The sequence below is a fragment of the Danio rerio genome, chromosome 21, assembly GCF_052040795.2.
Source record: "Danio rerio strain M-AB ecotype USA chromosome 21, GRCz13ab, whole genome shotgun sequence".
Classification (NCBI taxonomy): Eukaryota; Metazoa; Chordata; class Actinopteri; order Cypriniformes; family Danionidae; genus Danio; species Danio rerio.
The window spans coordinates 20,934,121-20,996,723 of NC_141041.1; the positions used below are offsets into that span (position 1 = coordinate 20,934,121).

A 62,603-nucleotide genomic window follows, 5' to 3' on the forward strand; every position below is an offset into this window, starting at 1 on the left:
TAATTCTAATTTTTTTTTTTTTCAGCAGTTCAGATGTTTTGGCAGCTTTCTTATTTAACAATAGGCAGACAGATTACTAATACATTTTCAAATCAATACAAAATGTTCTAAAATTAGGCAACCACTGAATAACTCTACATTTGTGAAGATGGAAAAGGCCACAAAGAGGTGAAAAATTTTAATAATTTTGTAAGCTAAGAAAACAAGAAAAAATATATCATTCCACAATTTTCCTACAAAATTGCATTCTGAAAAAAAAAGTGCTATTGTTTTCAGATTAGAATTACAGAATGTGCATTGCTAAGAGTTGTTTATATTAAATTTAGACAGTAAAGAATTACAGGAATAGTAAGTATGAAGGATTTAAAAATAAAGTTCTTTCATCTTATTAGTTACCAAAAACTTATTGATACCAGGCCAAATTTTAATGGCGGACAGAACCGGGTAATTTAATTTCCACTTATAAAATGCTTTACGGTACAAGCTATACTTATTGACAAAATTTCTTCTAATGTACCAACTATTACATTTTAATATCAGCAATTTCCACAGCTCCAATAGCCAATCTAGGCATTTCACATATTAAGTCTGCATAAGCATTGTCAATCATAGTCAAAACAAAAAACAACAAAAAATTTAAAGTAATAATAATTTTAAAGCGATGAAATACTTTCGAAAATTACGACAGCAATAAATATAGTTGAAGTCAAAATTATTAGCCCCCTTTGATTTTTTTTTTTTTCAAAACTTTCCCAAATTATGTTTAACAGAGCAAGGAAATTTTCACAGTATGTCTGATAATATTTTTTTCTTGGAGTAAGTCTTATTTACTCTCTTTTGGAAAGAATAAAAGTAGTTATTGATTTTTAAACACCAATTTAAGGACAAAACTATTAGCCCCTTTAAGCTTTTTTTTTTTTTTTGACTGTCTACAGAACAAACCATCATTACACAAAAACTTGCCTAATTACCCTAACCTGCCTTAACCTATTTAATGTCTAAAATGTCACTTTAAGCTGTATAGAAGTGTCTTGAAAAATATCTAGTCAAATATTATTTACTGTCATCATGGCAAAGTTAAAATAAATCAGTTATTAGAAATGAGTTATTAAAACTGTTTAGAAATGTGCTGAAAAAAAATTCTCTCCATTAAACAGAAATTGAGGGGGAAAAAATCAGGGGGTGTAATAGTTCTGACGTCAACTATATATATATATATATATATATATATATATATATATATATATATATATATATATATATATATATATATATATATATATATATATATATATATATATATGCATAATATACAATGCCCATAAAGTGATTATCTTTTTATAAATTGTTAAAATATTGGTGTCTGTGGTGCAGTCCAGAGATTTTTGTGTACACTATAATTTTATATAAAATTCACTTTAATGTGCGATATAACCAAAAAAAATAAAATCATAAACAAGTATTTTTTCAATTCAAATGAGTAGCGGCTTGAACCCAGAAACATATGTCACAACTTAAAAAGCAGATTATGGCAGAATGAAAGAATATTTCCTGACCATATTTAATTAAAAATAGCAAATTTTCTTTTTCTGTCAGTCTTAGTAATTCATTAAAATGTAATCACAGAAGTATCAAGCTTTAAATAGACAACTTATCGAAACTTGTAACATTTTTGAGTGAGATTCTGATGGTCTAATCTGATTCAATGATTTATGCTAAGCTAAGCTAAAAGTGCTCCCGCCAGACCATTGAGAAATTAGCTGAATGTATTCAGAAATGTTACAACTCAACTGTTTCACTCTAGAAGACTTTTAAAATGAGCCTATATACAAAAAAGGTGGAGTGCTCTTTTAATAGCAGAATTTTAAATAATAATAATAAGTAAAAGATTGTGGTATGCAAATTGCCTTTGCATTTTAAAGAATATCTGGAGTTTCTGAATACCACAATTGATTAAAATAAGAATATGCTTTTGTTGGATCAGTCCTTGGCCTTTGCTATTTGAGGGCAAGCATATTGTCTTAAGACCACAAAACGTGAGACATCGTAGATTCTTTTATTTTCTAATTTCGAAGATACAGTGTGTTTAAGCTCTTGTTTCATTGGACAAACAAAACCCCGGTCGTCCAGTTGCAATAAAACTTCAGTCACCGTGCCTTTTATTCAAAAATTCTGATGTTCTATTAGTCTGCCTACTGAGGCGGATATTGAACAGAGCTTCATGGAATTCGAAGTTAACCCTGGAGTTTTTCCAGAGCTGTATGAATAAGGGCCGACCTCCCTCAGACTACACACCAAATGCTAATAATCAGGGTTTTGAAATGTCACAGTCAATTTAGTCGGTTGGCGTATGATAGTTCAACAATATCAGTCAGACTTGCACAGTTCTGTATAATATGACAGCGCAATATCCCAATGCTACAAAATGAAATATCATATTAATGATTACGTCTGGCAAACGCTTCGATGCATATGAAAACTAAAGCAAGCCAACCGGCCGCTCCGCTTGATTTCCTTGGAATTGCAACTCTGTTAAAGCATGGCAAGCACGGGGTTAATATTTCATTTTCATTTTTAAGTGGCGTGACTGCCAAATGTCTACAAAATATGCACCATATGTTGAACATCCAACAGTTAACAGTAAATCTATTGAAATTATGAAAACTAAAGAAAAATGTATTTACAAAAAAAAAAAAAAGAAAGAAAAAAAGTGGTTTTCGCTAGAATTTGGCAACATCTTTTAAGGGCTGAGAAATGATGAGGTCCATTAATGCTGCTGGAACACAATGTGAATTTTTCATCTATGCCTTATGTGTGGGAAGATCAAACAACAGAATCCATATTCCATTCAAAATAAGACGTAAATAGCACAGTTTAGTCTCTTATATTCAAAGAATACATTTCCCAAATTTAAAACAGAACAGCAGGTGCTTACAAATTTCTGTAACATACACAAAGTCTGCACTCTGAGGAATTGCTGCCCATTTCATACTCCAAATAACGTGCAGTGATGCCTTCCATATAATATTATGGTATGCTTCTCTGATGAACTCGGCATGACATTCTATAACTAATATTGCAGTCACTCTTACATCTGCACATCCTAAAAGTACAAAATGTGTTGGATTTCTTCAACTCCTTGTCCTGAGACACTTCAGTGGTAAAATTACCCAGAAAGTACACATTTTAAAAGCCTTTTCGCAAAATGTAAAACACATGCTTCCCACACATGCAAGCAATAAACATCCTCTGGCCCTATGTCCCCAATTTCAGCCATCACACAAGTGTAGATAATAGCTATAAGGAGTGCCCAAAACATTTTTATTGCATTTCGTCTTATTCTTTCTCTTTCGCCTAGTTTTCAGGGTCAATATGGAAAAACATCAGTAGTGTAGGTTATATACAGTATCATAAAGTAACAACTGAACTGTATCGATTTTCTCTATTATATACACATAAAGGTATCGGTTTAAGTTGAATGTTCTTCAGATACTCTGTAAAGAATGTGTTAATTCTGGGGTTCTCAAACTTTTTTCACCAAGTACCACCTCAGAAAAAAAAGGCTCTCCAACTACCACCGTATTAACTTAAATTGAAGTACAGTAGAGTAGTAGGCCTAATTAAGCAGCTACAGCGCTGCGCAGTTCAACAAAATGTCAGATTAATTCTTCCTATTAAGAATATTTATTATTGTCAGCCACTTTAAACATTATAAATAGTTTGCTTATAGGTGAAGAAAAATGAGGTAACACTTTATTTTGATGGTCCATTTGAGTACTAGTAGACTGTCTGCTTAATGTCTGTTGATACTGCTCACATGTTCATGAGCTCATAATTATAGGCTATTTGTCATCATATTCATGTATAAACTCTTTTTGACACATTTTTAAATATACAAATAAGTCATAAATACATGCAACATATATCTTTGAAATCTAAACATTTACTTGTATTTTAAATAAATGAATAGGATTTACAAACTTAAAATTAAAAGTTAGATCTTCTTACTGCACGTTAGAGTAGGTTTTGTGTGCCAGAAAAGCCAGTGATTAAACCATACTGTACCTGTCAGCATTGTGATATAAGAATACGGGATACGCCCTCAACAACCCTTACAAATATGGAGGGGAAATTTGCTTTAAATGATAGAATACATAGCAAACATTAGAAAATAGAAAATAAAATAAACAGTTTAGCCTATTAAAATCAATTTACTTATCACATTGGTGTTACCGTACGTGTCAAAGGGTTAAAAGTGCATTTTTTACTTTAATTATTGAGCGAATTCTCCGCGTAGCACTCTAAGGAAGCCTGTGTACCACTTATGGTACACGTACCACAGTTTGACAACCACTGTGTTAATTAGTTTTATGATTTTAAGTGTTTTCGTTTATTTATGGTTGTAAATTTCATTTAGGGACCTTCATTTCTGCTCTCTCAACTTTTGATATTGAAAATTCAACTGAACAGTTTAACAAAGTTACTTTTATTGGCAATGTGGTTGTTTGAAATAATATAATGTATAAAAAATAATATACAGAGAAATAAGTCTGTAAAATAACAGAAAATGTACTGGCAGTTTATCACAAGGTTTTTATGTCATAACATCCCAGCAGAAATAGGATGTCAACATGATGCCAGATTGACGTTACACCCCAACATTGTGAGAGTTTTGCATTTTGTTTAGAAATGAAAATCGGGTTGACGTCAGAACCCAACGTCAGGTCGACGTCAATGTCCAACGTCCAGCCTAAAATCAACCAAATATCAGCATGTTACAGCTTGACGTTGCGTGGACGTTATGACTATAAGATCAATCAAACATTGAATTTTGGTTGGCATACCTAACGAATAAATGTCTGTATTTGACATCAATATGATGTTGGTTTAAGATGTTGGCTCGACTTTGAATTTTGGTCACTTTCCAACACAACCTAAAATCAATCAAATATCAACGTCTAATGATGTTACAGCTTGACATTGTGTGGATGTTGCCACTATGACATCTATCAGACGTTAGATTTTGGTTGCCATACCTGACGAATAAATGTCAGTATTTGACATGAATTTAACATTGGTTTAGGATGTTGGCTCACTGTTGCATTTTGGTCACACAATCAACACAAGCTAAAAACAAACAAATTTCAATGTCATTTGTCATTATTGGGCGCCAAAATAACATTGTCCTTAAATGCAGGCTAGACATTGAATTTTGATCCCCTGACGTCACAACCTAAATCTAACTTAATATTAACGTCTTACGATGTTGTGTCCCTGCTGAGATAGCCCTAAATTACCAACCCAGACAATATATATCTTTAAACTTTGAAACAAATATTAATGAAAGTCACTATTTTGATCTTTTTTTAAGGTTAAAAGTTGTTGAAGGAAAGATCTAAGTCCCTTAGTCCAATTCAAATACATAAATAAACGAGTAAAATTGAAAACATGAATCACAAAAAACGAAAACTGCTAATTTACCAATATATTTATAGTGTACATGTGTCATTTTTTATTTTCTTGTTCTTGTTTTTTAATCCTATTTCGTATATCCATAAACTCTTCAAAATTAAAAACACAGTATTGTGTCGTCTACAGTGAATTTGAACAAATTCTGAATACATTTTTTCTTAGCAAAATGAAATTAAACATATGTTTCTCAGACTTATCACACGACACCAAAATCTACAAGTCTGCCACATTAAACCGAAAAGATCCCATAACTTAACCATGTTTGTCATAGCTTTTGGAGTGCTATGGCTGCAAAATCAACTAAAAAATGAGATCTAGCTCCACAAAGGCCTTGTTTCCTTTATATAAAAAGCTCCTAACCGCAGTGTGACTTCCTCAGTCTTGTACGAGCAGTAGCGTTCGTTTTGTGTGGTCAATCTGTGGGAACCATATTTCAAATGGCACTTATTGATCTCTAACAAGCAACTGCAAGTTATTACTCTTGTCTAGAGGCTTAAAGAGGAGGGCCGAACAGCACAGCTTTACTCTTATTGTTTCAACATTTTGTGACACACAGCAATGACGCTTTAAAGACGACCCACGGAGACACACTATGTTTTTTCTGTCTGTCAATAGCACTGGGGGAATGGACAGTTGGATGGGTGAAAGGTTAAGAGTGGGATGTTTCATAAAGACTGGCCTGCAACATGGGTTTGTTTTGAAAGAAAACAGTGACATGAGACAGAGGAAAAGACCACTAAGCCCGTTCAGGTCTCTCTCGTTGGCTTCAATTTCCTTATCTCTTCTCCTCTGGTTTCTTTCCAATATCCTTCTTCCATTTTTTTATGGTGCCTCTCATGCAGGACTCAAAGTCATTGCAACAAGCACTTTAAAAACTAACATACTGTCTGGCCAAGGTAACAAATCCCATATGTCTCAGAATTGTCGTTTTTTTTTTTTCTTCTCCTTTTCTAGACTGATCAGTGCAATGTGTCGTCCTGTACTTTTAAGCCTAAATATTTGACCCCCCTCCAGCCATCCATAATGTACAGTTTAGGCCAATCACGTCCCTCATGTGTCTTTCATTAAACATATACCGTAACAAATGTTCTGCCATATTTTGACACAGGTGACATCAAAGATTCAGCGTACAGACTTAATCACGCACATGCACTTGCATCTCAATCACTAATGTAGTGTTTTGCATTATTACCTGTAGGCCTTGATTGTAATTCAGTAAGTCTCTTTCCTGTCCTGATATGTGATATATTAATCAGGACTTGAAATCAGATTGCCCACTTTTATGTCCGATCATAAAACATGCCCTGAACTCACTCGGCTGCCAAGATGGTCATGTTTGTTTAATATGTACCAAGAAGTGGATTTTATCAGTTTTTGTCAACCTGTCTTGGGGGTAAAAACATTACAAATGGCACATTAAATTAAATGAATACAGATTTTGTCAATATAATATAGAAAAATATAAACTATAATATCAGAAAATGTCAATTAATTAGGTTTTGCATCAAAATAGACATTTTAGTTTTTGAGGTGTTGTTTTTTTTTTTTTTGTTTTTTTTTTTGTTTGTTTGTTTTTTAGAGTTTTACAGTTTTTATTACCCATCATTATCATTGAAATAAATTATCATTATTGGTTGAAATAAATTGCCATAAAATAGACATTTCATATAATCAAATGCAAATGTTTGAGGTGTCAGTTTTTTTTTGTATTGTTTTTTTTTACAGTTTTACAGTTTTTGTTACCCATTGTTCGTTGTTGAAATTATTATCATTAAAATAAACACTATAATATCAGAAAATGTCAATTTATTAGGTTTTGCTTTAAAATATACAGTATACTTTTTGAGGTGTTTTTTTTTTTTTTTTTTTTTACAGTTTAGAGTTTTTGTTACCCATCGTTCCTCATTGAAATTGAAACTATTGTTTATTGTTGAAATAACTTGCATTAAAATAGACATTTCAGATTTTGAGGTGTCTGTTGTTTACAGTTGTTGTTACCCATCATCCATCGTTGAAATAAATTATCCTTCATTGTCAGAAAATGTCAATTAATTAAATTCTGCATTAAAATAGACATTTTCGTTTTTGAGGGGTCATTTGTTTACAGTTTTTTTTTACGCATCATTCATCGTTAAAATAATTTATATTAAAATAAACACTATAATATGAAAAAATGACAATTAGTTAAAATTTGACAATTTTAATTTTGGAGGTGTCGGTTGATTACAGTTTTAGTTTTTATTACCCATCCTTCAGCAGTAAAATAATTATCATTAAAATAGACACTATAATGTCAGAAAATGTCAATTAATTCGGTTTTGCATCAAAATAGACATTTTAGTTTTTGAGGTGTCGTTTTTTTTAAGTTTTTCAGTTTTGTTATGCATCGTTCTTCATTTAAATAAATTATCTTACATTTTTGAATTTTTTTAGCTGTCAGTTTTTTACTGTTTTTGTTACCCCTTGTTCATTGCTGAAATAAATTATCGTTCATTGTTGAAATAATTTTCATTTAACTATACACTCTTATATCAGAAAATGTCAATTAATTAGGTTTTGCATCAAAATAGACATTTTAGTTTTTGAGGTGTTGGTTGTTTACAGTTGTACAGTTTTTTTAACTAATTCTAGAGCATAAAATACTATTTTGAGCTGTCAGTTTTAACAGTTTTTGTAACCCATCGTTCATCGTTGAAATAAATTATTGTTTATTGTTGAAATCCTTTACACAGCAGATCTCATTAGCTCTATTATAAAAGATCTGGGTGTCATATTAGACAGCAATTTAACTTTTGAAAATCAAATCTCCCATGTCACAAAAACTGCATTCTTTCATCTGAGAAATATCGCTAAGTTACGAAGTGTGCTATCCATCTCAGATGCAAAAAAGCTAGTCCATGCTTTTTATGACTTCTAGGCTGGTTTACTGTAATTCTCAGTTTGCTGGCTGCCCAGCATACTCTATTAACAAACTTCAGCTAGTACAAAATGCAGCTGCCAGAGTTCTTACCAGGTCTGGAGAATATGATCATATCAACCTAATTTTATCCTCCTTATACTCGCTGCATTTTAAGTTTCTTATTGAATTTAAAATATTGCTTCTTACCTATAAAGCTTTAAATATTCTAGCTCCTGTTTATCTAACCAACCTTCTGTCTCGCTATCCAACTCGCTCTTTAAGATCTCAAATCTCAGGGTGGTGGTCATGGAGGAGTGGAGAGCATGAGACTGATTCCTGTGACGCTCCAGGGACTGACGAGTCTTCGCTGAGGTCCAGTTTTCAACCTCCGGTGCCTTGACTCCAGCTCAGCACAAGACGTCTGACCAGTGGAGAAATGGTCGTGCCAAACTGAGCCTGGTTTCTCTCGAGGTTTTTTAATTCTTCACTTTCGCCAATTGGTGAAGTTTTTTCCTCGCCACTGTTGCCAATATCTTGCATGGTTCAGGATCTGTAGAGCAACGCATCAATGGATTTGCTCTTCAGTGTTTAGACTCTCATGTAGTGATTATTAACCACACTGAACTGAGCTAAACTGAACTGAACTTAAACTCTGAAAACTGAACCACACTGTTTCAATTTACTATAATCTTTTATGTGAAGCTGCTTTGACACAATCTACATTGTGAAAGCGCTACACAAATAAAGGTGAATTGAATTGAATTTAAATAATTTACATTAAAATATACATTTTAGATCATAACAAACTAGTTTTTGAGCTGTCAGATTTTACTTTTACAGTTTTTGTTACTCATTGTTCATCATTAAAAAATTAAATATTACAAATATACAGTTGAAGTCAGAATTATTAGCCCCCCTCAATTATTAGCCCCTCTGTTTATTTTCCCCCAATTTCTGTTAAACAGAGAAAAGATTTTTTTTTCAACTCATTACTAAACATAATAGTTTTGGTAACTCATTTATAATAATGGATTTATTTTATCCTTGCCATGATGACAGTAAACAATATTTTACTAGATATTTTTCAAGACACTTCTATACAGCTTAAAGTGACATTTAAAGGCTTAACTAGGTTAATTAGGTTGACTAGGCAGGTTAGAGTAATTAGGCAAGTTATTGTATAACAGTGGTTTGTTCTTTAGACTATCGAAAAAAAATTTAGCTTAAAGGGGCTAATAATTTTGTCCCTAAAATGGTGTTTAAAAAATTAAAAACTGCTTTTATTCTAGCTGAAATAAGACAAATAAGACTTATTTAAGAGAAATAAGAAGAAAAAATATTATCAGACATACTGTAAAAAAAAATCTTTGCTCTGTTAAACATCATTTGGAAAATATTTAAAAAAGAAGAAAAAAATTAAGGGGGCTAATAATTCTGACTTCAACTGTATAATAATAAACACCCAAAAAGATATTTTTTTAGGTGTAGGGGTAATTTTAGGGTTATTGTATAAAAAGTTGTTGTTTCTTTATTGTTGCCAATCTATATACTCTATATAGTATATATAGTATATATATCTATATACTCTCTCTATATATATATAGTTCTATCCCAAACTTTAAAGCAGTCTCCTATATAGCAGACGGCCTCCCCTCCCTCTCCTTGTGAAATGTGGACCTGCAAGCTCTGTTGGTCTGTCTTTTCTCACCTCCACTCATTTGGGCCTTGATAAGAGCTCTCCAGCTGGGGCTCAGCAGGGCTGCGACGCTTCATCACACAATGTCTTAGTGCACCGCTCTCATTTACACACGCTCCCATTGGCCCACGGCATCACCCTTTGGTTTTTACAAGAAAGGCACTTTTAACCATATGTACACAATACAAATTAAGTTTACCTTGGCCAGCAAGGCTTAAAAGCCAGTGTCCTCAACCCCGCTTTAAAAGAGCTAAATAACTGCGGAGGGTCTGACATCAAACAAGAGAGGAAACCAGTGGGAACGGGAAAGGGGGATGTTCGACCAGACTTTGAGCCTTCGATGCAAAGGGAACAGAAGCTGGGTGCCATGTCATTTAATTAGCGACAGTGCCTGCTCTCTGTAGTTTCCTTCAGAGTTTCAGTCACGGAAGAATTCAATCTCCAGGATGTTTGTCATGGTGTTGTTTGCAACTATAGCCCTACAGGTTGAAATTAAAAGACATCATTTGCTTAGGTTAGTCCATTTAAAGGAGGGAATTACCATGACGCTTCAAAATAAACAAATAGACACAGACTAGTAGGGTCACGCTCGCCAACTAATTGATGCTTTTTATGTCAGTTCTTCTCTTCGCTAACAGTCAAGACTGTACATTTAGACAGACATCAGTGGCCTTTAGAAAGCCAAGAAAGTCTCATCATGAGCTTTAAGATGCTAAAGATCTTGTCTTAGGAAATGTTGCATATTGAATGCGACTTATACCAGTTGCATTTTTTTTTAAAATGCTAAATCTAAAATGCATATTGGTGCGTTTCTGTAACATTACATTAGATTGCTTCCTTCTCTTTTCTAAAGTGAATTTTCTAGTATGCAGTGATGAGTGACTGGTGGCTACATCTTATTATATGTACTGCGAAGTTAAATGTTGGAAGCATATAGCTAATAGGCCAGTGTCCTATCATATTTGGAAACCAACCTAACATAACGTAAAGCTAAACAACACAGAACACCAAAAAAAAAAAAAAAAGCCATATATATTGGACTTCTAATGTTATTCAAATGTCATAAATGCATTGTGCAAGGAGCTAAAAATATTTTGGAAAAAGTAGCATATAGACATTGCTAAAGCGTATTCATTAGGATAACTAAAAATGCTATATTGTACAAAATGTTTTTTAAAAGCATTCCATGTACGATGTGGCCACTGAGAATGTGCGTTTCTTCACACATAGAGCTGCACTTTGTCACGCACAGTCATGCGCTGTGCTGCAGCAGCAAACAAAATTTAAAAATTGTGCTTATTTGCAATATTTGCAAGAAAAATCATAGCTACTGGTCAGTTTAAGATATTTCATAAAACACCTTATAGGCTGGGGTTCTTCACCTTATAGGCTGGGGACATTGCTGACACATTCGTTCATTAAAAGGAATAAAAATTCTATATTAAACAAAACATCATGATACAGTACTTGACAAACTAAATAACAACGGACTATAGGACTGCACCCTTATTTTGTTTTTGTTTTACAGTTTTCTCAAAATTACATTTTTTTTGTAGTAAAAAAAAAAATAATAACAGTACTGATTTTAAAAACATGCACCCATTTTCAATCGTCTGCAAAAGTTAGCTGAATTATAAGAGTTGAGTACATACGACTTACCGCGAGTCATACACATAGTACATACAGTATAGTGAAATTACAACGATGATAATTTCCTCCTCATTTTAAAACAGCTTATACAGTATATTCCCCATATATGTCGAACTCGTATTTTAAAACCTGGACAGGCTTTTGGAGTGGTGTTATTTCATCTCTTTACAGCTCATATATCTTTTAACACCACCTCATAGAGCCATAAGACCTTTTTTACTGTATTTTTAGTTTAACCTGTATATTGTAAAATTGCTGCATACTTTTGTTATGAGGCAACAAACTTGTCAACTGATAAGCACGTAATGCACATTTATGCATTGTGTCATATCACTCAGCTCTTATTGTGATATTTCTAGATTGAAAGGTAAACTTTAGAGAACTCATCTGTTCAGGTTGATATTAATTCCTGTCTGTGTTATATATATATGTTAAACCCATAAAAAACAAACCTAAATACATCTCTGTCAGTTCCGTTTAAGCATAATTAATTTAGCCTATATTTCATCCACAGCACAAAGCTCAAGTGGAGTCATGGAAGAGCAGATCTCAGGAGCTTTTTAATATAAGATTTTCAATGTAAGGCCTAATTCTGGATCTTAAATGGGCTTGTAAAACTAGTTCTTATTATCAGCACTCACCCAATTCACATACCTTTAACACAGAGAATAATTTAAAATATGTATCAATTGATTCTATGCCACCTTTAATTAACTTCAGTATACGATCTAACCCAGCATAATGGGAACTTCCAATGATGTAGGATTCATTCTATCTATCTATCTATCTATCTATCTATCTATCTATCTATCTATCTATCTATCTATCTATCTATCTATCTATCTATCTATCTGTCTGTCTGTCTGTCTGTCTGTCTGTCTGTCTGTCTGTCTGTCTGTCTGTCTGTCTGTCTGTCTGTCTGTCTGTCTGTCTGTCTGTCTGTCTGTCTATCTATCTATCTATACTGCTAAAAAAAAAAAGGTACACTTGGATTTACATTTTGTTTAAGTGTTCCATTTACTTTGCAGTGCAGTAATGGTTCAATTGTCTGAAGGGACATTTAGTTCTCAGGGGCCCGATTAATGGTTATAGTTCCAATAACCATAAACTACGAGTTCCTCAGTGTGAAAGTTGAGTTTTGTAAAAGTGTAGGTAAAGCCATGTTTTTCCAATGAGCCTACGTCGAAAATAAAAATTTGGCATCTCACAGACCAATTGATTTTAAAAATATGCCAATTTGCACACCACCATCCCAAACCTAAATGAGCCCTAACCATTCAGTATAATCAAATACAGTACAATTTCCTCCACAGGAAAACATTAGTAGCTCTAAAGGGAACGATGAAGGCCTCAGCGGAAATGACATCTTGCCCCAGACTTAAAAATCATATGTATCATCTAGCACATACGCTGGATCTATAAAGACTGGCATGTGGCAGGCAGGGTTAGTTTTCATCAGTTTTCCCATCTGCCCTGGCTGTAACCTGTGGGGGAAGGCTGGTTATGGCACACTGAGTCAACTGTCAACCCCATTTACCGCTACTCACAGGTCCTCAGGCGTTCGGTTATCTGAACTGCAGTCACTCCGGATCTCTTGCTCCCTAAAGCCCCTGGCATTCTGTGAAGAGATGAAATAATATATTGAGAAAGACAGAAATAAAAATTAATGTGTAATTAATGCTATTAATGTGCTGAGAGAAGAGTAGCATATGTGTGAGTACAACTAATCTGTAGCATACAGATTAGTTATTGGTTACTTTTACTAATTTTAAGATACAGTAAGTTTTGTTAGCTTTTGAAACATTTTAATCAAAGACTCTTTCATGGAAAGCTCATTCACTCAGCGGCTATATTTGCAAAGGCCTCTGGCCAACAATTTTGGACATCTAAGACCAAGGTGCATCTTAAAAGGGGAAATCCTGAAATCTCTAAAAGAACCTACAGTAAAATAAGCAACAAAATCTGACATAAACTATATCATAATTGTTGTTTTCTGTTCAATAGCAACTATATCCAATATTTAAGGGTGGACCAGCCAAAGTCCCTGTCCAAGCATTTCACCTATGATGAAAATCCTCGTTTCTAAGCTGTTTGGACAAAACTTTGTGTAGGTATAGTGTGTCCACGGCCATATTCGGGGGGATATAGAGACAATAAGTCTATTTCATTTAATTTCCTGACGTTGAAATAGAATCCAAATGCCTTTCATTTTGAGGTCGATGGTAATGTAGAGATCTGCGCGGGACTAAATTTTTAATCCCACTCCCGCCCGCACCCGCCAGGTTTTAGCCCGAACCCAACCGCTCCCGCTTATATTAAGAATTTATTGTCCCGCTGCCCGACCCGCCCCGTTTTCTGCTCGCCGTGCCCGATACCGCTAAAGAGCGGGGGAGAACAAAACCGAAAATCCCCCAGCTATACAGTCCAGACAGCCAAGCTGTCTGTATAAACACACACACACACACACACACACACACACAGCACCAAGCAGACACACAGGGGTTTGCTGTTATATCAACTCAAAGGCTTGTAATAACATGTATCAAGTACCAATGTAATACCAAAAGGTTTTATATAAAGGTATATAAATACTGAGTCGCGCCAGCTCCGGGCCGCAGCGCACATTACTCTCGGGCCGATTCCGGCGCGGATCGCTTACGGCCGCCGCATCTGGCCTGATTGATTCGGGCCGGAATCGGGCAGTGAGTCCACAAGTATCCGGAGTCCGGCAGCCAGAGCCGGGCTGAGCGGTAAGTCTCTGGCAGGCGAGAATCTAGCCGGAACTGGCCCGAGTGTATTTTGGTATCTGGGAAAACTCTCTCTCTCTCTCTCTCTCTCTCTCTCTCTCTTTCTCTCTCTCTTTCTCTCTCTCGCATTCACGCGCGCGCACTAACATACACACACACGCAAGCACCAAGCGCGCACACACACACAGGCAAAGCTCGCTCTCTCTCTCTCTTTCTCTCTTTCTCTCTCTCTCTCTCTTTCTCATTCGCATAGCAATATCCGCGATATTGCGACAGCCCGTTCCCGTCCCAAATTAAACCTGTTACCAACCGCTCCCACGATTTATTCAGAAATTTACCGTACCTCTACCGTAATGTGACGTAGGAGTGCGGTTTCCCCGCCCACCGAATTAACTGACCTCTGTGTATTAACATGTCTCTGTAATAAAGGGTATTTTCATATCCACAAGACAGGACATGTGCAAAGCAACTGGGTTTAAAAGATCTGTTCAGCACTCTGTGATCATCAATCATCATTAAATGTGATCAAGAAAGAGTTTTACAAGTTTAAAACGTTTTCAAAATAGTGCATGTTTGTAATGAATTACAGTGATTTTAATTCAATTCAGCTTTTTTTGCATAGCGCTTTTACAATGTCTATTGTGTCAAAGCAGCTTCACATAAATGGTCATAGTACCTGGATCAGGGTAGTTCAGTTTAGCTCAGTTCAGTGTGCTTTAAAATTATTGAGAGTCCAAACACTAAAGACCAAATTTTTCGATGCGTAGCTCTACCGTCTTTACCTTATCACAGGGCCGGCCATGTGAACCGTGCCTGAGCCCAATTCAGAGCACTTACACTTCTCAAACGATCCGGTAAATAAGCCTAGGCACGGTTTAAATAACATAGTGTGAGTAGGCCCTATAAGTTTCTTTAATCTGTAGAACACAAACAAAGATATTTTGTAGAAATCTAAAAACCTGTAACCTTTGACTTACTTAGTCCATAAATATTTATATAAAAGTCAACTTGGGGTTTCCAGCTTTCCTAAAAATATATTTTTTCTGTGTGTGTGTGTGTGTGTATGTTCAACAAATGAAAAAAAGTCAAATAGTTTTGAATTAAGTGAAGGGTGAGTAATAATAAACGAATTTGAGGTTTTGGGTCTACTATCCGTACAAATACAGAAAATTCATAAAAAAAAAAAAAAAAAATATATATATATATATATATATATATATATATATATATATATATATATATATATATATATATATATATATATATATATATATATATATATATATATATAAATGTCATATTTATATACTATAATACTTGGAGTATTAATAAAACAACAATCATTAAACTAATTTAAAAGCAAAAGAATATTATTACTATATAGAAACTAAAATAAATAATGACTAAATGGTGTTGAGGGGGTGGAACGTTTACTGCAAACTACTACCTACTACATTTTATATATTTTTCTTTTTTTAGCATTTAACCTTTATATGACAGGAAGTGAAGTGAAAGAGAGAGGGGGATATGATCAGGAAAGGTCCACGAGTTTGGATTCAAACTCAGGACGCCCGGAGCGTTGTTGCGCTGTCAGTGCACTAACCACTGGGCTATCGCGCCGAAAGAAAATCCTTTAAAAGTTATTAATTTTACAGAAACTGCCACTTACAGTAAAGAGTACAAACTATCATCAGGAAAAAAATATGGTTTTTAACATAAGACACAATATTCACCGATAAAACAATTCATGAGCCATCAAAATGCTTTAATGCCAGTATGTGAAGAAAAATATTTTTCACCACATGCACACACACACACGAAAAAGTAGTACCGAACTTCATCTGAAACGTTCTGCAGATGTTGTGGGAAAGCCTGGCAGGAGTGACAGCCATCTGACAACGAAACCCTGTGTGTCTGTTTTTTGACAGACCACCAAACCGCTGCCTTCATTAGATGTTTTATCAGCAGCTCAAAGGCTTATTTCTTGATGAGTCTCACAGGCCAGTGCAGATAAAGTCAGGATGTGTCTTTAATGCTGGATCATAAATGCCAGCACAGTGGTGCTTCTGGTCTGCATCCATTCCCTAGGTAAACCCACAATGCCACAAGAATCTGCATGGCTGGAAGAGTTTAACTAGAAACTGACAGAGTGAAAGGGGAAGTCAACACTGAACTGTGAACTGGCTGAAGATGTGTGGAACTCAGCCATAATGTCCTGGGACAGGTTAAGTGTGTTTTCAGAGGAGGGTTTCTTAATAGGACGTGTTTCAACTCCCACTTATAAATGGAAGTGTCATTTATAAGCTGGAGTTAGTCAAGTATACCTATGCCTATATACACTTGTGGCTCTCTCTGAACTCTGAATTTTATTTATATTAAACAGAAACATAATACTGGAAGATCCAACACTATATACATGTATAAGGATCTGGCAACGTATTAATAAAGTCAAAGAATTAGCATTAGTTTATTTGTTAAAGTTTTCTTTACATGTTAAACCATACACTCACTGGCCAATTTTTTAGGTACACCTTACTAGTACCAGGTTGGACTCCCTTTTGCCTTCAGCCTTAACCCTTCGTGGCATAGATTTAACAAGGTATTGGAAAAATACCTCAGAGATTTAAATCCATATTAACATGATAGCATCATGCAGTTGCTGCACATTTGTCGGCTGCACATTCATGATGAGAATCTCCTGTTCAACCACATCCCAAATTAGACATTTGCGTTAACGAGCAGATGGACAGATGTACCTAATAAAGTGGCCGTTTATAGTCAATTGCGAGTTTATTTTTTATCTTAATCTGAAAATGTACAATTATTTGTATAGTTCTCAGAGTAATAGAAGTAAATTATATATGAAATAAATATTATAATAGTAAATTATAATTATATATAGTATTATTAAAATCATATTTGTTTATTTTGTCATTAGTAAATGTGCAAGTTTAATAAATGTAGATAATGTTTCAGAAATCACAAGCTATAAATTCAAAAGATTGTTATTAGGTTACATATTTCCTCTCATCCATCAAAATATATACTTTCATTATTTTAACAATTTCAAACAATTATATATTCCAATAAAGATTATTTTAAATACTGAACAAATCTATTAATTTTCCGTCCTGTTTTGGTATGCTTCATATGCAAATTTATATTTAAAATATTTTCAGATTTTTTTTTATTCATTTAAAACTAAAATGCCACAGTCACACATAATAACATTCAAAACCCTTCTCCTGTTTCTACTTAAATCTTAAGAAAAAATATGGTTTTAGTATGCAAAACTAGTACTCATATTTTGAATGCATATAGCTACTCATAAAGGAGGACATTATGCAGGAAACAATGTGCTGTACATAAAGCAGACAAGCAACAGATCAAATACAATATATTTCAATAAAACATAACCACTTTTGATGTTTCACAAGCATGTAAAAAATCTTGGATCAATTCAGCATTCCCATTATTTCTAACTCTGGCTCCCATCCTAAAAAAAGGTTCCCAAATAAACTCCCATTAAAACCCTTGAGGGATCAAGCATTCTGGATTCAGCCATGTTTTCAGGTGCTGGCTGCTTCTCACATCAGCAGCTTTACACTTCTACAATATTACCAACTAAATGCCTTTCATGCATACCTTTCTGACAGAAAATCAAGTCAGCGAGCAGGGGAAAACGTTCAACTGGCTGCGTTAAAACTATGCGAAAGAAAAACGCCGCCGTCTAACCGCAAAGAAACAAAAACACCTTTTAAAAGGTAAGTGGATTATGTGCACGTAACCGAGGTCGCCGTTTTCCTTTTCCTTTCCTCTCGCTCCTTTCCCTGGAGGAGAGGAGCGTTTCTCAAGGCCAACCTGTTTGTAGTTACAGGGTTTGTTGTGCTCCTCTGTTTTGTAGGTCAACATATCCTCCTCCCCCCATTAATTGGTGGCTCGGTGTATCACGCAAGGAGAGTCGCAGCTGCTTCACATTATACTGGGAGAAAAGCTGGTCATCTTTGCTCCGAGCAGGTTGCCTATAATGCACCTCTAATGTAGACTGACTTACTGCACTCCGCACTGTAAAAATATCCATCAATTAAACGTTTTCTTTATTATGAGATTCATGTTGATTTTTGTTTTTCATTTATTTTTTAGTTTAGTTTAGTTTAGTTTAGTTTAGTTTAGTTTAGTTTAGTTTAGTTTAGTTTAGTTTAGTTTAGTTTAGTTTAGTTTAGTTTAGTTTAGTTTAGGAGCAATGCACATTAACTGTAAAATGTGGCAGACTAAGCCAAGAATTAGCTATTTGTTATCTGAAGACCATTAATAGAATGTAAAAATATAAGTCACACCTATATTGATAGAAACAAAGTATAATAAAATCACAAAATACACTGCCAAAAATACAATGGTTATGGAAAGTATTTAGACCCCCTTAAGTTTGTTATATTGCAGTCATTTGCTAAAATCATTTAAGTTCTTTTTTTTTCTTCATTACACATAGCACCTCATATTGACAGAAAAACACTAAACCGGTGATATTTTTGCAGATTTATTAAAAAAAGAAAAACTGAAATATCTCATGGTCCTACATTTTCAGACCTTTTGCTCTGTATTAGATAAAGCCTTTTTGGGAAAGATTCAACAAGTTTTTCACACCTGTATTTGGGGATCCCCTGCTATTCCTCATTGCAGATCCTCTGTAATTCCGTCAGGTTGGATGGTAAATGTTGATGGATAGCCATTTTTAGGTCTCTCCAAAGATGCTCAATTAAGTTTAGGTCAGGGCTTTGGCTAGACCATTCAAGTAAAAAAAAACACAATTAGATAAATCAAGAAAACGAAAAAAAATAAATAAATCAAAATTGGAAATTATTATGGGACCTTGATCATCCTCCAACAAATGTTGTTAAAATGTTCGAAAACGTAAAAAAGTTTTAAATTGCATATTATCTGGGTTAGTTTTAGTGCAAAAACCGGGTAATAAAATGAAAGTAAGATTTAATTTAATCTAATTGACTTAATTCCCTATATTTAATTTATTATACAGTACAATATATTGTTTCAAACTTCTACAATGTCGATAAAAAATAGGGCTGCACAATATATCGTTTCAGCATTGTAGCGCTGGTGTCCAATTTTAGAGAAAGTGACTGAATTTGCAAAAAAAGAAATTTAATCCCTGAAATATATATTTTTGTCCTGGCGCCAGGTAGATATCAATCTAGCAAATGGAGTACAAAAAAAATTCTATCACCAGCTACACACAAAATAAAAAATACAAATATAACACAAATAAAGGCTCAAAGTAGAATTCTCAATAAAGTCCATACAAACAATGTTAAGGGTGAAAGGTTTACTCTTAGAAAACATGGTCACAGTCTTTGATAGCAGTTCATTTTTTTGTAGAAAAACCAAAAACTTATAGTCTCAGGATGGAAGCCATTTGCTAAAATCATTTGAATTCTTTTGTGTACACACAGCACACCTCATTGACAGAAAAACACAGAATTGTTGACATTTTTGCAGATTTATTAAAAAAAAAAACATTGTATTCAGTATTCAGACTCTTTGATCAGAGTTCTCTTTATACGATTTTATGCAGATGCACTCTTCTACAGAATCATCCCAATCAATCTACTTTTTTTCAAATAGAGATTTTCAAGTCATGAAATTGTATTCATATTGCAATATTTACTGCAGATTAACAATATATCACAATGTTAGATTTTTCCAATACCATAATAAAAATCACCCAGGCAGAGATCAAGGTCCCATAATGTAATTCATAACTGTAAATAAACAATAAATATATCAAATAAACAGTTAAATGTTAACTAATGGATTTTTTTACTGTGTGCCCCCTCATAGACTCCACTAACAGAAAACCACTGTGCTTCACCAACTGTGACTAAAGTACTGGTTATGTACCGCCTATGCAAGCAAACAAACACCCTCTGGTTTGTATACACAGTGAGGTTGGGTCTAGTTTTGTACATGTCCGTCTCGGACAGGTTAATGCTGCAGTATGGCTGGCCTCACATGCTGAGTGATTTACATGCATTTCCCTCCTAATGCCAGGTGCTTTAGGCACAACAAGGACCAGTGCATAAACAACACCATTACTGCACGGACAGATGTGGGCTAGTGCAAAACATCTGCATTCTGATTATTAATAAAATCAACAACTTATAATGAGAAACTGGGTTGCTTAAAGGGTTTAAAGGGATGTTTAACTCAAAAAAATTGTTTACTAAAATTTGATGTTAATTGACTTCATCCTCAGGACATTTGTTCTCTTTTTTCAATAAAGTGCATCGTGGTCCTTGTTGAATCCCAATTCACCTATTACACTTGTAATCATATAAAAAAGCATTATAATATGTAAGTAACTTACAAATTTAGATACTTTTAAAATTTTAAATTAAAAATTACTAAAAATTGTTTAAAAAAAGGTTACTTCCCTAACACTGATGATCTTTTATCCAGTTTTTTGAAAACCTCTTTATTGAGTTGTTTAACAAACAAGACGTTATTTAGTTACTCTGTAGACCTAATTACAGCCATGACTTTGTCTGCTTTGCTCCGCCAACATAATTAGAACCATGTCTCTTCATGCATTTAATTAATTAATCATTTAGTGACTCACTTAAATAGACAGTCACAGATTTAGTCCTTTAATGAATCAGCATATCTGACCCTTTTAAAAATGTATGATTCAGAGACTAACTCACTGATTGTTTTGGTCTTTAATGAATCTGTGTTTTGAATAGTTTGGTTTGGTTAATGATTCAGTCTCTGTTTGACATGGACATATTTCTTATTTCCTCTACAGCTTAGCTGATACATATGGAAATTAGCAGGGAAATTTAAAGTCAATCGATCACTCGTTTCCTTGCTGAATAAATCAATGTTTTGAATGATTGAGTAAATTAAGTATTTAATTGTTAATGAAAACAGCTAATATTTATTATATGTATGCAATTTGCAGAGTCATTATTCTCTCACTGTATAAAGATCGAATATTCTTTCTTGGATTTAGTTAAGAAGTGTTGTTTTATTAAGTCGGCATAAATATACTTATAGAACATTTTTTTAATAAATTATTGAAGGTTATTTTATAATCGAAATCCAGCCAATTAAAGAAATCCAGGCAATATATCACAGGTTTCCCACTTTTTCATGAACACCAGATTCAAGGACTTTTAAAAGCATCATTCATTTTAAATCAAACAACTTTGTAATTCACACTTAACATTGACAGTTTTAGCTTACCCAATTCACCTGTACCACATGTCTTTGGACTTGTGGGGAAAACCGGAGCATACGAAGGAAATCCAGGCAAACACGAGGGGAACATGCAAACTCCACACAAAAACACCAACTGACCCAGCCGAGGCTCGAACCAGCGACCTTCTTGCTTTGAGGCGACAGCACTACCTACTGCACCTCCACGTCGGCCTACTTTATGTCAGAGTAATTATTTGAATGCATAATTTTTAAAATTTAATGTAGAAATTAAACAAAAATTTAGTTTTTAAACAGTCATCTTCAGTTAACTTTACTAAAATATGTTGAGTTCAATACTAGTCATTTTTAAATGTGGTTTCTGAAATGCTGAAAAAAATTGGGAAAAAACAAACAAACATTTTTTTTTGTAATTTTTTTTGGTTTGGTTTCATTCTACAGCAGCACAGTACAGCTTTTAAAATAACACTAAGTTTGTTTTTAAGTACTTTCGAGGCATTTAATTCATACTGTTCGTCTGAAACTCAAATACTTTCAAAGACTATCTAGAAGCGTGGGATCCCTAATTATAATCATAAATTTGAAAGTAAACGAGTGGTCCAGAGAGTATTTCTAAGACTTGTTTGTGTTTATAAGAGGCAAAGCAATTTGTGCTCATACTTCATTTGTAAAAAATCATGTTATTTTTTCATATATCTTACTTTGATTATATACAGCTACTCAGCTAACATGAAAACGACTGTCATATTTCTTAGTTCCTCCGAAAGGCCCGCCCTCAAGAGGCTCTGATTGGTCAGCTAACATAATGTGCTGTGATTCGCAGATTGGCTCTACGTCACCAGGAATGTTTACCATGCACTTTTGCGCTGTGTAAACACTGTCAGTCAGAGTAGCTGTTAGCTGTATCAGCAGAACCTTACGCTTGCTCTCTAAAACAAAATCTAACTAATTTCTTTCACATGTATTCAGGTTATTAACATGTATAAGTAATATGAAACATTCATATACTGTATCTATTATCTGAGATGTAGAATGCAAGAAAAGCGGCCGCATAGAGACACACTGAAGCACTGGTGAAGATTGTGGGTATTTACTGGGGTTTTACGGATAAATATGAATTTGTGCCAAACAGCATTTTCCGTTGTACATCCTTGTTCACATCATTGCTACAACATTTTGCTAACGCTAGAAACTGTCCATGTAATAGATCAATTTGAACAAATAAAAATACTTACAGGTTGTGGCTTAAATCCACAGCCTCTGCTATATAGTTGAACTGCTCCTATTTTGAGGTGTTTTTTTACTGATTCCAGCACTGATCTGGGAGCGATTCTGGAAGCTGTCCTTTGTCAAATGTTAGCTATATACGCCTTCTAATTCTCTGAAACATAAATAGAATTCAACTGTAAACACTTTTCTCTTTGTGTCATGTCCTTTGAAAGTCCAAATACAAAAACAAGACATGCTCTGTGGAAATAGCAACGCTTGGACGGCATGTTAGCTTTCTCTGCTACATTACAGCATTACAGCGCCTCTGGCCACACCCCTTTGCTGCGTGGAGTGTATGCGCATGGTGAATGCACATAACCTGAAGTGTTTGTGATCTCACTAGCCCGGATGTATTTTTTTGTAGTCCCCAAACTTTGTTCGCTGTAGGCTTCGCTAAGCTAACTCTGTAAAAGCCAATGTCTCCCTTTGCATTGAACTTCGAGCGTCTTATATTCAGAGATGTTGTTTATGTTCACACATTTACATTACACACCAATTAAAGTTGAAAATATGATACCGTAGTGGACCACCCCTTTAAACATATACAATTCAAGTAATATTTTGAGGAGAAAAATTGGTTCAACATTTTATAAATCTGAGGAACTAGCTTCTAAAAAAATTATTTGATCATTTTTCATTTTTAACACAACAATACTCTGTCTTGCAGAACGTGAAACCACACAATCAGATTCTAAGAGCATGTTGTACAGTTTACCTCGTATAAGACCCAATTTAATCTTACAATAAGGGCGACATAGGGGTAAAATAATGAGTCTGGTGCAATGTTTTCCTACACATTGGCTTAGTAACAGATCGCTAAAATAACACACACGTTGTAAATGTGGCAGGTGAGAATTTACTACTCGCCTTAAGGGACGTGCCGTCTGCGGCATCCAAATTGTGTGATTCAGGGTAAGATCGCAGGCACGTTAAAGTAATCAAACAATATTATGCAACAACAGCCACACAATACGTCTTCAATAAAGTACATGCCCATCATAGGCCACCTAACACGTACATGTGTGAACCCCTAACAAGCAACAGAACAAGCATTTGTTGTTTGGCTTTCTCGAAATAGCTTGTGATTGACTTCACCCTCGCAACCTCTGATCTTCGCCTTGTCCTGGGTCTCATATTGAGATTTAGAAACTTGCTAAACCCCCTCCGTACTAGTTCTGTGCTTAATCTCGGCCACCTACAACTGCCACAGGGTGATTCTGAAAGGACCTCAAATAGCAATTCAAGACACATGTTGGAGGGCAGTGGAAAATGTAAGGTGAAATGGCCAATGAAAATCTTTTATTAATTATTATTATTGAAAAGCACAATACTTATTAGCCATCCTGATAAATTTTAGTTTTTATTTAATTTAGGTTGACCAGAGAGTTTGTTTTGAACAAACTTCCAAACATAATAGTTTAAATAACTCATTTCTATTAACTGATTTCTTTTAGTTTTGCCATGATGACAGAACTAAAGTGCAATTTAAAGGCTTAATTAGGTTAACTAGGAAATTTAGAGTAATTAGGGTCATTGTATAACAATAGTTTGTTATGTAGACAAAGAAGGCTATATATATATATATATATATATATATATATATATATATATATATATATATATATATATATATATATATATATATATATATATATATATATATATATATATAAATTCTAGCTGAAATAAAACAACTAATGTTTTCTCCAGAACAAAAAATATAATAGGAAATACTGTGAGAAGTTTCTTGCTCTGCTAAACATAATTTCTGAAATGTTTGACAAAGAATGAAAAAAATTCACAAGAGGGTTAATAATTTCGGCTTCAATTGTATATTTAAATGTGTGACTATGGCAATTAGAACTGTTATTGGTTGGCAAAACAAGTCAGAGTATGAATATAGCACACAGTGAAACAAATAAGGGCAAATCCCATTCTATTAAAAGGGTTTGACTAAGGAGATTACATGGGTTTGTTCTCAAATTTTATGCACTTGTTAGTAATGGGTATCGTCCCAAACACTTCACTAGCAGCTACACTGAGGCGTGATATTAAATGCAGCCAACAGGGAAAATAAAAGTCTGTTTTATAGGTCATGGAAATAAAATGGATGAAACCTCTAAAGTAATGTAATTTATTAATTGTGACTAATGATTGAAAAATGTGTTGTGTTAAAACAGAATTGTGTAGTTACATTACCAATCAGGGGATAACAGAACTATGTTAACACATCAAACTTGGACTCCTCAATCAAAATGGTTTGCAACAGTTTGTGTTATCATCCATTATGTCCATTATCTACAGCTGAGATCCCCAAAATAGGGCCCACAGGAACAAAGTTGGCCCATGGTAACCTTTGATTTGGCCAGTCATCCAATCTGAAAAGAGAGGGCGAATGAAAGGGAAATGGTTGGGGTGAACCCCTTTGACAGTGATTGGCATTTCAAAAGATTGGCATTAAGTGATTCAATTAAATACTTTAAATGAATCAGTTTTAAAATGTAAATAGTGTCACACAAGACATCTGTGACCAAATGAAAGTTTGACTCGTGTATTCAGCATTGTACTTGTGTTATAAATGTGATTGTTTATGTTTTTGCTGTAATAAGTTTGTTATAAAATGTTAAAAATGATACAGCATAAGTCAATATAATTTAAAGCAACCTTTTCTATTTATTTTTAAATATTCCAATTGAATTAGTAGCTAATTTAATATATGGTTTCAGCCCATAGCCCTCAATCAAGTTTGCTTTTTGGCCCTTTATAGAAAAATGTTTGGGCAAGGTTGCTTTTTGGCCAATTATACAGTAGGAAAAAGTTTGGGCAAGTTTGCTTTTTGGCCCTCTATAGGAGAAGGTTTGGGCACTCTTGATCTACAGTATCACACTGAAAATTTGTATTGTGTAATTAGTTTGTATTTCTTTTTAAGGAAATTAATTCTATTCAGCAAAGGTGTATTCAATGAAAGCCAATAATTCCACAACATATTCCACTTTCAAATAAATTGTTCTTTTGATTCACCAAAGAATCTCTGAAACCAGCCTGATCTCATGAAGAAACTTAACTATCTTTCAATTTTGTCAGTTTAGTGGCTAATTCAGGCAGGTTCAGATGTACGAAAATGTATGATTTTTAAAAGGAGGCACCCAACCTCACCTCTAAACACAACCGTCATAGGGGGATGAGCAAATTGTACTACAATAATTGAACGAGATTGTATGAATTCAAACAAATTAGACGCTAAATCAAAGTTACAAATTGCTGAGAGATAACAGTGGTAAAACTCATTTCCACCAACATACTAAGCAGAAACGTTTGAGTTTTCAAGTTACATAGGAAACATCAGAAGGTTTTCTGATGAATCTGACTAGACTGAATCCTACAGCATAATGATATATACAGCTTCAATTGCATGTAAAACAAAAGTTGTTTTTTATTGTAAAAATCCAAGCAATATTTTGCTTGAATTTAATTGTATTATCTTTAAATTTCTAAATGTTTGGTGACTAAAATATAATTTTAATCAATATGTCTGTTTAATAAATCTGTTTTGTTTAAATGCACAAAAATACAACTGGGATGCATTTAATTATGCTAAGCACTGTATATACACAGTTAAAGTAAAAGGGATATAGGCCTTAATTTCTCCTCAGTGTTGTGACCATATTAATGAATTTAATCTTACATTTAACATCATTATAAGTACTTTTTTGACACATTTTTTCTGAATTACAGGAACTTTTTAAATTGTAAAAAATGTGAGAGCACTGTATTTGATTATTTCTTGTATGTTTACTTCAATAACAAACTGTAATAAAAAAAACTGAACTTCTGTGCTGGAGCATTTGATAAACTTGAAGAAAAACTTTAGTTTAAAAAAAAATAAATCACAAAAAAAAAAATGCATACAGTGCCAACTTCGTGACAGCTCTGCTTTTTTTGCTGGAGTTGCAGATTTCGAGAAGGAATGAGAAAAATGGCCTCCCACATGGCTGAATTTACCCATTTCACCACAAATTAGTAGCACAACCAACAGAGAAGAAAATTCAGCGCTAAATCAACATCTGCACAGAGACGGCCAAAAACACAAAGGGGAAAAACAATCAGATTCTTATAAAGAACAAGCAGCAAAAACAATCCAAGTGAGTGATACGCTGAGGTACTTTTCTCCCACACAATGGGATCTTATGATGAACAAAACATTTCTCAAAATAGAAAGCAGTCCATCCGGCAAGACAACCGCAAAAAAATTTACAAACAGACCTTTTAATATGCAAACTGATATGCTGTTTTAAAGTATCAAGTGAAAACTATTTTCAGACCATTCCAATAAATACATGGCATCCAGCATTTAGTACAAATATTAAGGTGTTAAACCTCAAAAATACCCCATTTCCATTCCTTTCTCCAACATAATCGTATCATTTAATACAGATATTCAGGTGGAGTAGCCTATCAAAAATGCAAGTTAAGCTAAATAAACCAATGCCAACCACATAAAAAGGAATTCTCACAATTCCAGTAACCTCGAGAGCAAAACTGGCGAGATGGGGACAGAAGATGAGACGTGAGTGCTTCATGAGCACTTATGAACACATCGAGATGTTCAAACAAGCAGATACTGTGGGCAATGACTGGTGGCCCTTTCCCGCCAAGCGAAGGGGGGTATGGCGTGGTGGTCCAGCTTTCCTCTCATTAGGACAGCTAATTATGGTGACTTGTAGGAGTAGGGCACTCTCCAAACGGCCAGTAACTGGTTATTAGAATATTATTACAAACATGAGAGGTTGGCCCTGGGCGGCTGATTGCCTGCTCACGTGGGAGGTGTAATTTGGCTGGAATGTTCAAGGCGGGGGGAGGGGGGTCTTGGAATCGGTGGCCTAGTAATGAAAGCACCATGGCACATTCAGTAATTACCTGGACCAAAGAAAAAAGAAGCAGGGGCTCAGATTATATCCCAAATTTGTTTTGATTTCTGTCTCCAATAAGGCGGGGAAGAAATTAGCCAAATCCTTTTGCCTTCATTTATCCCTCACTTTGCATTGGTCCTGTAAAATTGGCCACTGCCTCCCACCTGGAAGCAAAATGTGACCTCCTCCCTCAGCACAGTTTATTAAAAATAATAAATAACTGTCATCAAATCATTTTGAAATAGGACAAGATGATTGTGGGTTTGAAATATGTATGTATACAGTATATGAATTGCAAGTACATTTCAAGCATGTTCTATTCACTTACTGTAAACTGGTATGATATACGTATATCAAATGAATAATTTACAGTGTACTGAATCTATTGTTAATGTAAAATAAAGCTTAATGTTGCCTCTTTAAATTCAATTAAATTTAAATCATGTTTATTTGTATAGCGCTTTTACAATGTAGATTGTGTCAAAGCAACTTAACATAGAAGTTCTAGTAAATCGAAACTGTCAGTCCAGTTTCCAGAGATTAGGTTCAGTAAATCATAAAATGTTTTCCACCATTTTTTTGTACTTTGGATGTACCAATATGGACCCTTCAAGTACAAATGTATACAAAAAACAGACAGTTATTAAAAAGAGGTGTGCTCCCAAACCCCCACCACTAAATACAGCCATTATTGGAGGATGAATTTATATGATAATGTATGAAGGAGACGATACAAATTCATATGAATAAGCCTCTAAATAAAAAATATGAAATGCTGTGAGACTGTGTTGGTAAAACCCCACTAGAAAATCTAAAGGAATCTCACAAAGAATTATTTTTTAGGATTTTGAAATATGCTTCATCTACATGTACATCTCTCTGCAGATTCTTTCTGTAGTTTCAATCAAAAAAATAACATTGTTGTTTTCAAAAACCTGTTTTTGGCCCTCAAAACACAGACATATGGCTAGTAAGATTTATGTGGTTAAACCTCACTTTCCTCATCTTAAAATGCACACTAGCAACAGAAATTAGAGCAGGTGTGCCCAAACTTTTTCTTATCAAGGGAAAAAAAAAAACTTGATTGAAGTTAGTGGGCCGAAAATAAATTATAAAAAAAAATCCTCATTTATTTTATAATATTTAAAAGTAACTAGAATACATTGCTTTATATTAACTAATACAGCTTTTAAAAAAAAAATTATTACAGTTAAAACAAAAGCAATCTCATTTATGACAGAATGGAGTTACGCTAGTTTTTGCCTTGATTTACTCTTGATGTCTTCAGTGTAGTTCTTTATTCATCAAGTGACAGTATCTACATATTTTTAGGCGTTTTTAACCTTTGTCATGATAGGGATGTAGAGATTTCAGACAGGAAAGCATTGGGAGCAAAGAGAGGGTGCGGATCGGCAAAGGACCTTTAGCTGGGGAACCGGGCCGATGGTATTTACCTTTTTAAACATTAGATTCCTTTTTTCAAACATTTAATTGAAACATTTAATTTCACTTTATTTTTTTGTAGCTCAGCAATAAAACAATCAAACCAGAAAAAAAAAAAACGGTTAACGTCAAATTATTAATGATAATCTCTTTTAAAGGCATTCGCCCCAACCCTCTCCATCCAACTCACTCTCTTCTCAGATGGGATGGTGGGCCAAATCAAAGGTTACAATGGGCCAACTTGGGCCCACTGGCCTTACTTTCAGCATCTCTGAACTAAAGAAACATAGATGTCTCTGAGTTAATCTCCACTTCAAATCCTCCTCAGAGTGGGTCAGTGGGACTAGACAGGTTACATAAAGGGCCTCCTCTGTGAATTGTTCAAAGCTGAGTTCAAAATTCCTTAACTGAACTGCTACTTGTGTACAGTACAGTACACAAAAACACACCAGTAATCAATCTATCTATCTATCTATCTATCTATCTATCTATCTATCTATCTATCTATCTATCTATCTATCTATCTATCTATCTATCTATCTATCTATCTATCTATCTATCTATCTATCTATCTATCTATCTATCTATCTATCTATCTATCTTTCTAATCATTGTCTTAATACCAAAACAACACTTAAAATCAGCAACAGCCATCATTAAAGGGATAGTTCACGCAAAAAGGAAAATTCTGTCATCATTTATGGCCGGTTTCCACTGAGTGGTACAGTTACGCTTTTATGGCCATTTCCACTGTCAAAAGGTACCTAAAAGAGAATATTTAATATTTAATAACAAGCCATGGTCGGCGCGAGCCTTGTCGTTGTCTTGATCTACAGCCACAAAGCCAAAAAAAACAAAATCTGCTGTGTCCTGTTTTTGTTTTATGAGGTCGTCTAAAAGTGCGAGCGGTTTGGCTTTCTCCAGAGAGCTCACGGTCGCATCTATATTTGAAATAAGGAACTTTTTGAGCTGATGATAATATTGTGTGCGTGATTATTGAAGTGCTTCCGACATCTGATCCTTTTAGTGCAAATGCAAGCCTGATAAAGATAACCCGTACTGACCCGTACCGTTCCATGCTGTACCAGTCAGTGGAACCATTAGTCACCCTTTACTTGTAACAACCCTTTATAAGATTCTTCTATTAAACACAAAAGAAGACATTTGGAAAAAAGTTAAACCTGCCACCACTGACATTCATAATATTTGGTTTTCCTGCTATGGAAATCAATGGTTAAAGGTGTTCAGCCTTCGTCAAAATATCTTATTTTGTGTTCAACATAATAAAGAAACTCTTAAAGGTTTGTAACCACATGAGAGCGGGTAAATACATTTTCGTTTTTGGATGAACTACCCCTTTAAGAGATTCTGTAATTTGTAAAACAAAAAAAAAGTAATTTGGCACCTTAATGTTTAATAGCAGACTGGTGCAGATATTTTCCTGGAAGCCTTAATGACATGAGGACATTATCATTATCATTTACAGTACACGGTAATCAGCCAGTCATTGCGAGCTAAAGCCACTTGTTTGTGCTCTCTGAGAAAACACCCTTGATTTTTTCCCCTCAACTGAACGTACTTTGCACTAGCCACATTGTACAACCTTCTTCAAAAACATCATTATTGTGCCACAAGTCCCTCGCTGAGCCACCCAGCGCAAATTATACAACAACACAGTGTGCGGCATCACATAAAACGCAAACGCATTGAATCATAGTGCCAAGATATTAAAAAACAGACAGACAGATTCGAGGCTTCTATAGACTCCCCTAATTTGCTGTTGTTTGTACATTTGTGGAACGTGTAAATGATGAAGAAAGCAGGTGGCCCCAATCATCTGGTCGGCAGCTGTGTCTTTTTGACTCACTTATTATACCTTGACCAGACAACAGAACATGAACACACACTCACACACATACATATGGCTCAGAGTACAAGCTCAAAACTGACAGCTGCTCTCTCAGTGTTAAAGTTCGGCAAAGGAGCACCAACTACGAGATTCCTGTCCTCCCTGGAGATTCAGCTCAAAACAAAAAGGGCCAAAATGGGGTTCTCCCATCTTTTTTCTCCACATTACTGGAATCCTACTCGCTCTCATTTTGACAACGCATTGAGCAATTGTTTGACTCCCTTGCGTACATGCGTTGCAGTTAAATTAATCACAGCTGCTACAAACAATGCTAATTTTACCCAGAACGCGCTAGATCTTAATCGCTGGTGCTGAACAATAAAAATAAACAGCGCCGCAAATCTTTTGAATTCATCCTTTGATAAGTGTAAAATGAGAGCAGTAAAGAAAATGAATGCTCTCATCTTGCAAGGCCATCTCTTGATTTTTTTTATTGATGGACCCACACCCTTATAGTCAGCAGTGTAATGCTTAGTGGACTTAGGCAACGGCAACAGAACACGCACAAGTATTGGAACTGGTAGGGAAAACGGCGAACATCACTTTTGCACTAAATTAAAAATGAAAAAGCAGCACTGACATCACTGAGGCACCTGATCGTTTGCCAGCAACAGTTTTGATGTTGTTTTCTACCCGTCATCCATCATAATTAATAGCGGGAAAGTACAGAACGTTTAACAGAAATTTGTTAAGCACCCAACAACAAAAAAAATGGAAAGAAAAAAATAAGCTAAACAGAATGGAAAGTCCCAGCCATTTATTAAATGACATTGATGTCACTTTTGTCTGCTGTATACAATAGAAAACTATGCTGAAATACACAGTATTAAATCTGGCTTAATACAGACATAAATAAACAAAGACATAATCTTAGGGCTATATAATGCTAGCACAATAAAACAAATAATAATGATTTTTCAAAGAAGACATTCAGTACACTAAAAAAATGACTTGTTACACAGTTTTTAGGTTTTTTTGGGGGGACAACATAAAAAGCCCCCATTATGCGTGTTTGAAAATGACCTTCCATGCAGTGTGTAACACAGCTCTAAGTAAAGTGAAATATCCAGCTAAGGCTTAAATCTGAAAGTGTGTCATGTTTAAAACTATTGGTTCATCTATAAAAGAGTCGACTCATAGTGGTTCAAATGAATGGTGAAGGTAATGAGTCTTTAGCCGGCGGGAAGTCGATATGGAACTGAAGTCCCGCCCATTTGTTGCACGCACAGACCTGAGAAAATTTAACCCCCCCGGCCCTACCTTCAATCTCTGTAGCAGATCCCGACATTGAATCATATCGCAAAGACACTGTGCTCTGAAGTTGGTGTTACTTTTCCAACCCAAAGATGAGGCTGTGAAGAGTCAGTGGTTGAAGTTTATTTTTGTAAAAAATACCTCAGCTTTATAGCCCCAGCCTTGTGCTGTGTTCCCCTCATTTTTCTGATGAGTGCTACAGCAATCTGTCATTTACAACGGAGAATTGGTTGGCAGGACGGATCAGAAAAGACTATTGATGTATGGGGCTTTGTCAGAGCTTGACAGGAACTTTACAGAGCATAATTCATGGGTCAGTTCCTTCCTTCATTTCAGAAGTTTAAATTATTCTATGTATAAATGATTTGGTTAACTTAATCGGTTTGTGTTGGGACAACATGAAGGAATTGTGTGGAACCCAGCATTTTTTTAAGTGTATACAGTAAATGCTTATTTTACGTGGCCTCCATTTTAAAAAATGAAAACGAGGCTGCAGTGAGAAGAAACTCAGAAGTAAAGAATCAGCAACAACATACTGTTTACTACAAACCTCCAGCTGTTGCCACAATTTCAAAGTGCAGATGTGGTGTAAACATCACTTTAATATCATTAAGTTACTTTTAATTTAAACAATTAAAAGCATATTAGGCATCAAACAAAATCATAATCTCTTTAAGATCAATATGCTTAAGTGTCCTCCTAGGCTTCAGTTCATGGCACCAATTAAACACCTTGGGGACGCTTCCCTGCTTTCAGCCTATGTATCCTGGTGAGCGATAAAACAATGCAGTCCTCTGTGGCACATCCTCATGTTGTCTGTAATAGCATTGTCCTGCTAATATTTAAGCGCCGTTGAGCGCGTGTTCTTAAACAGTGCTGATTTGCCATTGTGTTCACCAGTGCTCAAAAGAAATTATTGTGATTGGCCATAAAGCTCATCAGTTCACCGCCAAGTGCAAACACAGACACACGACCACTGGAGCGTTTTTTCTGTATCGAAATTCAGTATTGTGACAAGTTTAATAAAGTGAAAAAATCAATTTGAGTTCATCCGGTTTCTCCCACAGTCCAAAGACATGCGCTATAGGTCAATTGAATAAGCTAAAATTGGCTGTAGTGTATGTGTGTGAATGCAAAAGTGTATGAGTGTTTCCCAGTGTTGGGTTGCGGCTGGAAGGGCATCCGCTGTATGAAACATATGCTGGATAAGTTGGTGGTTCATTCCACTGTTTAATAAAGGAAAATATATTTTATATATATATATATATATATATATATATATATATATATATATATATATATATATATATATATATATATATATATATATATATATATATATATATATATATATATATATTTAAAATTAAAGTGTAATGATTAAAAATCACATTGTAATTTAGAGCTTTAATTGTATTAATTTATTCATTCATTCATTTTATTTTTGGCTCAGTCCCTTTATTAATCAGGGGTCACCACAGTGTAATGAACCGCCAACCTATCGAGCATTTGTTTCACACAGCAGAAGCCTTTCTAGCGGCAACCCAACACCTATACACTCTCATTCAGAACATACACTACTGCCAATTTAGCTTATTCAATTCTCCTATAGCGCATGTCTTTGGACAGTAGGGGGAAAACAGAGCATCCGGAGGAAACCCACGAACATGCAAACTCCACACAGAAATGCCAACTGATCCAGCCAGGGCTTGAACCAATGACCTTCTTACTGTGAGGAGATTGTGCAACCCACTGTGCTACCCTGAAGCCAACTTTTATTGCGTTTTAAATCCAAAATAAAATCAAAATGACTTTTTAACTTAAACACATAATAAGGTATACTGTAAAACTGAATGTTAAACTGAACTCCTACCGTTTTCCTTTCAAATTTTTTTCTCCCATATCTCAGATTTTCTAGTGTGTGGAAAACGTAGTAATGTTTTATTTATGAAATCAAGATTTTCATTAGAAAGTCTCAAACTGTTTTCTGTCTAGCTACAGTTGGAATCAATGGTCGGATCTCAGAAAAGACAAGATTGTCCGAGAAATTATTTGGAATTGTACTGCCCTTTTACTCCTACTAGCATCCTACTAATCATTTTTATTTCTTCCTATGAATTGTATTCGGTTAAGATTCCTATACTTTGAAAGTGCAACCTCTGCTCTGAGCACTAACATTTTCCTAATGTGGAAGAGAGGAAGGAAAAAAAAACATTTGTTTATGAAACAAAGTTAACAGCTGAGATAGCATCTATTTCATAAGAATCTCCTCTCTGTCATCATCTCTGAGTTTCAGATATTGTGACAGTGTTTCTCAGTTGTTAGGTCTTTACGGGAATGAAAAGCCGGTCGATAAAACACGGTATTAATCTTCTTGTCAAATCACTTCTCAGCCTTTTGCTTCTTATGCATATTTTCCTGTATTTTCACTGCTCTGGGGTCTCAGACGGTTCCCTTTTTTGTTTCGGGCCTTTAAATTTAATTGCACATAAATTCATTCACAGCTCAAATTGCCACTTGTTTGGGTGAAGCAGAACTGGCAGTGCCCTCTGACCACAATAACTCACACACCACTGAATAAACCAACATTTAGACTACAAAGTGCCACCAAAACAAACTTTGCATTTGAAAATAGGCTCAAGCACACCGCATGATGAGTTGTTACTGAACATTTTAGGTCTTAGCAATTTGTTGTGTCGTTTCACTTCTGCTACTCTTTTATCCACAGCAGTTGAAATAGATCTGGGATAAGTGTTCAAGAAAATTGGACTGAAATGCATCTTAAATTGCTTTAATTTAACAATAGAATTAATCAAATCAAATTCTATTGTTCGTATCCAGTGATGCCGATGGTTTTATTTTGTTAAAAGTGCAGTATCCATGCTTGGTATGGTATGTATAATAGTGTTTTAAGCCTCATGTTGTTGTTCCTTGTCAATTTTGTGTTTTTTTATAAATAAATTAAGTACTGTTGCTACACCTGTCCAATTGCTTTTTAATGCAAATTTCTAATCATCCAATAACATGGCAGCAACTTAATGCATTTAGGCATGTAGACATGGTCAGGACGATCTGCTGCAGTTCAAACTGAGCATCAGAATGGGGAAGAAAGGTTATTGAAGTTACTTTGAAGGTGGTATGGTTGTTGGTGCCAGACGGGCTGGTGTGAGTATTTCAGAAACTGCTGATTACTAGGATTTTCATGCACAACAATCTCTAGTGTTTACAGAGAATGGTCCCAAAAAGAGAAATTATCTAGTGAGCGGCAGGTCTGTGGGTGCAAATGCCTTGATGCCAGAGGTCAGAGGAGAATGGCCAGACTGGTTCGAGCTGATCAGAAGGCAATAGTAACTCAAATAACCACTTGTTACAACTGAGGAATGAGGAAGAGCATTTCTGAATGCACAACACGTCAAACCTTGAGGCTGATGGGCTACTGCAGCAGAAGACCACAGTGGATACCACAGTGAGGAAACTGAGACTACAATTCGCATAGGCTCAACAAAATTAGACAATAGAAAAACGTTGCCTGGTCTGATGAGTCTCCCTTTCTGCTGCGACATTCGGATGGTAGGGTCAGAATTTTTCATCAACAACATGAAAGCATGGATCAATCCTGCCTTGTATTAACATTTCAGGCTGCTGGTGGTGTAATGGTATAGGATATTTTCTTGGGACACTTTGGGTGCATTAGTAGCAATCGAGCATCATATCAAAGCCACAGACAACCTGAGTATTGTTGCTGATCATGTCCATCCCTTTATGACCACAGTGTACCCATCTTCTGATGGTTACTTCCAGCAGGATTTTAAACCATGTCATAAAGCACAAATCATCCCAGACCGGTTTCTTGAACATGACAATGAGTTCACTGTACTCAAATGGCCTCCAAAGTCACCAGTTCTAAATCCAATAGAGCACCTTTGGGATGTGGTGAAACGGGAAATTTGCATCATGGATGTGCAGCCGACAAATCTGCAGCAACTTTATGATGCTATCATGTCAATATGGACCAAAATCTCTTATATTTTCCATACCTGGATGCCATGAAGGATTAAGGCAGTTCTAAAGGCAAAAGGGGGTCCAACCCGGTACTAGTAAGGTGTACCCAATAAATGCACCTTTTTTTAAACAAATGAAATGCATATCAGTGAAAAAACTTACTGTTGTTTGAGTTTGTTGATGTTTCCTCGTCAAAATGATGTCACTTTCTGGAAAACTGGCTTTTGTTAAATGGATACTGCAAAAGCCAGGATGAAAAGTGATACTGGGGACATTGAGAGGAAAAAAATATATTAACTGATTTCCGAACAATGCAATTTTTCCAAGAAAACATGTTTTGAAACATTGAAGGAACAGAAAAAAAATATGCCTGGAATATTTCTTAAGAAATTGCTACTCTCCACGTCAGAAGTTGGAAACACGGCAACATCCACTCAAACCCAAAGTTAAATAATGTATTTATATAACCCATCATTTTGTTCATCTTATGGTATGTGTTGTGATTAAAAATACTATTAATATAAATAAAATAAATATAATTATTTCTACTGAAACATTTTTTAAACTATAATACTAAAAATAAATTACACAAAATGACATGCAACTAAACCATAACCATGTATGTACTTCATTAATATTACTCACTACTAAAATGCATAATTATACTGTAACAAATACAATGTAACCTAAAAATACACCGCAAACAAGGATCGACCAGTGCGCACTTATGGACAGCATGATCATTCAAATCAATCAAAACCAAAATCATAACTTCAGTGAGTTCAGAAATGTTAAACATCAGCAATGTACTTGAGCTGGTCTGTGTTCAATCTCTGAATCCACAGCTAGAGCAATGAGCTCACTGCAGCCTTTCCTGTGCAGTAAACCAATGCTATCCATCACGCGGATAAACACTCATTAATACGCCATATCAATGGGTCTGTGAAATGTTGTATGACTGACACAGTTTGGAAGAACGAAGTTCATGGAGTTCTGTAACAAAAAGGTGTGTTGTGCAATCTCTGGCAGTTTAATTGCGTCTTTACTTCTCACAGTACTTTGTTGGTAATGGAAGAAGTTTCTGGCCTTTAAAACTAAAGTGACTGACGGTTTGCATTGTCATTCAAGATGGATTCTTACACTGAAATCTAATTTACTTACCCTTATACAGTAAGGAATAAGAATTCCAAATAAAGTGTCAGTCCAGTTTTCAGAGTTGCAGTTCAGTTCAGTGTGGTTTAAATTTCACTGCTGAAAGTCCAAACACTGAAGAGCAAATCCATCTATGCACAGCTTTGCAAGTTCCATACCAAGCAAGCCAGTGGCAAAAGTGGGGAGGAACAAACTTTACCAATTGACAAAAGTGAAGGAAAAAAACCTTGAGAGAAACCAGGTTCAGTTGGGTATGACTATTTCTTTTATGGCCAAACCTCTTGTGCAGAGTTGCAGTCTAGGCGCTGGGTATCACTGGATGTCTATCATGGAGAAGCTGCAAGTGTGAGTAGGTCACCAGTGGGTGTTTAGGCTGGCCCACGGGATCAATGCAAAGACTTGTCTGTCAATGGGATCTTTTCGGAATCGTTTTCATGCTCCGCCACAGCATCTTCTCAGGATACAGCCTGGTCCAGGATTATGGTTACCTATAGAAGTGCTCTGTGGTTGGCATCATCTCAACGTTATTATTAAGACGTTTAATACTGTACCTTTTTAAAATTGCATAAAAAATTATAATACTGTGTAAAGTATGTATATTTTATTTATCTATGTATATTGTGTATGTATCCACTTGTATGTATGCATGTACAGTATGTATATGTATATACAGTATGCACATGTATGTACTGTGTATGTGTATATATTTATATTTGTACACTTCTGTGTGTTTAAATGTGTATTTAATGTATTTAGTATATTTGGAGTTTATTTTGATTTATTTGCTTTTATTTATTTATTTTATTTTATTTTATTTATTTTTATTCTTATTTATTTTTTGCAATTGTTTATCTGTCTTCATGTTTCACCTGACATCGATGTTGTTTTTAATATTTATCTATGCTTATGAAGCACATTGAGTTGCAAATTATATAGAAAAAGTGCTATACAAATAAAATGTATTATTATTATTATTATTATTATTATTATTATTATTATTATTATTAACATTCACACATTGAAAAAAAATGGATATAAATGTTATGCTGGAGACGCGAACAGAAAAAACTGATTTCTGACTAATGTGATTTTTACAAGCATGTTTTGAAACAACTGATGTTTTGAAACACTGATCAGAAAAAGAAAACTGAATATGTATTCAATAAATATGCAAATCTGACTCATTTACACTACAGAATCATAATTTCATTGATAGGATTAAGGTTTCAGAAAGGTAGCGAGTTAGTTCTCTGCTAAGTGGCCACACATCCTGACACTGTAGTAGGTGTTTCTTGCTTGACAAGATGAGCTACCCTTGTTTTCATCAGTTTTATGGCAGTGGCAGACCATCCTGTAAGATTTTGTTCTCCCTGACAAGATGTGTGACTCGTGCCATAATTTTAAAGATCATGGATCATGATAGGTCATCTTGAGCTTGTAGGTTGGATTTTCAAGAATTCCTTTTTGAGCCATTTGGAAACACGCTCATTAGCTAGGTTTACATCACTCTGTGTTAATGCAAATTTTGAAGTATTGCATGAAAAATAAGTCATAGAAACTCCAAATTTTAAATAAAAATTCCATAATTTGTAATAACAGTTGGTGAAAAAGAGTAATTGCAAATAATGGAGATGGACAGTAAACTCTCTGCTTGCTGCAGATATGAGTGTCACAACCTATTTCTTGTAGGTTACTGTAAAACCCAATATCTTACAGAAACTCAAACCATTTGTGGAAAATGATTGCAACAAACCATTTAAGTTCGAAAATGAATCCCAATGAGTACTGTGACCTAAATCTATTTGAGTAAGCAAAGTAATGTGAGCACAGTAAAACCCAATAAACGAAGAGAACTCAAACCAACTGAGTACTGTAAACCCCAATAAGTTAGGAAACTAAAACCTTTTGAGTTAAAAAACGAATCTACATTATATGAGTACTGTGAACTTACTTCATTTAAGTTGAAGTAATGAGGTATGTAATTAACTCATTACCTTCAACGCTAAGTTCAAAGCTCTTTTCAAATGAGTAGAATTAACTTTCAGGAAATTTTGAGTAAACTGCACTCATTTCATTTGATAAAGTTGACTGTTGGGGTTTACATTGTAGTCATAAAAACACCCATAGAGTATTTCATTATTCAGTATATTCATTAACATGTAAATGTTACTCTACCATTCACTTCACAAGTTTACCCAACTATGATGGCTTCAAATGATAAGAAAAACAGAAATGTAAAAAGGCTCTGTTTCTTCAGCAAAGTCCCTTTATTGATTTATCCTTATTTTTTTTACTTTGACAATTTCCGTTTAATGTTGAATCCAGCTACTTTCAAACATAGGAGCGTTCTATTTCCACAAAGAGTTTTGCAGTGGCCTTAATTTCAGGCAGATTGTTAAATGTAGTGACACTTATCTCGCAGAAATCCTGAAGAATTCAACCAGTCTTTAAAACTCCTAAAGCATTTCCCATTATGTGTTCAATTGACCTTAATCTTCACGTACGAGTGGGTACAGCCATTGGAATCTTTTTGGCTCAAGACTTCCAGTCTCATTGACTTCCAGTTGATTTCCAGATGATAAAAAAACAGCTTGTTATGCTTCTTGATGTTGCAAACTGATATTTTCTAATTATATTATTCTACTTTTTGTGTATAGCCATGGGCACACTTGTTCGTAGAGAAAGACCGTTTTCTGCTGTTTATTATTCCTAGTCATTTCTCCTGAATCGGAGGTCCTAAATAATAACAAAAAACGACTCATTTCCATATTTCAGAATAAGGTCAATAACCATAAATTCAGCAGCTGATGTTTGGATATATCATTTCATTTAACCGTCCGATGAAATTAAAATAAAGTTTTTTTTAATAATCTTATGTTAATATAAGAATTTTTTTGTTTTTAAGATATCTATTAGCTAGTGTGCTCCAAAACAGAGACAAAATCCACGTTTAGAAGATATAAAACCGATATAAACATGTAAAGCTTGTAGTTTATCACTTTCGCCTAAAAGGATCAACGGTTTTGTTTACATTATGGCATACCTCAGTTTCTCATCAAATCATAACCAATCAAATGCTATCTAGTATCTGACATGCCCCGCCCCCTTCAAAATGCTTCTCATTTGCTTTTCATTTGATGCACTTGAGCTCAACCACTCTCACTGGCAGAGTGGTGATAAAACAAAACACTATTGGCTATTGTTTTTTTTTAAAGGGGAGGAGCTGCACTATGTCCCACCCTCTCTTCACATTTTGGTTGAAATTACATAAAACATTGAATACAAATGCGTATTTCTAATCACTTCATTAATCAAAAAGGTAATGATTTGTACTCATCAAGTAATTGCTTCGTACTGTTTTTATTTTTTCTTCTTACATTCTTCGGGTGATCTAGAGACAAACGTTTCGGCACAATGCCTTCCTCACAGACACACCAAAAAAGTTTCTTAAAAACCACAAGCGCGCAGGGCAAACTTCAGCAACTCTAAGCACTTTATTAAGCCACAGGATTTTGTTTGAATTTGTTGCATTTATAATACTGACTGAGGATCACACACTACCAAACGTTCAAGTCATTAGCGTTCGTTTTCTTCATGACCATCTAAAAAGTCAACAAATGTATGAAGTCTACTGTGCCTAATCATGCAGTGTATTGAAGCCTCAAGTGAACCAAGACCACCAATGGTTCAACCTCATTAGAAAAACAATAAATAAGTAGGTGCAAGTCAACTGCTGACCTGATTTAGTCTATGCATCAATTGCGAGGCTTACTGGAGACTCTCCATCCATTTTCTCATGCTAGAGCGCTGTAAACATCGCTAAAGAGATGATCCAGTGTGCTCTTCATGCTGCCTCAAACACTCTGGTGTCCTCCAACCCTTTTAACAGCCTCCCATCTTCTATCTCCCCAAACCTTTGATATCACATTCCACGATTAATCTACCCATATCACAAACAGCATAGGTAAAAGCGTAAACGTCTCATGATCTAGCGGCAAACGTGGACTTGTTATGCGTTTTATACGCTTTTCTTCCCCCCACACGAGCAGTAATCTATTGCTGAAATGTTAACTCAATTTGTCAGTGTTATCTTCATGTCAACAGTTTCCCTTAAATATTTATAATAGGCTCAGAGCCGGGAGAAGCAGCGAGCGCAGGATGAATCTGAGAATGTTAACACGCGGGACATTTTTTCCACAAGACTCTCAAACTTGGGGAAATGTGAAATGTCTCGAAAAACCTGGGGAAGAGAAAGCCCAATCCCAAAGGTGAATCCATCAAGGCTCCCACTCATTAGTGCTTTTCCCCAATGACTCATGCTTGCTTTTCCTCCCATCCATTACTCAAGTGAGAATTCGCTTTTCCAGACGCAAGGATATTACAATATTTAGGATGAGCCACAAAGCACTTTACAAACCTGATTACTTATATTTAGGGTAAGCGTTAGCCGGAAAGCGCAGATAGCATAGATATCTGAATATGTCAACTTCCACACTACATATCTTGCAAAAGAACATGTGAGCAGAATATTTGTAAAACTATGTGTATGAAAGTACCTGAATGGTGTTTAACAATGCATATTATTTTTGGGGATGGATAGCATTTACGGTACTTAAATGAGTTATTATCATTAGTTATTAGACATTTTTGTGCTATTTGTTCATAAATTTATGTGGCATAATTTTGAGAGTATGGGCATTAATATAACTTTTATCCAATGTTTACAATGCAAATCCAGTATGATTCACTTGTTTGGGAAAAAAAAACAAGTCTCACGTACAATAATAACTAAAGACAGAAAATATTACTTTATAGACTATATTATAAATAAAATATATAAACATTTGGATACTAATATTAGTGAAATTAATATAAAAAATGAATAATAATATACGCACATTTACATAATTAAATAGGGTATATGTACAGCTATTGTTTCTTTCCATACCAATAAACTTCCGGTAAACAGTTAATGTGACTTTTTTCTATTTTATACGGTTCCTTTTATAGTATCAATGTTGTAATTTAATTGAAATACAATCAGTTAAATAGACTGCAGCAATCATTTAGTTGATCAAGCGTAAAACTGGATAAAAAAAACGTTTACACAAGGTGTGCCTAAACTTTTTCTTATGAAGGACCAAAAACCAAAGGTCAAAGGTAAAAATAGTTGCCACGGGTAATTTCCTGGTTTAGTTAATAATATTTAGAAATGACTAGAAAACATTGCTTTATTTTAGCTAATACAGGTTTTTATTTACATGTTATAATGAACTCATAACAAATCAAAGCAACCTCTTTTATAACAGACTTGCACTAGTTTTTGCCTTGATCTTCTTATAGATGTTTTCTGCATAGTTCTCTATTCATCGAATGACAGCATTTCCGTTTTTAAAAATCGGATTTATTTACAAAACATTTAATTTCTGTTAGCTTTTTGTAGCTCAGCAATAAAACAAACAAAAAATTTACGTCAAATTAGAAATGACGATTTCCGTGTTAAAAGTGTTCATCCCAACCCTCTCCATCATACTCACTTCTCTCAGATGGGATGGTAGGCCAAATCAAAGACTACAATGGGCCAACTTTGGTTGCAGGTCCTACATCTCTGGTTTGCATGCATGAACTGTCAGGATCAGCTGGCAAGTGCAGAATCTACAGAAAATACTGGAGTAAAATAAATGTACAAATATTAAAAACATGGCGCGGGAAAATGTAATTTAATCTGAGACACACTTTATATCGTATATCAAGTAGGCAGTGAAAATACAGTCATATGATACAGTTTACCGGAAGTGCTTGACATAGTTTAGTGAAAATTTTTAAGATCTTCTTTATACCTGCATATACCCTATAAATAGACTATGGTGGGCTAAAAAAATAAAATAAAAATAAATAATAATAATAACTGGTGGAAATCTGCAGATTTCTTAGCGCTCAGATTTCGTGTGGCCCTTGTTATTACCATATATGCATTTATGTTGCTTGCAAAATGTTATCTAGTCATGATAGATACATTTTGATGCAACTTCAATGGAAACGAATGCATTATAAACCAAAGTTGTACATCAGTATGTGCCAGTAGAGGTTAAGTGGATCATGCTAACTTGTTTAACTTCTTGGTTGTTTCAAAGCTTTAACAACACAACTGATCTGAACAAGCTCAACAGGAGATTTTTATTTTATTTATTATTTTGTGTGTGTGTGTGTGTGTGTGTGTGTGTGTGTGTGTGTGTGTGTGTTGCGTTTGTTTCATATAAGGTATCAGGATGTTTAAACAAAGTTTTATGGAGCCACTACAGAATAAAAAAAAATAAAAGTAATTAACTTTCTTACAATTCTGACTTTGTCCCCTGTGAGTCTGATGCTGACCCAGTTTGCATACTATCCATCCTAAATAGTATTCAAAAGTAGAATTAGTATGTCCCAAATCATAGTATGTTGATAAAGAGTGCGCTAAAGGTTCCAGGATGGTTTGCTACTTCCGGCAAAAAACTTGAAAGGTAGAAGCTTCCATACTCTAACCGCTAATGTTGCCCACATAGACTGTAAAATATAGGTTGCCCACAATATGTTGGAAGTGAATTTGTTTTGAACTACAAGCTCAGGTAAAAAGTGTAAACAAACTACAAACATGGTGGACAAGCGAGACCAACCATCAAGTAGAGAGAGACCTCAGTAAAGAATGACCGTTAATCATCTAGTCAACTGGAACATATTTAAATGTTTACCATGTTATATTTAATCTGCAACAACAATGTGAACCTATATCAAGAAATGTTTGGGCAATAATCGGAATGCATAATTGCCCAAAGACCCGAGGAGATTTCTCTGCATGAAAGACTCGCGAATGGCAGATTATCCTCGCTGCGGCTTCTCTAATAAGGTAGGTAATTAAATCTGAAAGAAATGTGGATGATGTGTCGAGATGATTGACAGAGGACATAACTAAGCAATTTAACGATCTGTTAACGAGGAGGTAAATCCCAAAGCTTGCACTCTTCTGTTACATACTCAAAAATATACTTTTCCTTTACAAAAAAGTACATACATTTAGGGCGTAGTGAGTATGTGAATTGGGATGCAGCACCAGTTTTATGTAACAAGGGTGAATTTTGCTAATTGTTTGAGGGGAAAAAAGTAACAATTAAGAAATAAAAAGATGAATTTTGATTAATTACAGAATACTTATTGCCATTTTAAAATAACTGTTTATATCTAAATCTTATCTTTTAAGGACATTAAGTGACCTTTTAAAATTAAAAATCACAAGTAGAAGAACAGCAGAAGTCAAATTGTTATCAGAATTTATCAACATTTTAATTATTTCGGGTAATTGTGAGTATATAGGTGTTCCGGAGGCCAGCTAGTGTGTGCTGTGCAGGTAAACCTCACTCCTCTGACCTCTAATGGTGCTCTAGCGACAAATGCTAGAGGCCATGGTCTTTAGCCTCCTTGGTAGAGCAACTGACTCCCATATGGAAGGTTGCTAGTTCGGTCCCAGCTTGGAGTGGGTTGGGTGGTGAAGAACCAGTGGGGTTACATAGGCTTAACTCCAGTTCTAGTATTTTCTCCCCGGAATAACATAATATTAATTTACATGAAGTGGGGAAATAAAGGATATTATAGTTTAAATTTTCCTAAATAGCTGATTTATATATTGTTCTATTTTGTATTTTTGTCACAGAATGGCATGATATAAACTAAATCATTTTTAATAAATGAATCAGAAAACTGAGATGTACAGTAAATTAGCAATTGTGTGAAAGTCAGAAATGAAAGATAAGTTGCTATAATTCTATGCTGGAAACATTGTTCATTTTCAAGAGCATATATTAATATTCAGTAGTATTCAATAAATTAAATATTCACATAAACGCTTTGATACAATGCAAATAATAATGACTAATTAGTTATTCTATGAGCAATTACATGATCATTTTCAGAAACCAACTACTGTACCCTTCACGAACATCTACACACCATATATGATAAATGTGACAGACTGTCCCAAAATTATCCAAAGTTTACCTAAATGACTCTAAGCTGGAAATCTCCTCAACACTGGTTCGGGCATCTTAATGTCCCTCGAAAGCACCACATACGTATGTTTTATCAGCCGTAGTCCTTGAGCAGTAGCAGACAGAAACAAGCTTGAGCCCAGAGAGGCCACACGTATAAACACAGTAGTGTTGTAGCGTACATTCACCATCATCCATGACTCACCCGTGAGACCTCTGACTTATAAACAATTATCGGAATGTTAAGTTTATTTGATGCTACTCTGGTCTATCTGTGGGCTGCTTGTTGGGGTTTGAACTCAATTTTTGTTTGTTTTAGAATTTGGCTTTGCTGTGTCACAGGATTAAGTATCGCTTGACCATTTTTGGAAATGGCAGCTTTCACTTTTTCCCTGTTGTGACCTTTCAGACACAAAAGACGAGTTTGTGGAAGAAAATATTAAACGGAAAAAATTTCTTTTTTAAGACTCAAAAATAATCAATTTCTGGTTGTTTAAAAAAAGATATTTTAGACAGTCTGAAGCGTAGAATGGAAACTGAAGTAAGTTTTACCTTTTACCAAGTTTATGACAAACAATGAACAATAAAAAAGGTGATTGTGGCTTCTTGCTATTTTTTACTTGTAGTCCTTGTAGGTTTTGAGTTTATTTATATTACAATTCAAACTTTTTCTCACATTCAGAGGGGAAAAAAGTTAGAATAATGAGATATGAACTCACATAAGCTCAAAGTGGAAAGTTTTAAAATATATCAAAATTATGAGGAAAAAAGATTAAATTGGCCTTATATAATTGATTCAACCACACAACAAAAATCTTGTCAACAGCAAATAATCACTTGACTTCTACTTGATCATTTGGTATCAGATGTGGCTTATATGAAAGTCAAAGGCCTCTAGATTACACTTATTTTACCAAAATAAAATATGATCAAGCCTTGATTTTTAATTATTTATTAGGCGAGTAAGGTCTGACTTTACTTGGACAAAAGTCTTGTCACTTAACAAAAATAATGTACAGTATAGAATATTAAGTCATGGTGCAGTGGTAAAAGAATTAATATTATGTTTGACTCCCATGAGCTAGGAGGACTGCATCCATAAATCTCTGCAATGACTCAAATAAATTATTAATAAAGTCATCTGGAATGGCAAAGAAGGTGTTCTTGCAGGACTCCCAGAGTTCATCAAGATTCAAGATTGAATTCATCAAGATTGAATTCATCTTTGATGCCTCCTCCAACTCACCCCAGACATGCTCAATAATGTTCAAGTCTAGTGACTGGCTTGCCAATACTGGAGCACCTTGACCTTCTTTGCTTGCAGGAACGTTGATGTGGAATCTTTTGGTTTGTGATATAATGAGCATATATATATAAGTTTTATAAGATAAGTTTATATCTCTTTTTTTATTCATCAAAACTGCAAAAATATAATAAATATATAATAAAATATAAACAAATAAAAAAATTACTCTTAATTTTCCTAAAATAGTTTGGTTGTTTTAACCCAAATTTAGACTAAGCAAATTGTTGGGTTAAAATGTAATTTAATTAAATTAATTAATAATTCTTTAAAAAGAAAGAAAAAAAAAGATAAAAGCCAACTTCCATAATTGACAAATTTCAACTGAAACAACCAAGCACTAGTATAATGTTTCAACATCTAAAACATTCAGATAATAATTTTAATTTAATCATTTAATTTAATAATTTAAAGTAACAAATCTCTCTAAGCCAATACAAAAAAACGTAAAACATTTCTGAAGAACAATACAAGGACATTTCATACCAATCTGATTACCAAAACCTGGAGTTCAGCTTAGTCGTTATTCAGTCTTAGCCTTTAGATCCGTTTACGTTACCTGCACTGCTAATCATCGCCTCACAGAGCTGGATTGCATTTCAAAACAGAATCAGGCCTGAGGTCAGTTCAAGGTACGAGCGGCCCTTATATGGTCAGCACACCAAGTGGAGACACAAAATGAGTAAGATTTAGTTAAACTGAAGCAAGAATGAGAAATTGATTGTGGGACGGGTGGCGATTTGGAATGAAGTGAAGTAATCGGTCTTACCTGTTAGCCAAGGTCACGGTCTTCCTAATACTGTAAAAAGCTGAGATTAAAATACACACAAATGCCAGCATATGACTGATGCGGCGTATCCACTTTCGTCCTCACTTTTTACCTTTTATCACTGTATTGATTTTCCTAAAAGCAAATGCCTCATTCGCATTTCACGCCAGTGTTTCTTAATGACACTCTTGACAAATTAGCCATTTGCCTGGATGAAATCTATAACGTTGCACCACTTGATGAGAGATGGGATCAATATCAAAGGTAGTCCTGATCATTAGTTGCTCCCTTGCAATAAATAAAGAGCATGTCCTCCTGTGAGAGGAAATCCTAAGAGCACAGCATGTTGAAATATTACCTTACAGCACAGTTTGGCTTTCAATTGATAGTTCTGTTATGTTGCGTGACTAAAATTGCAATGCATTTTAGAGTCATATTTATATTAGTCATTCATTCACTGCATTCATTTTCTTGTCGGCTTAGTCCCTTTATTAAATGAACCGCCAACTTATCCAGCACATTTTTACGCAGCGGCCCTTCCAGCCACATGCTATCACTGGGAAACATCCACACACACATTCACACACTACGGACAATTTAGCCTACCCAATTCACCTGTACCGCATGTCTTTGGACTGTGGGGGAAACCGGAGCACCCGGAGGAAACCCACGCAAACCCAGGGAGAACATGCAAACTCCACACAGAAACACCAACTGAGCCGAGGATCGAACCAGCGACCTTCTTGCTGTAAGGGCGACAGCACTACATACTGCGCCACTGCTTCGCCCTATATTTGTCATCTGAGTCACAATTTATGTTGATCGTCGCCTTTTGACAATGTAGCTGTACAACTACGACAAGAATGTACAAAACACAAGAAGTTTTCCTTTTTAGGAAATGACAAAAAATTTTGTATTATGCATGCCTGGCCAGTAGTTGGCGCTGACACTTTTTAAAGAAACAGTATGCATCTGTGCAATAGGGTATATGCCGAGCTAGTGCTGTTCCCATGCTGATACACTTCCGGTGACCTGTTATTGTGAACTTTTTCTAATTTTATGCGGTTCCTTATACAGTATCGATGTTGTAATGTCATTAAAATACATTCAGTTAAATAAACTTTAGCATTTATTTAGTTGCTCAAGCGTGAAACGAGACAAAAAGCTGTTTACTCGCACACGCCCATCAGAATCGGCAGGCTAACGCAGAAGCTCCATTGAATACACTGGAGTAAAATAAATGCTCATATATTAAAGATATGGCGGGGGAAATGTAATTTAATGCAGTGCTTCTTGTACAATCTGAGACCCACTTTAAATCGGATATCACTCAGCTAGTGGAGATCGCAGATTTTTTTAAGAAAACAGACCTTAAACGCACTGGATTTTGCATTGGCATTCAATTCGCCGGAAGCGCTTAACCCAGGTTAATGGCAAATTAAAAGTCCTATTAGCATGCTTCGGCATATACCCCATATACAGTCCTGATGACCAACATTGTTATGGTGGACAAATACTCACATGTGTCTTTAGAATGAAGCTGTGAAAAATGTTACAAACATCACAATTTTGTCTTTATATACACTTACTGCCCACTTTATTAAGTACACCTTACTAGTATTGAGTTGGACCCCTTTTTGCCTTCATAACTGCCTTAAACCTTCGTGGCATAAATTCAACAAGGTACTGGAAATATTCCTCAGAGATTTTGGCCCGGATATTGATATGATAGCATCACGCAATTGCTGCAGATTTGTCGGCTGCACATCCATGAAATGAATTTAACGTTCCACCACATCCCAAAGGCGCTTTATTGCATTGAGGATCTGGTGACTGTGGAGGCCCTTTGAGTACAGTGAACTCATTGTCATGTTCAAAAAAACAGTCGGAGATGATTCACGCTTTATGACATGGTGCGTTATCCTGCTGAAAGTAGCCATCAGAAGATGGATACACTGTCCATGAATACACCATCTCCACCAGCCTAAACCATTGACACAAGGTAGGATGCATCCATGCTTTCATGTTGTTGATGTCAAGATCTGACTCCGACATTACCATCCGAATGTGGCAGCAGAAATCGAGATTCATCAGACCAGGCAACATTTTTCTAATCTTCTATAGTCTAGCTTTAGTAAGCCTTTGCAAATTGCAGCCTCAGTTTCTTGTTCTTAGCACACAGGAACGGCACTCGGTGTGGTCTTCTGCTGCTGTAGCTGCAAGGTCGGCCATGTTGTGCAGTCGGAGATGCTTTTCTGGATACCTCAGTTGTAAAGAGAGGTTATTTGAGTGACTGTTGCCTTTCTATCACTTTGAACCAGTCTGGCCATTCTCCTCTGACCTCAACATTTGCACCCACAGAACTGCCGCTCACTGGATGTTTTCTCTTTTTCAGACTATTCTCTGTAAACCCTGGAGATGGTTGTGCGTGAAAATCCCAGTAGATCAGCAGTTTCTGAAATAGTCTGACCAGCCCGTCTGACAACAACAATCATGTTTTGTTCAAAGTCTCTTAAATTACCTTTCTTCCCTATTCTGATGCTTGGTTTGAACTGCAGCAGATCGTCTTGAACATGTCTCATGCTTAAATGCATTGAGTTGCTGCCATGTCATTGGCTGATAAGAAATTTGCATTAACAAGCAGTTGGACAGGTGTATTTAATAAAGGGGCCAGTTAGTGAATATACTGTGTATTTTTTCCCATGCATCCATATTTTACAAATATAACCATGAGAATTCTATAACTACTAGATTGTCCATGGTGGTCATACTACAATACTGTACCAAAAATAAAATAAAATTGTTGTCAGATAATATTTATAGTCAAAGCTTATTTTGAGATTTTATATGTAATGTTTTAGATGTTTAGGTTATAATGTCTGCTGTTATTTTTATTAAATCAATATCCTAAAAATACAAAAATTTTTGTAGCATAAATTTTTGGGTATGTGCTAATAGACTGATCTGAAAGTCCAACAAGTGGGAGAGCAAAGTATTTCACCACAGTTAAAATGAAAGTTGAAATAAGGCACATTTTTAAAACCAATGGAAAAAAGGAGTGGTTTCCCAGTACTGGGCTGAAGGTGGAAGGGCGTCAGCCATGTAAAGCAAATGCCAAAATAGTTTGCAGTTCATTCTGCTGTGGTGACCCTTGATAAATAAGGGACTAAGCCGAAGGAATATGAATGAATGAAAAATTAGTGGAAGCTTAAATAAATGTGGTCAATTTGACCACTTTGGCCATTCAAGGTAGAAATACTCTGAACTATATTGTGTTTTCCAAATTTTAATAAAATAACATTAGAATGAAATACACATTTAGGAAAGGTCTGTGTAATACAGTTATATTGGTTTTATTTTAACAAAGTTATTAAATTACAAAAAAAAAAAACAGTTATTAAAAAGGTAAATTTTCAGGCCCAAAATAGCATCGTCCAATAAACGAACAGCAAAAACACAAAGAGTATTGGGTTAGTAGAATAAGTTTATTACTTGTGAAGTCGTGGTTAGGGGACCATCAAAATAAGTGTTCACAGATATTCAGTAATCTAATGACTGCCAGATGACATTTCACAGTTAGCAAGTTAACAGAGCGTCTAAAGGAGACCATTGAAATAAAGGGTCACCAACATCTTTTATAGTATCGAGAGGCTGTATAAAATATGTCACTGCTCCAATGCATTAAGCATTTTAATAAAATGGTTATCTGCATATTTTACACCGCAGTGTCGCCTCAGATATTTCAGTGCGCCTCTGTTGCATGTGGGGAAAACAGCTTGAACGATTATCTTTGATTGGAAATGTGAAACCAATTATGCAACATTTGTGTTTGATTGATTCAAACTACATTTGTGTGATTGATTGTGATTAGCGCTGGTATTTCTGCTCATGTTACACGTGTTTGATTCAGCGATAAATCAAAGCGAAATTTTAGATCAGCCCAGGCTTCCAAGACACTGACACAATTAGTGAGCAAATCAAGTCGTTTAAGTAATAGGCCTCATTTGGGGTTACAACGAGGTTCAAACTTATTAAACAGATCGCATTAATCAGTCATTCGGTGAGTTTAGCTACTTAGGATTGACAACATTAGGTCACAAACCCTTAAACCGCTATATTTCCTATGTGAAATGAGAGTTTATTTAGTAATTTGCTGTTCTGCAAAAAAAGAGGGGCGGATTAGAAATGAAAACATCTGCTCTTTGAGAGAACTGACGTTGAAATAAATTTTTGGGACAAAGCGGCAAACATAAATCTTCAGTGTTTTTGGCCACTGATGTTTGATTTGACTCGATGCCTATAAATACGAATACCAAGCTGTATAATCTGTCAGTCAGTCTGATTTAGGTAAGATCATAGACAGATCGCTTTTTTATGTACAAAATTCATGATGTTTTTAGAAATTTGTGATGTTGGAACGAATCCCTTCTCCCAGTCGTTTCCTCCAACAGCACAGCTGAGGAATATCTAACACCGTCTGCAGCCATCAGGAATGCCGACCCTCTCAGGTTATGACCCATAATTAATTGTTTTGAGGGTCTGGCTCCATGTTCTTGGCGGTATGCGAAGGGTATAGCGTTCTCCTGAATCTCCAAATTAGATTTGCACTGCTGTTCCAGCGGTCACCAAGCAAATTGAGAGAATCCCCCTCCAGGCTCAAAACCGGTCGATAACTTAACGAGTCGGCTAGCTATGACACGCAAACCGTTCAAGCGAAATGTAAAACACACAGTCTGACGGACAGCCGGGCCTCGTGAGTGATAAAGCACAGGCCGGGGGTTTTGGAGTTGTGTTTTTCTATTTATTTTCTGGAGTTGGCAGCCAAGACAAATGTTCTAAATGCAATTCAATCTGAAAAATTCAAGGGAGCTTTAGCTTGGACCATCTGAAGCAAACCGTAGAAGCCTCAGGCCAAAATGTAAATCTTTCCCTGACATGTTCTGTGAGTCATGGTTTCTCAGCACATAGTTAGTGGAGGTTTTGATTGGCAAATGCATAATTGCAGTCATTTAAATGTTTCCTACTAACAAGACGCTTGAGAAGCTGGCTTTTTCAATTTGAAGATGGAGGCATTACATCAATGTACATTTCTCATCTTAGATTAACACATAATTCTATTGTCAAATCATATTTTAAAGCGCCACACCTGACTTGTATGCTGGTATGGCATGACTTTTAACAGAAAGTGTCTGATTAGCTCGTGTGTTGTGGTTACAATCAGCCATTGGCAACAAAGCATCGTAAACAAACAAATTAGACCTATTATGATCCCCACTGCCGTGCATATGTGTTGTGTACATGTGCGTCTATGCTAATCCAGTCTTGGAGGAGGTGGAGATCTCATTCCTTTGAGCTGCGTTCATGAAGCAAGTCTTGCATGCTCAGGGAGGGACCCAGAATCCTACACTCTCTTCTCATGGCACGAAAGCCTATTGTCTGTCCCATACCTTTGAAAGAAGTCGACAGATAACCTCCCCGCACACAAAAGACATGCGCGATGGGGGCAACACAAGCCCGGCGTGATTCCAAAGCTTGCCTCTGGGCTGCTTCAGCCACCCGCAAACACAAAGCAGCTCAGCTGCGATAAAAGTGCTGACAAGTGTTGTTTTTGTTTTGGTTTCTTCACCGATTCATCCTTGACCTTTGACTCATCAAAAAAAGAAGAAGAAAAAAAAGAATGGCCTCTTTCAATTAAAAGAGACACAAATGGATCCAATCACTCACTATTGCACCCGTTTCGGAGCATACCATCAGTGCAAATTCTCCTAGCGGTGTTACAGCATGACCCGCATAAGAGGCCCGAGTTCTTTCGCTGCCTGTGAACAGAACAGACGGAGAATGATGTTTTCCTTTTCATGCCTGAGCTCTGAAACCCCATCCCTCTTTTCTGGTGTCAGTCGTTCTTTTGTGTCGGCCAGCGGTGGCTCCCTTTGACACCGCGGTGGTTATCCTCTTGATACCTGACTCCAAAGAGAGTCTGCTCGCTCGGCCCTTTGTTGTCCTGTCACCTTTACTCTGTGACTGCCAAACCTCAAGACCCCCATCTACCTGCCTGCTGGAAAAAATCTAGCTTAGACTTTTAGCTGGTCATTAGCTGGTCCAAGATGATTAGCATCTAGTCAGATGTGGTCATTAGCCAGTCCAGAATGTTTGTTAGCTTGTTGACATTTTCTCCTACAAATTGGTCACTTGATGGACAGAGCTGGTTATTACTGGTTCAGTTTGGTCAATAGGTTAGTTATTTGTTTGCTTTGTTCAATGGCAGGTCCAAAATGGTTAACAGCTACTCCTGTTTTGCCATTGTTGGATCACATTGGCCATTAACTTGTTTGATCTGGATATTAGCCATTTTAAAATGGTCATTACCTGACTCAAGGTGGTCATTAATTAGGTAGAGTTTGCTGTTAGATCTTTAAAATGTTTATTTTTCTCTTTTTAAATAAGGTTATTAGGTCCAAAGAGGGTATTAACTGTTCCAGCTTGATCATTGCTGGATCAAATTGGGCACTTTCAGTTTAAAATGGTTATCACTGTATCTTGTTCAGTTTGGTTATTAGCTGATTCAAGCTGGTCAGTAATATATTTAGTTTGGTCTTTAGCCAGTTATAATTATTCATCTTTTTTTTTTCATTATTGACCTAATTATAACTTTCCTACACTGCATGAGCTTGAGATACATAAAGTGTATCCGGAAAGTATTCATAGCGCTTCACATTTTCCATATTTTTTATGTTACAGCCTTGTTCCAAAATGGATTAAATGCATTTATTTCCTCAAAATTCTACACACAATACCCCTTAATAACAAGATGAAAAAATCTGCAAATTTATAAAAAAAAAAAAAAATTATATATATATATATATATATATATATATATATATATATATATATATATATATATATATATATATATATATATATATATATATAAAAAAGAATCACATGTACATAAGTATTCACAGCCTTTGCCATGAAGCTCTAAATTGAGCTCAGGTACATTCTGTTTCTGTTCCACTGATCATTCTTTTTTTTTTTTTTTTTTTATATATAATTATTTTTTAGGGGTTTTCACCTTTATTTGATAGGACAGTTGAGAATTGACAGGAAAGCATGAGGAACAGAGATAGGGGAAGGATCGGCATAGGACCACAAGGTGGAATCGAACTCGGGTCGCCGCAAGCACTGGAGTGCATGTGTCGACGCACTAACCACTACACCACTGGCGCCGATTCCACTGATCATTCTTAAAATGTTTCAGCAGCTTAATTGAAGTTCACTTGTTGTAAATTCAGTTGATTGGACATGATTTGAAAAGGCATACACCTGCCTATATAATGTCCCAGGGTTGACAGTGCATGTCAAAGCACAAACCAAGCATGAAGACAAAGGAATTGTCTGTAGACACTGTCTGAGCTCCAGCGTTTTTCTAGGAATACCATCTGTGCAGCAATCTACCAATCAGGGCTGTATGGTAGAGTGGCCAGATGGAAGCCACTTCCTCTCTAGAATTTGCCAAAAGGCATCTGAAGGACTCTCAAACCATAAGAAACTAAATTTTCTACTCTGATGAAACTAAAATTGAACACTTTGGAGTGAATGCCAGGCGTTACGTTCGGAGAAATCTAGGCACCGCTCATCACCAAGCTAATCCCTACAGTGATGCATGGTGGTGGCAGCATCATGCTGTTGGGGATGTTTTTTAACACTAGTGAGGGTAGAGGAAAAGATGAATGCAGCAATGTACAGAGACATCCTGAATGAAAACCTGCTTCAGAGTGCTCTTGACCTCAGACTGGGGCAACAGTTCATCTTCCAGCAGGACAATGACCCTGAGGGCACTGCCAAAATATCAATGAAGTGGCTTCACAACAACTTTGTGAATGTCCTTGAGTGGCCCAGCCAGAGCCCAGACCTAAATCCTATTGAACATCTCTGGAAAGATCTGAAAATGGCTGTACATCGTAGCTTCCCATCCAGCCTGATAGGGCTTGAGAGGTACTGCAAAGAGGAATGGGCAAAAATTCTCAAAGACAGGTGTGCCAAGCTTGTGGCATCATATTTTAAAAGACTTGCAGCTGTAATTGCTGCCAAAGGTGCATCAACAAAGTCTTGAGCAAAGGCTGTGAATACTTATGTACATGTGATTTTTCAGGTTTTTTATTTTTAATAAATTAAAAAAAAAAATAATAATATATATATATATATATATATATATATATATATATATATATATATATATATATATATATATATATATATATATATATATATATATATATATATTTGTCACATTGTCATTATTGGGTGTTGTGTGTAGAATTTTGAGAAATAAATGAATTTAATCCATTTTGGAATAAGACTGCAACATAAAAAAATGTGGAAAAAGTGAAGCACTATGTATGAATACTTTCCGGATGCACTGTAAAAACTATATTGGGCAAAATAATAAACAGCTTAGGCCAGCTAATGTTATGTAGGACTACTAACTAGTGTGAACAACTTTAAAAAATGGTTTTGACTAGTTCATACCTTGGATCAACTAATATGCATAAAACCAGATACAAACTACAAAAAAAAAAGCTACAAACCAGCTGTTCGTAAAGAAGTCTACTAGTTGAAGGTAGATTTTCCAGATGTAACAGGAGGAGGAAAACAACCAAAGCATGTGTTTGTTGTTCGCATTCAGAGCCCTCACCTACAACAACAAAAAATAGAGGTCACGTCATCTGTTCCACTTTACTCTTTAAATCCACACACACACATACCTGCAGAACAGACACAAAGGGTGCTCTCCAGACCTCATAGATACAGGATACCTCTGGCAGATAATTCCTGTGGGATTTCGACTCCATTCCAAGGCTGCTTTTTAGGCATTTCTTGAGGGATTCTCACGGAAATCTTCTGAACTCTGCAGATAAGAGGCACCTCTCCTGACAATCCAAAGTGGCTGCCATGTCACAGAAAGAGATAAGGATGTAGAGATGTTGCTGAGGGACAGTGTTGAGTGATGGCATTGACTGCAAAGAGCTAAACACTTCGCAGCTCTTTTAACCACAAGACCAGCATTTCAACTCATTTTCACAGTGAGCGCATTGTCCAGGAATGTCTATCAATTCATCTCTCACAATGTGTAACTAGAAAACATTAAAGAACTCATTTCACATCTTTGGATGGAAATATAGCTGTTCCATCACTGAAATAAACGGCATTATAAAGAGCATTCAAACAAAAAAGACATTTTTAATTAGATTTTGCCAATATTTCTGAAGTAATAAACAAGCTTAGTGATCACAAGAGCCACACAGACACACACAAAATCCATTATTCTAAACATTTGATTAGTAACAAGTGATGTAAGATCTCATTTTTGTTAAAATATCTGTTTTAAGTATTAACTTTTGTATACAAACACATAAATAGAGTATTTATACACTGTAAAACCCCAAAAGTTAAGGTAACTCAAACCATTTGAGGAAACGAATGCAACAAACCATTTCAGTTCAAAAACTAATCCTAATGAGTACTGTGAACTTAATCCATATGAGTTAATGAAGCAATTTGCGCATAGTAAAACCCAATAAATGAAGAGAACTCAAACCAACTGAGTATACTTACTCCATTTAAGTTGAAATCATGAGGTTTTTAATTAACTCAATGCCTTCAACACAAAGTTCAAAACTCTTTTCAAATGAGTAGAATTAACTTTCAGTCAATGTTGAGTTAGCTACACTCATTTCATTTGATAAATTTGACTGTTTGGTTTTACAGTGCAACATTAAATCTAAACCCCAGTAAACGTAAAGCAAATCAATCAGATCTTCACAACACATCAATATTTTTCAGCCATTAAAAAGAGCCACATCTCAATAAAACTATTCTTTACTAGCAGTTAAGAAACTAAATTCAAACTTAAACTAAACACATCTGGACAAGATGCTATCACAAAATTTTCATGTCAAGACATTCCTACAATTCACCATTGTTTTTTCAGTTCATCTGGTCTTTGAGGCAACAAAAGGGTTTGCCAGTTCCCGAAAAAAAATCCACTATTCCTTAATATACCGTTCATACAAGCAGTTTTACAGTATCTGGAGTCTGTTCAAACAGCTGTGTGCTTCACAATGGCCTCAACCCTGGCCCATGTCGATCAACTCTTCACTACTGTACAAGTCCACAAATGCAAATCTGTATGTTAGGAAACAAAAAAAAATAAAAAAACATGCCGAGCTTGTGTTCCCTCACATCTTTGCCAAACTTCTAAAACAGCCTATGATGACTATAATGTTCAATGGTATTTATGAATTGCCCTATTAGTTTTCATCATGATGTGCTGTACATGATGCTTGACATTGAAAACAGTTAAACCCTTCTGTTTTGGGTTTAAAAGCACATAGATGGTGGATTTGTTCTGTCAACACAGACATGCTTGGATTGTATCACTGACAGTACATCTGCCATATCAAGCAGAAATGAAGTCACAGGGCTTCTCAACTACTGAAACAACAATGCTTAGGACGTCTATTATTTTTTCTGAAATGTGACGTGTAGAAGATGGACCCCTTTTTGTGATCTAGGAAAGTCTAATATATACAGTTTTTTTTTTTTGCAATTAAGAAATATAATATCTATAATTTTAGAAGTTATGAATTGCAACTATCAATGGAGGAATGGAGGAAAAATTCAAAGCAAAACATAAAAACACTAAACAGACCTGGGGTCTATTCTTTGTACCTTGCTTAAATGATCTAAGACGATTTTACAGATTTTAGTGTTTTAGTCTTGATAACTGATCACTGGCTAATTTGGTTCTGTTCTTGTCAAACAAGTTCACAATTCAGATAAATGTCTGGATGAACTGATCTGAGATCTCTGAATGTGTTGTGAAGGACTGATCTACCAATCCTCGTAATCATGATCAGCATTGCAATAATTTGCTGACCTCAAAGCAGCGTAATGACATCATCTGGATAATATTTATATTTAATTACTGATTAATAGTCAATTCTCCATGTGAGCAAAATTACATAAAATTCATAGGAAACGGTTTGTTAAACATGATATGCAGTAACTTTCCACATTTGTTGAGAGCTGCAGGCTTTACACTTTAACGTGTCAAGAGTATTAAGTAATTCATTTAGTTTTACATTTAGAGCAGAATTTCTTTATTATAGTAGCCTAGGCCCATTTAAGTTTCTTTATGGGTAGGGAATAACTGGCTGTTTAAATTAATTTTGCATCAGAAAAGCATTTTGATATCAGTAAAGGTGTCTGAAGCTTTTGCAAAGCATCATCGTAATATTAGTTGTCAAAACATGTGCTTGACTGCATAATTATGCATTATTACTGCATTAATATAGAATACTGTACACGTCTTTAATTGCACAAATTGTACTAAAGCTGGTACCTTAAAATAGTCTGTTTGCGCATTTAAAAAGTCTATATTGATAAATGTTCTCTTTGAACCCCTTGGGGAGATCCGCCCCATGAGAGTCTTTATACTTTTATTTTGAGTGCAGATTGAATAAGTTTTATTTATATATATATTTTAAAACTATATAAAGTTGAAGTCAGAATTATTAGCCCGCTTTGATTTTTTTTTCTTCTCTCTTTTTTTTATATTTCCCAAATGATGTTTACCGGAGCAAGGACATTTTCACAGTATGACTGATATGTTTATTCTTCTGGAGAAAGTCTTGTTTGTTTTATTTTGACTAGAATAAAAGCAGTTTTAAATTTTTAAACACCAGTTTAAAGGGCAAAGTTATTAGCCCCTTCAGGTTAATTTTTTTTGATAGTCTACAGAACAAACCATCATTATACAATAACTTGCTTAATTACCCTAACCTGCCTAGTTAACCTAATTAACCTAGTTACGCCTTTAAATGTCACTTTAAGCTATATAGCAAGTATAGAAGCGTTTTGAAAAAAATCTAGTAAAATATTATTTACTGTCATCATGGCAAATATAAAATAATTCAGTTATTAGAAATGAGTTAATAAAACTATTATGTTTAAAAATGTGCTGAAAAAAATCTCTCTGTTAAACAGAAAACAGGGAAAACTTTACGGGGGCAAATAATTCAGGGAGGCTAATAATTCTGACTTCAACTGTATATGATTTCTTTAAACAATTTTACTATTTTCCAAGTGTATATAACTGCTACTGTAATTTAAAAAAATCATAATTCGCTACATACTTTTAGCATTACCTTTGCTTGAAAAGGCCCAATCTAATGCTCTTTATATGAAATAAGCCTGTTTCTGAGCAGGTTTGAGCTACCAGAGCTGATGTTAAACAAACAAACAAACAAACAATTTTGAGCAACAAAGAAAAACATTCATACAGCAATTTGATATAATTCCAGCAGCATTGAAATCAAGTCTATGATAAAGTGTTTGTTTCAAACTAGACATCAGCTGTTAATCTCAAGGTGAGTTGGTCCAAGGTCTACTAGTTAATAACTTGTGCCAATTTAAAATCACCTTCAACAAACTAAGAACTATCATAAATAAGCATATATATATATATATATATATATATATATATATATATATATATATATATAAATAAAACCTCCGGGTGCTCCAGTTTCCCCCACAGTCCAAATACATGCGGTATAGGTAAGTTGGTAAGCTAAATTGTCTGTAGTGTATGTGTGTAAATGAGTGTGTATGGATGTTTCCCAGTGATGGGTTGCAGCTGGACGGGTATCCATAGTGGAAAACATATGCTGGATAAGCTGGCAGTTCATTCCGCTGTGGCGACCCCAGATTACTAAAGGGACTAAGCCAAAAAGAATATAACTGAATGAATGAATATATAAATCATTAATAATAACAATAACAATAATAATAATAATAATAATAATAATAGCTTCAATGAAACGTATGATAAGCATCTTGAACAAGCCAGAATTGATTAAAACACAGCTAACCATCTTAGGGCATAGTTTTAAGCAGGTATATCACAAAACAAATATATTTTGTAAGTGTATTAAGTAAATAAATAAATAAATATGCATAAAGCAAACATTATGACTAAGAGAGATATACAGTACTCTAAGACCCTGAAGTAAACAGATAGAGTTACAGCTCTGAAACAGCACTGCCTGCTGGTGATGACTCAAAATATCATCCGGCTGTTCTCACAAACTTCAGCTCGTAAATTCAGTGACATTCGCAGGCTACAGTTCAGAGGGAAAAAAAACACAAAACACTGCATTTATGGTAGTGGCATAGACGTGTCTGAGGTTTGTGTGAAGGTCAGTCATGGATGCTTCTCTGCTTGAATATCACATTGTGACTCCAATATTAAAACAACCCAGACTTTACTGGAGTAAATATTTTGTCCCTGGCCAATACTGCACAAACACACTTTAAAGACCAGGAGATTCACAGCCTGAACATTAGGCTTTGACGTTAGGCATTAGCCACCAATAGGCTATTACTCCTAATCTAAACTTTACAGACAACAAAGCACTGCAGCTGTGAACATCCGGCTATATGCAGCTATCTAGAGTACATAAACCCAGATATATTAATACACTGCTGTTCTTTTGTTTGTTTCTTTTTTACAGTAATAAAAATAACAGGGATCAAGTGACCCTCTAGATTGATACAAAAATGTGGTAACACTTTATAATACACACTATGAATCATTTACTAAGCATTAGCATCTAGTGAATTAATTATTTGTTAAGCATTACCTCTAGATTAATAATAGTTAGTAAGCAGTTTATGACAGCAGCTGCCAATGCTCTATTCTTGATTTACAAACACTTTTCCAATGTGCTTAATAATTGTACTTTCATACTGTTAATGATTTATTTTTCATTACTAAATTAAGTATTTCATTATTTACAAACCATTTTGTATTTAAGAGTACTTGGTGGTTTTTAAGACTCAGTTCAGTTTAAGTTCAGAATGAGTTAGTAAATGATTAATAATCTTTTAAAATCAACGTTTTTATATCTTATTATTCAGGCATAGTAATAGTTGCTATGTATGTTAATAAACGCTTTATTAACTCAACTTCATGCAGATTTGTGACAAAGTGAAGACTATTTATGCTTTATAAATGCCTTGTAAATGACAGTTAAAAGCTTAGTATCAAATGAACAATATTTTTTGCAATCTTATCTAAAAAGTAAAATTACTGTAAAGTTTAAACATTACTGAATAACAGTGTCAAAATATGGCATCAAATTACATAAAAAACAACAATATAATAATTAAACTATATAATAAGATGCAATATTTAAACTGTACAGTGATTTTATTTTAGATAAGGTTGCAAAGATTATTTTTTATTCGAAGTAGTTTAATTTATGTATCTTTGAACAAATAATGTTGCTTATGTACTTTTTTCCTGTTTAGAATAGAACTGAGCCTTTATTTGTCATTTATCAGGGATTTGTAAAGCATAAATAGCCCTCACTTTAGATTAGGTCAAACAACTGGATGAAGTTGAGTTCATAAAGCATTTATTAACATAGAGATTAACTATTAGTATATGCCTGAATTATAAGAATTATAAATGTTAATTTGAATAGTTTATTAGTCATTTACTTACTCATTCTGAATGATTTTAAAAAACAACCAACTACTCTTGAATAACTGGTTTGTAAATAATGTAATACTTATCTTAGTACTGAACAATAAGTCATTAAAGTATGAAAGCACAATTAAGCACATTATAAATCTGTTTGTAAGCCAAGAATTCAGCATTTGTAGAAGCAGTATAAAATGCTTACTAACGTCTATTAATGTAGAGTTAATGTTTAATAAACAATGAATTCATTGTTTGCTTTATAAATGATTCATAGTGTGTAGTTAATATAAAGTGTTACCAAAAATGTCTATTTCAAATCAGTG

At 35.0% G+C, this 62,603-nt stretch overlaps 1 protein-coding gene across 1 annotated transcript; it reads right to left on the reverse strand.

Moving 5' to 3' along the window:
• Positions 1-50,999: 50,999 nt before the first annotated feature.
• On the reverse strand, positions 51,000-57,916 carry LOC147831893 (uncharacterized). Its single transcript, XM_087301126.1, has 3 exons — positions 56,495-57,916; positions 56,318-56,424; positions 51,000-53,781 (listed from the first exon to the last, which is right to left on the reverse strand). Exons 1-3 carry the CDS (start codon positions 56,579-56,581, stop codon positions 53,583-53,585), a joined length of 393 nt encoding a protein of 130 aa, XP_087157252.1. The 5' UTR covers positions 56,582-57,916; the 3' UTR covers positions 51,000-53,582.
• Between the last annotated feature and the right edge of the window lie 4,687 nt (positions 57,917-62,603).

Excerpts from the sequence above, each read along its gene's own strand:
- LOC147831893 (XM_087301126.1), bottom strand. The coding sequence starts at position 56,581 with ATGGAGTCGAAATCCCACAGGAATTATCTGCCAGAGGTATCCTGTATC. Across the intron at positions 56,425-56,494 it reads CCTTTGTGTCTGTTCTGCAG|GTGAGGGCTCTGAATGCGAA; the intron begins GTATGTGTGTGT and ends TTGTTGTTGTAG. Across the intron at positions 53,782-56,317 it reads GACTTCTTTACGAACAGCTG|GCAGGTAGATGGGGGTCTTG; the intron begins GTTTGTAGCTTT and ends TTTTTCCAGCAG.